At 38.0% G+C, this 72,089-nt stretch overlaps 3 protein-coding genes and 1 non-coding gene across 4 annotated transcripts; 2 read left to right on the top strand and 2 right to left on the bottom strand.

The window, feature by feature from the left end:
• The first annotated feature begins 14,514 nt into the window (after positions 1 to 14,514).
• LOC141641347 (uncharacterized) lies at positions 14,515 to 16,275 on the top strand. The gene has a single exon (XM_074450013.1). It carries the CDS (start codon positions 14,515 to 14,517, stop codon positions 16,273 to 16,275), a length of 1,761 nt encoding a protein of 586 aa, XP_074306114.1.
• A 12,492-nt stretch (positions 16,276 to 28,767) lies between these two features.
• Positions 28,768 to 29,715, bottom strand: LOC141630345 (uncharacterized). The gene is made up of 4 exons (XM_074443179.1): positions 29,565 to 29,715; positions 29,328 to 29,480; positions 29,150 to 29,242; positions 28,768 to 29,065 (listed from the first exon to the last, which is right to left on the bottom strand). Exons 1-4 carry the CDS (start codon positions 29,691 to 29,693, stop codon positions 28,928 to 28,930), a joined length of 513 nt encoding a protein of 170 aa, XP_074299280.1. The 5' UTR covers positions 29,694 to 29,715; the 3' UTR covers positions 28,768 to 28,927.
• Positions 29,716 to 44,602: 14,887 nt separating this feature from the next.
• LOC141641346 (uncharacterized) lies at positions 44,603 to 45,759 on the top strand. The gene is made up of 2 exons (XM_074450012.1): positions 44,603 to 45,484; positions 45,576 to 45,759. The coding sequence occupies exons 1-2, from the start codon at positions 44,691 to 44,693 to the stop codon at positions 45,757 to 45,759; spliced, it is 978 nt and encodes a 325-aa protein (XP_074306113.1). The 5' UTR covers positions 44,603 to 44,690.
• A 17,772-nt stretch (positions 45,760 to 63,531) lies between these two features.
• Positions 63,532 to 63,638, bottom strand: LOC141644985 (small nucleolar RNA R71). Its single transcript, XR_012544583.1, has one exon. It is a non-coding gene; the product is annotated as a small nucleolar RNA R71 (small nucleolar RNA).
• Positions 63,639 to 72,089: the final 8,451 nt, after the last annotated feature.

The raw sequence follows: 72,089 nt of genomic DNA, 5'->3' as shown, positions 1-72,089 counted from the left end.
CCAATCGTCCCCTTAAGACTCCATTCTCGCGCCTAAAAACAGTCCTAGCCGAGCCAACTAAGTCGGCATTTAAAACGGTTTTAGAGCGGAAATCCACAAGTATAAAGCAACTCAAAAACAGACCCTAAAGACTACAAAAATCGCCCCAACACAGAGTCCAAATCAGTCCAAAACAAACCCTACATGTCAGTATACACCGTCTCAACTATAAAACACACCAATTATCACCCAAAACAATCCATACATGTCAGCATACACCGTCTTAAATATACCACTTACTAGCTAGCATCCCAAATGATCCCTAGAGGTCATTGTACACCGTCTCAATCATCTCCACATATCAGTATACACCGTCTCAACTATACAACTGACTAATTAACATCCATAAGGATCCCTATATATAATTATACACCGTCTTAATTATAAACAGACTAACCAAAGATTCGAAATAAACATATTTTACAAGTAATATCGAGTAATCCATAATTGTTACCTTTTTCCGATTGAACTAATCATTTATGACTAACAAATCTTCTACAAGACCGTCTATTTTAGTACATACAACCGTCTTATCATAAATAAAGCTGAAAATATAAATGGGTTTGTAAAAATACATGACGAAAATGAATTTTACTTACAACGGATTGACGAGAACGACGAAAGGAGCGCTATGGAACAAAAATAGTTGAAAACGGATGACAAACGGAGCATCAGTATCAATTTTGAAGATCAAAATTAAAACGAAGGAAAAGAAGAACAAAGAAGGGAAGAAGAAGACGTGAAGGGATGAAGAAATGAGGCAAAGACACCTGCCACTGCTATTTATTATACGACGTTTCTTCGTCGTTAAGAAACTTCGATCGTTATTAAAACCGTTTTGAGTTAAATTTAACCGGTTTAAGTAAAAGTTTCAATAATAAAACGGAATCAATAATAAATAAATTTAATGAGTGAAAATAAAATAAACTCAGCTAGTTAACGTAAATAATACAATATCAGCTTGAATCGGAATTATTAGCGATTTTTACAAAACTAACGGATATTAATAAAAATTGCTAATTTAGTGAAATAAGCTCAAAATAGCTAATTGGACGGTTTTGTTCCCAAAATCCATCTCGGGTTCACTTAAAACAACTTTCATAAGGACTCGTAAAGAAACGGAAATTATTAAATAAATAAACTCGAACTAATTTCAATAAACTCGAACTAACTTTAAATAAACTTATTAATGATTATTAAAATTAACGTATCGAATTATGATGAAATTAATTAATTAGCTAAGCATAAATATATAAATCGTTAAATGATGTAATTAAATTCAAAATAGCAATTAAAAGAATTTTATCCAACTTAATAAAATACGGGGTGTTACAATCACCCCATCTTTTAAAAAGTTTCGTCCTCGAAACTTGAAAGTATAAATGAAAGGTTATAAAAATAAAATTGAAATTGGAATCGGTAACCAAAACATTTAAAAGGTTACTTATCGTAAGAATCAAAATTCTTTCAAAAGTTTCAAATAAAATTTTCCGACAGAACCAGATTCTCATCAGAGGAACGGAAGTGCTCTCGTTGCGCATTCAAGAACATCACATTCCAAATCCAAGATAAGGTCAAAGGCAAATCATTTGTATAAATCAAAAATCAAAAATCAAAATACTTTCGAAAACATTAATGAAGAGTTTTCAAAAGTATAAGTCTCATTCATGGAACGAAATTGCCCTTGTCGTGCACACAAGAGCGCTAACTTTCCATGTCAAAGACAGATTTAAAATAAAAATCATTCGCCGATAAGCGCAGGGCAAGTTATTAGACGCCTTTAATAACGAGTCCTAACATCCCATCAACGTTAAAATCAAAATAAGAGAAAGGTAATCTACTCAAATTTTCTTTTGCAAAAAGCCAAAATAGAAATAAAGGTTTCACCTTTAAACTAAAAGGGGAGTTAAATTCCTGAAATATAATATTAAACTTTAACAAATGCATCATGATTAGATCAAAGTGAATAGAAATTGGATAAAATTTACAAAAATCTCAGGTTTAGCAACTCAAAACCATGATAAAGAAGTCTATACTCAAAGAACAATTAGAGAATTAAATCGAATTTTCATTTTCAAATCTTTAAAATAGGTTAGGTTTGCAGAAGTGACATAAACTTTTAAAAATGAATCGAAACTGGTAGCTTGAAAGTTTAGAAGTTGTACAAAAAGGAAAGTAACTTAGATAGCATAAAAACAAAGTATGTTAAGAGAGCTCAAACTTAAGCCTCAAGAGAGCTATAATGAATTTCATAGGGTAGAAATTGAAGTCAAAATTACAAGGATGTCAAAGATAGAGTTTTGTTGGAATATGTGTCCTCCGACAATAATGCGATCACGACTGTTGATCATGATGATCACATGTTTAAGTCTCATTAAAATGAATACAATTGGGAAGTAATATTGTTACTGTCAACTGGTCAACATATATCGGTAATGATTGGCTTACTAGAGTTTGACATTCTTGTCGTGTGTGACGGTGGTGATCAGTTGACCCCTAGGTCATACCTAAAGGGCAACCCTCTTAATTGATTATTTAATTAATCGTATAATGTTACGAGTTAATTAAATTACTTGAAAATTGACGGACGATTTTGGAAGTGAAATTTACGTATCATATTGAAATGTGATTAAATAAGATACGGTCTGAGTAATTGAATTGTGTCATTACTCGGATGAAATAATTGTTTAATGTAACAATTAAAATTGAATGAATTATTATAAATACAATCAGTTGTGATTTATAAGTGGTTAAATATTTTGGTACAAGTAATTATGAAATTACTAAGTCAATTTTTTGTATGTGACGTATTTTTATTAATACGTTGATTTTTAATATGTTAAAAATACATGACAAATTATGTTGCATATGACATGTGACATAAGACAAGTTGACATTTTGACAAAGATAATGTGGAGTCCATATTATCTAAATGGACCGAAATTATGGGAGTAATTAGTCTAATATTGTGTTGATTATATTAATAGAAAACACAATGATTACCTACTCTTGTAGCCATGCAAACCTAATGCTCATTGTGAAGAGCAACTAGAGCATGCATTGGCTCCCTCCCATGCCACCCTTCCACCCGGTTTTTGAGATGAAAAACCATTATGGTTTTTCATCTTATTTACCTAATAATACACTAATATGAGTTAGTCTATTATTCATTCTAATAATCATCCAAAATACAAGTTTTCTAGAGAAATAAAATCCTCTCTTTATCTCTCATCAAAACCGAAAATATTCAAAGTGTTAACAATATTTTTGGTTCAATTTTCTCATAGATTAATATTATAACTAGTATTTGTAATATTAATTTAATTAAGAGGAGCCTTGGGTATTATATTTAGGGAGAGATCTTACTCTTAGATCTTTGTTCTTCCATTGGAATAAGCTCAAGAACAAAAGAGAAAGGTGATCTCTTTTGTGCCCAAATATCCGAAATTTAATATGTAAGGACATAATTTCTCCTCTATTTATTTTAATGTTTGCATGCATAAGATCCGTTTTAATTTTATGACAAATTAATTAGACATATATAAATATGTTATAATGTATATGAATCTACATTTCCTTCAATCGGTATCAAGAGCCACGGTTGTTTGCATGCAAATTGGTTAAAAGTTTTTCCGAGTTATATGAATAACAAAATAAAACTTGTAAAATTTGTGTTATTATGAGATATCACGAAATAATTACATGCATGTTAATATTTCTGGTCCTAAAGTGTTTTAGGATTTTTTGGTTAATTTTTCGGATTTTATTGTTCATAATTTACAATAATGACATTTAAATGTGATTTTATGAGTAAAAATGTCATTTTTGGTCGAAAATTAGCTATACTTCGAATTTTAAGTTGGTTTTTGGATATGTTGTTACATATATTATTTTGAGATAACCTGTAAATTTTCATAATTTTTGCACTTGTTATGCTCGAAAAATGATTTTTTCATTATTAAATTCGGATTTAAGAGAAAAATAGGTTAATATGAGTTAAATTTCGAATCTGGTCATAGAAAATTTATATGTTGTCACATGCAATTTTACAAGATGTGTGTAAAATAATTGGCTATAAAGAAGTCTTTTAGCATGATTTATGAATTTTTGAAGAAAAATGGCATAAATAGTGACATTATTAATGAAAATTAATAAAATATAATCTATGACTTAGGAAAAACGTCTAATGTTGCATTTTATTATATTTTTCAGATCTAAAATTGAAAAGTTAATGAAAATAATTTTTCCATGTTTTTATGATTATTTTATTAAATATCGATAAACCGCAACATTGTTTTTCCGGAAAATTTTCGAAATTTTTTAACCTAAGATTTTGAATATTATGAGTGTCATGGAATTTTTCCAGAATGTTCATGAATTTAAATTTCAAATTTTGAATTTATTTGGAATTTTTGGATTTATTTGAAGTTTAATAGCTTAATTTTGTATTTTTTGACCCATTTATGAACAATTTTGTAAATAAAAGTTAATTATGGTCAAATTATTAGTGAAGACTATATTTTGAGTCCTAAGAGGTTAGGGTAATTGACTTATGCATAAATATGAGTTTATGTATTTTTGGTGATTATAAAACGTTGAAATCACGCAAATCCGTAAAAACCGAGTAATATATGATATTGGCTATTTAAAGGCGATTTAGCATAAAAATTGAGCATGTTCATACATATTATAATGCTGCATTTTCTTTATGATTGTCATAATTTTAATTTATGTAATTTTTGAATTATGTAATTTTACTTAGTATGGCCTTAGATTTTAATTGGTATTTCCCGAAATGTATGGGAATATCGATTCGGTTGTAATTTTTATTGTGATCTCGTATCACCGTTTTGTAATATTTAATAGATTTATTTTTTTTTTAGTTACAAATGTATAATAGGAAATTATGTAATTTATTATGTAATTTTATCATTAGGAGTTCCAAAAGACGGATTTCTTCAAGAATGGCGATACATAAAGACGGTGTTACCTCGAGATGCGTGTCACAACCGAAGTTCAAGGGACCAATGGAGTTGGTTTCCGAATATGTAATAGATTAATAGTTTTTCTATTTTAGGAAAGGCCATACTAGGATTTATTTATCTTTATGCTTGCATTTTATTTTATGTTACATGCATCGCTAAATCGCCATAACTAAACATGCATTGTCTTTTATCGAGTTTATCGACCGTGTCAATTAGAATTATCGTAGTTCACCGCTTTAGTTCACTTAAAACGTGATAGATAATAAATTGACATGACCTCTCGCTAAAACTATCAATTGAGACATAGCCTTACCAAATAGTAGAAACCATGAAAACCTATTTCGCGAGGGAGTGCACTCGGCCCTACCGGGGTACAAACCTTGTTACGTAGGGGAAGTGGGTGATGAGTGTTAATCCACCGAGTTCATGTTAATAAGGGTTTCATCGGCCATACCGTGCCCAAGTTGATGTGGATTTGGATAATGGACACATTTATTCGAAATTTGGATTGAGCTCAACGGAAGTATTCGCGACCGTAGTTGCATGTGTTCCGGGCTATAGATAATTATTAGAGTAATTTTATCGACCAAGAGTTCTAAAAGTAGAATCGATTAAAATGTTAATCCACCGAGTTATATTGATAAAGGTTTCATCGGCCATACCGTGCCTAAGTCGATATGAATTTGGGTCTTGGAATCATTTATCTAGTTGGGTAGAGGTCACTAGAAAAATGCATATAACTTGTTTAAATCATACATTTTTACGAGTATAATTAAAACGACATTTGTTTTACTCCTTATTTTTGTTTTGTAGACCACTTCTTATTCATAACAAATGGCAACACCAACTCCTAATGCTACACCACTCGCTACTTCATCATGGCTCCGATCCTTTATGGATCGATGTAAACTTGAAAAGAATGGGTCAAATTTCTCCGAGTGGGATGCCCAACTCAAATTAGCCGCCGAAGGTGACGACAAGCTTCGTTACCTTACCGAGGCCTCTCCACCCGAGCCCTCCACTAGGTCCACCGCGGCCACTAGGGAAGCCTATGAGGCTTACCAAAAGGAGTCCGCCGCAATGAAAAATGTCTTAATATTTGCGATGGAGGCGGAACTCCAAAGGAGAGCCTTCAAAATGGGCAATGCTAATGAGATTTACTCCAAACTTGTGACCATGTTTTCACAAACTCCGCGGATCGTCCAATATGAGGCGGCCGCGGCATTCTTTGATCTCGACTTCAAAGAGGGCCAAAAGGTTAGCCCTCATGTGCTCAAACTCATGGAGCTTGTCGAGACCTTGAAGATTCAAAAGGTTGAAATCCCCAAAGAACTCATCGTAGATAGGATTCTACACTCCTTGTCTAAGGTTAAGGCATATGTGCAATTCCGGGTGAATTTCAATATGCAAGACAAGGATGTGTCTCTTGAGGAGTTGCACAAGTTACTTGTGCAAGCCGAGAGGGACATGGGGTTAAATGTGAACCCTCCCAAGGATGTGCTTAACATAAGCACAAAGAGTAAGGGGAAGTTCAAGAAGAATGGGAGAAAGGGTAAAAAGCAAGCTCCCACATTCACCAAAGCTAAGTCTTGTGAAGCTAGCACCTCCAAAGTCAAGAAGGGTCCTCTTGACAAATGCCATTATTGTAATGGCATGGGACATTGGAAGAGGAATTGTTCCAAATACCTTGGTGATATCAAAGTTGGAAAGATCACTCCAGTAGGTAAATGACTAACCTTCTTTTATGTTTCTAAATTCAACTATGGTATTATGATGCAAAGTTGTGATAATGTATCTTCCCTTTTATTGTAAATAGGGCCTCCACCAAGCAAAGACAAAGGAAAAGAAAAGCAAGCATAAGAAACCATGAAGAAGCTAAGGATAGCTTTTATGGAGCTTTGTTTTTTATTGTCTTATTTTAAGTCATGTTTTGAATTTTTAGAACTTTAAGTTTCCGTGTTCGACATGGAAAGGTATTTTGGATAATGGTTTGTATTTTGGATGATAGTGACTTGGTTTGCAACCCAAGTCACCCGTTTTATCATTTATCCTTTATGTTCTAAAATTTCATCTTTAAATGCTTGCGTTTTGAAACATAAGATAATTCACTAAAAGTGATCTAATAGACAATTAATAATGACGGGTTTCATTATATGTCCACATGCTTAAGGCTTGTGTATGATCATTTATAAAGTGACTTTGAGTCTATGAACTCTCTTAAAGGTATGTCAACCACCAAGTACACATATGAAATCAATAACAATTAGTCAACCTATGAGATAGTTCTCCTTATACTTCAACATCATTAATTTGTGTCTCATATGCTATCTTTGAATGCTTAGTGTATTCATTCTAAAGATAGAGTGGGAGAAAAATGAGGACACAATACACAAGGCAAGATAATTGTGTACTTGTGTAAATGAAGATCTACGCAAGAGAGAATGTTTTGAATGAAGGTATATCTATTTACATAGTATACCAAATAGATGAGATCTATAGTCTCAAGTTAGTTCTAAATGACTTAAGAGACCAAGTGAAGTAATCATAAGAGTTTATTCTCAAGATAACTACACGAGGAGACCAAAAGAAGTTTTGGAAGAAAAATGACTAATGTAAAGTCTTAACAAGCTTTTGACTAAGGTTATGAATAATTTGACAAATAGTTTCAATCATGAGTTTTACTTAAGAGCCTAAATGAATCATAGTAACATACTAGTTATGATCAAGTTGCAAAGATTGATATTCCGATATCTTAAATAGCCAACGTTTAACCACGCAAATGTCATTGTTTAACCTCGCTATGAAATGGTTAAACCTCCTTCCGAAAGGGTATTCCGAAGGACCTATTCTAAATATTATTCGTATTTGAATAATGACATTGCTACACATCATTATGATATGAGTGTGTTAGAGATTTAAAATCTCTTTCCGTAAGGTTAAGATGAGACCACTTCAAAATAGGCATTTTGAAAGGATATGATGGGAACATATATGGTTTTATCCTAGTAACTTGGCACGGCAATTTATATTTATATTCTTGACAATTTTTGATTGAGAAGTCAATTTCAAAACATGTTGAATTGAGTGGGAGTTAGGATATTCTCATGTGAAGACATGGAATTTAGTGGGAGCTATCATCCTTGAATGTATAAAACACATTACTCATTAAAGAATGACGAGCTAATACCTTCTTTCATAAAGAAGCTTTCGAGTTTTCAATTCTGGATGAAAATGGACAAAGATGAATCCAATTACCTCATGGGATGTTGGATTAGTATTAAAGAGATACACATCGTATCAACATATACATAGGTTATTCATATGAATGAAAATGGAATTACCATTAGCAGTCATGGTAGTTCATTGAACCTGAGAACGGTTGATCTCATGATTATTAGTAACTAATGTTTCCGCCATTAGAATAATCATGTACATGTCAATTATGAATCATATGCATAAGAGCATGATGATTGGTTGGTGAGCCATAATAGAAACGTCATGAATTCTCGAGAAGAATCCGATGAGCGATTTCAGTAGTTGACGGAATGTTCTATTATGTTTCAAGAAGTTGCACATATTATAGAAAATCCGAGCACATATGAGGATTTATGAGAATCCCAATTCTTTCAAGCCTAGAAAGAGAAATGAGAAGTTTTTGGAAAGATGCTTGGTTGAATAAGAGGTTATTCATAAACAATCTTTCCTAGTAAAAGCTAGGACTTATTAGAAGTGCTAAGCTAAATAATCTTGTCAATTGTTACAAGATTCTACAAAACATATACCTAGTGCATTATGTGTGGATGAAATACTTGATCGGTGCAAGTTGTATTATTCATCGCAAATTCGTTCGTTATGACATGATCGATAAGAAAGTTCTTTCAAGTTAAAGAACCAAAACCAAGGTCGAGAACCTTTGATGTGTACTTGGTAAGATTCATGCTATGAGAACATGAATGTGAAGGAAATTGCAAGTGCAAGAAGTTTGAACACATGGACACATGGGATGTTAAACTTCTATTGCAATCAATGAGTGTTTACACTTATGATATACATCACAAGGTTGTAATATGATATTGACTACCCGAGTGTGATGTCGACATTCGTCGTTTGAGTTATAATTAACTCACTTGGTACATTGTTATATCCAAACGGGTTGTAGAGACAATTGAACCCCGTTAAAGTGAACATGGATTAACATTGTTTTTGCCCATAGTTACTTATATGAGGTGACGTCTCGAAGTGACTAGAGTGTGATGCAATTGATGGCAAGTTCAAGTGCCATAGAGTCATGTGAGATGACTAGTTGATCACGTAGGTGACTGTTAGGAACTTTTTGTCGGGCCTAATGACCGCTTATAGAGTTCGGGCAAATTTATATAGCCTGGTCGTGGCGAGAGCTACTATAGTATTCAAATGAGTCGATTCTTTTGACTAAAGACTATTCGCCTAAGATGGCACGATTTCAGATTAACTTTGATTTGTGTTACTACGACCTTCGTAAATGGGGTCAAATGGGCATATTTTGGGTTATGATGGTGTGGCTAGTCGAAGGGAATGAGTGCGATAGGAATTGTCCACCCCTAGTCAGGGTTATAACAATATCTCGGGGCCACTCGAGGAGTAATGAATTGGAAATGCGTGGCCACGCTCGGAAGATATCCGAGTGGATAAATCCGGTCAATCGGTTATTCTCGGATCGAGGAAACCGCTCTCGATATGATCACTTGCAAGTACGACCTGAAAGACACCTTGCATTGAGTGGGAGATAGTAATAGGACAAGAGAATTGGTGACGCACACTTGTCGAGGACAAGTGGGAGATTGTTGGAATATGTGTCCTCCGACAATAATGCGATCACGACGTTGATCATGATGATCACATGTTTAAGTCTCATTAAAATGAATACAATTGGGAAGTAATATTGTTATTGTCAACTGGTCAACATATATCGGTAATGATTGGCTGACTAGAGTTTGACATTTCTGTCGTGTGACGGTGGTGATCAGTTGACCCCCTAGGTCATACCTAAAGGGCAACCCTCTTAATTGATTATTTAATTAATCGTATAATGTTACGAGTTAATTAAATTACTTGAAAATTGACGGACGATTTTGGAAGTGAAATTTACGTATCATATTGAAATGTGATTAAATAAGATACGGTCTGAGTAATTGAATTGTGTCATTACTCGGATGAAATAATTGTTTAATGTAACAATTAAAATTGAATGAATTATTATAAATACAATCAGTTGTGATTTATAAGTGGTTAAATATTTTGGTACAAGTAATTATGAAATTACTAAGTCAATTTTTTGTATGTGACGTATTTTTATTAATACGTTGATTTTTAATATGTTAAAAATACATGACAAATTATGTTGCATATGACATGTGACATAAGACAAGTTGACATTTTGACAAAGATAATGTGGAGTCCATATTATCTAAATGGACCGAAATTATGGGAGTAATTAGTCTAATATTGTGTTGATTATATTAATAGAAAACACAATGATTACCTACTCTTGTAGCCATGCAAACCTAATGCTCATTGTGAAGAGCAACTAGAGCATGCATTGGCTCCCTCCCATGCCACCCTTCCACCCGGTTTTTGAGATGAAAAACCATTATGGTTTTTCATCTTATTTACCTAATAATACACTAATATGAGTTAGTCTATTATTCATTCTAATAATCATCCAAAATACAAGTTTTCTAGAGAAATAAAATCCTCTCTTTATCTCTCATCAAAACCGAAAATATTCAAAGTGTTAACAATATTTTTGGTTCAATTTTCTCATAGATTAATATTATAACTAGTATTTGTAATATTAATTTAATTAAGAGGAGCCTTGGGTATTATATTTAGGGAGAGATCTTACTCTTAGATCTTTGTTCTTCCATTGGAATAAGCTCAAGAACAAAAGAGAAAGGTGATCTCTTTTGTGCCCAAATATCCGAAATTTAATATGTAAGGACATAATTTCTCCTCTATTTATTTTAATGTTTGCATGCATAAGATCCGTTTTAATTTTATGACAAATTAATTAGACATATATAAATATGTTATAATGTATATGAATCTACATTTCCTTCAAGTTTCACAAGATACAAGTGTCAAACTTAAAGGAGGAGCAAGATGAAGCGAGGAAATGAGGTATGAACGGTAACGCTTATGATCAAGTAGAAAGGAAAATTAGACAACAAGGAAACTTAAGCAACATGTCAGGGTGTGAGACTAAAAGAGTCTAATCATAAAGATAACTAGTTAACAACCAGTAAGAGATATTAGAATTAGGGAGGTATTCAAGACAAGGAAATAACGAGTAAACTTTTATACTTAAGAATCAAATCCAACCAAGGTATGAACGAAAGAGAGGAAAGCGATTAATGGTACGAAAGAGGATTTTAAGGCTTAATCCATACGCTTCCTAAAACTTAAGGTTCTCTCTAACAAGGTCACGTCTATTAGGGTATTGTACCTTCATGACAAAACGACCAAATCCCAAACAAGGGTCAAGGTAAAATAAACGCTCGCTTAAGGGGTGATAAATCGGTTAGATACTTCTTCCACCTATCTTATCACATACTAGGATTTCCCTAAAGCAAATCTACCACTCAAGTATAAAAGCATCTCTGTATCTCAAGCACTCGACACAACCTCAATGTTTTAAAAACCAAAGAATAAATTGACAAAGACTTCTCAACAAAGTTCTCAAGAAACAACTAACACCAAATCACATTCCCAATCTATACGGGATTGTTAACATCTAAAAATGGGTTTTCTTCCAAATTCAAATTCTAAACTTATCTCATGTTTACTCCTAAGGCGACGACGCTCAACCTACTAAGCTTTCAAATCCCAAACATAAACAACAAAGCTAAGTTCTATAACTTTAGTAACATAGGCAACTCATTCCTAACACAAAGAATCCACCAATCGATTATACTCACTTTGTCAAGGAACTAGGTATAAGAATCACTAAGTATGTCTCATCACATTACCTAAGTCTTTCTAACATCACGACTTCTCAAAGCCAGGGTTAAGGGTCAGACACAAACAATCTCCTCAAAAGTCGAATTTTCCAACCCAGGTCAACATTCCTCACAAGAAAGAGTACTATCTAATGGCGTTAAGGAAGGATAAGCAAAGAACAAAGGACAAGTTAGGAGTATAAGCGTAGCTTTTAAAGTAAAACAGAAGGGAGTTTAGTAGGAGGATAAGCACCAAGAGATTAAGAATAAGGCGAGATACAAAAAGAACGAGAAACATCTTCAAGTAAGTAGAAGCATTCTTCAAAGGTTGAACAAATCTTCAATCCTCAGCAATAGGCACTAAATCTTGATCTTCTTAAAATATAAGTGTCCTTTCAATGGAACGGAAATACTCTTGGCGATCACTCAAGAACATCAATATTCCAATTCAAAGACATAAAAATACATTTTTACACCAACAAATGATAAAACTAATTATCAGACGTCTCCAATAACAAGCTTTAACACTAATTGACGTTAAAACCAGTGAAAACATTAAAATATTTTCAAAACCTTTAGTTCAAATTTTTTTTTTTTATAATAAGGGTAATAACTCCATTAGCTATAGATAAGCTCACGGTCATTGTTCCAAGAACCCAACAATTATTAAATGACAATCAACAAACAGGTTAGTACCTAACAAAGAGCAAACACAAAGAGACTACAACATAAGGTCCTAAGTCTACCCATCTTACCCATCTCTCAAGTTTATTATTTTAAGGTCAAGTTATTTATTTTGGGGTGCACAAACGTGCGTCGGGAGCAAATATGCTCTGATACCAACTGTGACACCCTCATTTATCGCGGAAAAGTAAACACGTAATTCTAGAATAAAACTGCATGGATATGTTTGTAATAGGTTCATTTGGGTAAAAACCTGTAATTTTTAAAACCTGAACCTGTTATAAAGATATCCAAATTGGAAGGTGTCAAACATACAAGGTCTAACTAGAAGTTTCATAACATAACCATCGCTAAAGTCGCGAATAGCAAATTATACAACCAAATGTAAAGAGGGAGACATATGTCTCTAAAATGTATGTGACATAAAAATATTTAAGGGTCACAATATAATAAAGTTAATCTAGGTTCCAAGGTTACTTTGCTCGCTAGCTCGTCCATGTACCCCATATATGCATCACCTACCTGTCATTCGCATTTTATACAAATACGAAAGCCACAGTCAGTGGGGAGTAACTCCGAGTTCTCCCAGCCACGAAATGTCATAATTAATATAACATGTAAACATAAGAATATGAATACGAATCACACAATGCCTTAGCATATAGATGCTAGACAATCGTGCTTATCATGTGAACAACAATATAACAACACATAGTCCTAGCATGTGAATACTAGACCGACTCATACTACACTATCATGTGAATCACATAACATCCAGGAATCCAAACTCTATCAACCATAGCCGGCTTGCATCTCACCTTCTATGATTCATAGAATCATCAAACAAGAAAGGGCAATATATCAAAGACAGGCATAAGTTCTTAGTCCCGTCGATAGTCACTCTGTAACTCGAGTCTATACCACGAGGTAGGGAAGGTAATCGAACCGGTATCTTGGCTCAGAGGTTCTATCAAAACATGGCCAAGACACAACACAACCCTAGCCTAAAATCTGCGCAGACCTAGACATGCGGATACACACCACCGCACCCAAGACCCACAATTTTTTTTCTAAAACAAAGTGAGTACCCTAAGGAGTCCACCAAAGGGTTGGCTAGTACTTAAGCTGACCACTTACTATCAAAATAAGTAACGAGGTCATGCCCCAACTTGGATATAAACCCACCAAGTCAGGAACACAGAGGCTATCAAGCAGTGAACATACACTCGTCAAAGACTATAATGACCTATCTATGATGAAGGCCGAAATACTCACCTAGGACCTAGTCCCAGCTAGTCCCAGCTTGAATACTTTAGCCCACACCACACAAGACAAGTAGGATACCCAATTCAGCTGACAATCCAACAATATCTCCATTATCAATAATATTGATAATGTAAGACTAAGTTAGTTAGTAGTTAAGACTAAGTTAGTTAGAAAGTTGTTATGCTGAGCTGTCAAGGTTGTTACAAGGAGTTAGGTTAGTTAGGTCGGTTAAAGTCTCATATATATACTCCCTCATTGTATTACAGAAATCACAACTTTCAGAATATAATTTCATACAATATTTTCTGCAATCATGTTATTGCATATGAGCTATATTTGATATGGTATCAATCACCTAAATTCGATTCCTGGTTACATTTACAAAGCTTCCGCATAAAATCCTTCATATCTTCAAACCTTCATACTCAAATCCTTCATATCTTCAAACCTTCATACTCAAATCCTTCACACCTTCATATCTTCATACCTACTTCATAAAGCCTTTACAATAATCATCCTTACTTTTCTTTAATTACTTCTAAAATTCCAAAACAAGAATCACGATGCCTGAAATAACTTCATCTGATTCCACTGGTAATGATTTTTATGACGATCCACTCTTTCTCTCAACTGCTGATCAGCCTACTTCTCACCTCACCACATTTCTATTTGATGGTTCAGATTTTCTTGGTTGGAAGCAGGAAGTTCTGATGGCTTTGGCTTCAAAGAATAAAGAGTCTTTTCTTGATGGTTCTACTACAAAGCCTGCACCAACTAATAAAAAGTACAGACAGTGGATAAGATGCGATTTAATGGTGATGCGTTGGGTCTTGAATTCTTTGGATAAAACAATCAGGGACAATTTGAAGTATGTCACATCTGCAAGTCAACTTTGGTCTGAGTTGTCTGAACGTTATGGACAGGCCAATTCCATTGAGATTTACCAGCTTACAAAGTCCATGGGTGATATCAGTCAGGGAAATTCTTCCTTGATGGAGTATTACAACAAGCTTAAGTCAAGTTGGGAGAATTTGGACAGTTTGGACCCTCTACCAAACTGTTCTTGTGGGAAGTGCAATTCTTGCACATGTTCTTTGTTCAAAAGGATGCAGGAGAGGGAGAATAACAGCAAGCTAATTCAATTTCTCATGGGTCTCAATGGTGGATATGATCATATCAGGACTCAGATTCTGTCTTTAGATCCACTACCATCAATCAACAAAGCACTAGGAATGCTTCAGAAGATTGAAAAACAGAAGCAAGTTGCTGAGTCAGTTGAAATCCTTACTGATACTACTGCTTATGCTTCATACAAGCATGGTGAAGGGTCAAAGAAAGCTTCTACTAGTGACACTAAGAAGTACTGCAGTCATTGTGATATGACTAATCACAATTTGGAAGACTGTTTCAGGGTACAAGAGTGTGCTTATTGTGGGAAATCTGGGCATAAAATTGAGAAGTGTTACAGGTTGGTTGGGTTTCCTGCAGACAAGAATAACAAAGGGAAAGGAAAGATGCCTAACAACAAGCAATTCAAGAAACCTAATACTTTCAAGAAGTCTGCAAACAATGTTGAGACTTGTGATGAGGATTCACCATTAGATGAATTTGTTGAAGAACAACTTAAAGAAGCTTTCACGTCTAAAGGGAATTCTGCACCAATTGATGCTGGAATGTTGGAGGGCTTGGTTACAACTGTCATTGATCAAGTCATGAAGAGAATGTCAGAGAATCAAGCAGGACCATCCTCTGCTAATTTTGCAGGTATAATGTCTGCTTCCCAAGTTAATTCTCTGAATAGCATCACTTATATGCATGATTGGATCATAGATACAGGAGCATCTGATCACATCACATATAATATTAAGTTGTTGCATAATGTCAGGAGATTAAAAGTTCCTATTTCTGTAGGTTTGCCTGATGGGACTGTCAAGTTTGTTTCTTTGATGGGTGATGTTAAGCTAACCACTGATATTGTGCTCAATAATGTTATGTTAATACCTGATTTTAGACAGAATTTACTTTCTGTTAGTAAACTCATTGATAACAACTGTTTGTCTGCTGTGTTTTCTTCAACCAAATGTGTTTTTCAGGACCATTCCAGTAAGAAAACAGTTTCTGTGGGAAGAAGGATAGGAGACTTATACAGATATCAGAATGTTCATAGTATAATAAAATCAGTCATCAAAACTGTACTGCTGAATGTAATAAATAAAGCAAAGAATGCTAAGGATTTTGATTCTAATACTAGCTTAGCTAATTCAATTTCTACAAATAATGTAAATAGTCAGATTGTTCATGACAGGCTTGGTCACATTGTGTAGACACCTCGTTTCCGCACCTCCCGCAAGCCACCCGGTGATGATTGGGCCGCATGTTTGATCCGCGGAACGATTTGTGACAGTTCGTAAGATTATCGTCAAGTGTTTGCTCAAATATTAATGTCGACCTCTTAGTTGTCATCTACGTCCTGAAACGGTCGTTTTGGCGATAATTAGAGTACATTTGAGTCCGGGTCAAAAACCGTCTCCATTTTCTCGATTTGTTAAATCCCGAGTCGAATGTTCGGAATGTTCCGGATATTTCTATTCCATATTTCATAAATTTTATCTTTTGGCAAATAATATCCCGTAATATTCAAAAGATAATCGAATTATTTCCGTCCTACCATAACTCAAACACGGAAATCTTTCTTGACAGGAGGAAACCTCCGGGAGCAGCACGCAGCAGGCGCCGCGCCTCTTCCAAGGGACGCGATGGGCTGCTGCGCCTCTTCCCAGCCCTTCTTTGCATGATTTACGTATCTTTTTTATATCTTTTCGAGATTCACTTCCAAAGAGTCTCCGAAACCCTATTCCTTCACGTGATTAGTATAAATAGGAGCTTTCGTTCCTCATATTTCTCACGCGAGTGTCCGCCCTTCTCTTCTCCCTTTGCATTCTAGACTTCGTTCTTACTAATTGGCGCCTACGTGCTTGGACTTCCGACCACGTAAGCTCGGATCTTTCCGGGTACCAGCCTCTCCGTTGCATGACCGACCAATTTGACCAACTACACCAATAATCAACTTAAATTAATCAATCGTTTTCCTCTTACGAGGGCACTTTCCTTGCATTCACGTCGAGCATTCACTAGTCGATTTTCTTAGTTCATCTCGTTCCGTCAACATGTAAGTCTGAGGGTGTATATTCCTCTTTTATTTATTGTATTTAATTTTCGTATCACCATTGTAAGGTTTATGTCGAAAACACCGTTGAAATCGATTTCTAAAACCGTGCTTTAAAAGTCTGTTTTTTTTGCGGATTTCCGAGAGATGACGGACGTCGAGAAAAAAGACGCAAAGAATCGCTGCGCCTCTTCGAAGGAGCGCAGTTCCTGCTGCGCCTCTCCGTGAGGCTGCCGCAGTTCCTGCTTCTTTTCTTCTTCTTCGTCTTCTGTAATTCGTGTGTTTTCTTATTTGTTTTAATATATTTGTTCTTTAATTCGTTCACATGATAGTTTAATAATCATATATAATTTATTCATTCATTATTAACATGTAATCATCATAAGTCCGACTTAAATCCCTTATAATCAATATTTGCGGGTTTTCGTTATTAACATTCAAACCCGGATTTTAGAGATTCAATTTGTTCATATTGGGTTTCTGAGATTCGTCATTGATATAGTTTTCACATGTTCATTGCTTATTCATTGTATATTCATCATATCTAAGATTAATTAGTTGATTTTTATAGAAGACTCATTCATTAACATCGTTCCTTCATGTAATTAATTCGTTTAATTCCGTCTTTTCCATGTTTTACTGTTTTTATGACTCATTCATATGTAATTAACCTGTTAAATCACTTTCATCCGAGTCAATTGTCGTAATCAATCCTTAAAATTACCAATTAACATTAACGATTTGCAGTTCCGGCTTCACAGCCAGAACTCACCCTTGGAACAGACGCAGCAACTGCTGCGCCTCTTCCAGAGGGCGCAGTCTCTGCTGCGCCTGTTCCAGGATGAATTCTGTCTCTGAACCCCATTTCTGTCTTGACCTATTTTGTTTAGCTTACGTATTAATCAACTATTATCCGTAATATCACTAATTTCTGTTCGTCTTTTATTAATTTTATTTCCTTTCATTCTTTTATTCCTTTTTTCTCAAATCATCCATTTTAAAGGTATTTTCGACATAAATCGCCTATTCCATTGTAATTATTGTAATTTTCATTATTGTAATTTATAATTATTGTATTTCTTTTATTCATTTGTATGTTTTTCACATGTAATTGAATTTAAATCCTACTTCGACATTAATTGTATGCTTAACTAATTGTTTCACCGACTTAGTCTAATCTTCACATGTTAGGATTAAAACTTGGATGTTGCATTGCATGCATATAGCCGACGATATATCAAGTACGAATAACTTCCCTAATCATTAGTAGAGGCCGCTATCGAGGCGGGCGGGATTAGGTGTTCGATCAAAAGAGCTTCCTAATACGTACCCTCACCCCTTACTCCAGATCTCCGTGAGCACCCGTGTTCATTGGCATCCACGAGAGTCATTCTAGACATAGAATGCTAAGGGTAACGATTGCTTAGTGTTCATGTCACTACTTTGTGTCTTGACATGACACGAGGTATTCGAACGGTTCCAATTTCCCATAAAAATTGGTGGCGACTCCATACAAAATGCAAACGCTTGTCCCTCGTTTCTCACCAAGCGCCCCCGTGGGCGGCCCGCTGTCCACGTTTGTCGACTCATTTGGGATATACACTTACGTGTAGCAAGGGTGAAACTTGAACAAGGTTAGGGAATAAGTTTGTACAAGACAATTGTCGGTTTTCATAACTCGGTCTTCTTAGACCGTTTAATTCGGCTTTCCTAGGCCCAACCCAACCCATTCGACCAATCGTCCCGTCTAAACGGTCCTAATTCTTATTTGGGCCTAAGGATGGATAGCGATTGACGTCATCCATACCATGATGCTTACTCTTGTTTGTATCAAGGGCCTTCACTACTTGAGGAAATGGACTAGGAATCGGCCTTACTCTTGTTTGGCACGAGCCTCTCCACAGACTTTGGGTTTGATGGTTCGGTATGGCAACCCACCCTTTAAACCAAAACCCTTTTAAATGCACTCAGCATCCCGTTATAATGCTTGTATAAATATGTAAACCTTACGTGATCACCATTTCTAAACAAAACCATGACGAATTTTCAAAAATTCAAAATCCTTATTTTCAAACAAAATTTCGAAAAAAATAGGCCTTTAATTAGCGCAAAATCCGGTCAAAACTCTGTCCGTTTGTCAAGTCAAAATTCGGGCCACAAGCCCATTTCAAAACCTCACTTCGAGTCCACTCCTACAACTACACTACAGTTGACTAGGACACACATTTTCAAAGACCTTGTCTTTCTTCAAAACTCACTCAACACAAGTGGCACACACCCACTTCACGAGTCAAAGCTTTTCCTCTTTTAGTAAGTGTGATAGAATGGTCGATCGTGTTTTGATTCGTCGCCGATCTCTTATCCAGTTTCCAAGATGCCTGGGTCAAGTGGTGAAACGAACCTCCAGCAAATTCAAGAAAGTAATGATCGAATCCTGGCCGCGATAACCCAAATGCAAATCACTCAAGAACAAACCTATGACCGCCTTGAACTTATCGAAGGCCGTATCTTTGATGTGGAGGGAAAGCTGCCTCCCCCCAAAAGTGGAGTACTACAATTTTCCGATGACGAGTCTAAAGATGAGAATCCTGTCCTAGGAACAACCGCGGCTGAGAAAAGACTCCAATACCTAGAGGAGCAATTGATGTACCTTAAGGGGGATGACATTTACAGGGAGAACAATCGCAAGTATGAAGCCGTCAATTCCAAATTGCCCACTAACTTTAGCATGACGGATATCCCTAAGTTTAAAGGACATGAGAACCCTTTGAACCACATCCGCGCCTTCAAGGACTTAACTGTACTAGGGACACGAATTGAAGATGACATCCGCAAAGGACTCTTGTCCAAAACGGTAGGTCGAGGATATCAAGGGTCCACGAGTCGTTCATACGGCTCTACTAGCAAGACCGGCGAAGTTAACCTTCTCGAGCCATCCAAGAAAACTAGCCCACCAAGGAAGTTCACAAACCTTGGGGATACGTACTCCAACGCTCTAAAAAGGCTAATGAAGCAAGGTAAACTCCAACCCATTGGACCTACTCCCGAACCTGAAAAGAAGTCCAAATTCTGGGATGAAAACTCCTACTGTGAATACCATAAGGGCAAAGGGCACGACACAGAAAAATGCTACAAGTTGAAACACGTGCTTCAAGATATGATCGAAGATGGTCGACTCCCAATTCCACCAGGAGGTAAGCCCAACAACACTCAGAATCCTCTTGGAGTTCTAGTGATTACAAGTGACGAATCTACCCTAGATTGCTCACACCTTATTTCTCCCACCGAAAATGAAATTCATGCAATTGAGAAAGAAAGGCTCTACTCTACCATCTCCCCTACCATTTCCGACTTCATCGCATGGGCAAGGAGTGTAGATAGACAAGTGTGGGAACTAGAAAACATGGTAACGGCCTTACGCGATCCCAATGCAACGCCTAAAGAACGTGTACCATTGGTCTTCTCTCAAAATGCTACTATGCAAGAAGTAGTCGCCGTGGTTGATAAACTAGTTGATCAAATCATACAACTAGAAAGTGATATCATGAGAATGAAGGAACTAGCTGCAATCAATGGGGTTTGGGCCGATGACGATGAAGACGAATACCTCATTGAAAACTCCTTAGTCAAAGAGATAGTCCAAAATGGTGAAGACCAAGACGTGGATCACCTAACTCGTTCGGGTCGCCCATATCAAAGCACTACTCAAAACGGTCCAACCAATGTCATCACACCAAATGACAACGAAGACGACCCCACTGATCATTTGCTCAAGCAATTACAGAAAACCAAGGCTGATCTTTCAGTCTGGCAACTAGTGGCAAGCTCATTTCCGCATCGCCAAGCTTTACTGCAAGCTTTGGCCAAATTGAATGTAGCGCATAACTCTACTCCCGAAGATGTAGTCAACTTGGTCTTCCAAGAATCACCGAGGTTAAGTAATCCTATTACTTTCTCAGATGAAGACTTGCCACCTTTTGGCGCTAGTCACAACCTTGCTCTATACATCACTGTCATTTGTCTAAAGAAGAATGTGCCAATGACTTTGGTAGATGATGGCTCCGCGGTCAACGTCATACCCCTCAAAACGGCATACAAACTAGGCATGAAGGAGTCGGATTGGACTCCCACCAATCAAGGTGTACGCGCATATGATGGTACACGACGAAAAGTAGTCGGACTTGCTAGCCTAACCATAGCCACGGGGCCAATCGAGCGAAAAGTCAACTTCCAAATAGTGGACATCGAAGCTTCATTCAACATACTTCTGGGAAGGCCTTGGATTCACGCTTCCAAAGCGGTAACATCCACCCTTCACCAAAAGATCAAGATCCCACTAAATGGCAAAGTTGTGACGATCACCTCATCACCCATCAAGGCAATAATTGAGAAACAATCAAACAATCAAGTCCTTGCGGATCCCATATACGAACTTGGGGGCTTCCAAAGCGTGAACGTCATAGAAAGTGAGTTGGCACCCTTATACTATAATCCCTACTCCAACTTGGTGGTCAACCACATGCTCAAGTCTCAGGGATACTTCCCTGGAATGCCTTTGAACCCAATCCGGAAGAACACCTTCGCACCATACAAGAAAGGCAACTCGACAAGGATACCACTTGGACTAGGATACAAACCCACAACTGAAGAAGTTCTCGAAATGCTCGCTCAAGTCCAAAATCGCAAGTACGTGGGAGTCCAAATGAGGCCATATCTCCCCACTTTAAATGGATACTTCGTTCAAGAAGGAAGTTCAGAACTCTTCCATGGATTTCCCGAACCTTGTCATTATCTTGAGAGGAAGTTAGCCGGAATCGAGATCTTTCACGATTGCTACTTCATTCCTCCAGAAACGGTTCCTACCGTCAAAACCCGTCAAGCACCTTGCTTCGACGAACAAGCTGTTAGCCTATTATTTGGAGAAGACCGATTCATTAGGGCCGCGCAGGATGAGATCATTACTATGATACTTCAGGACGATCGCTTCAACCCCACCGCGTTGATCACAGAAATCGACACAAAGCAGCAGAAAGGATTGAGAAAATCTATCAAATGGACCAACAACCAAGGAAGACTCTTCAAGCTCACTACTGGAGAAGGAGAGATGTTCAAAGTAGAGCCAGAAGACGACGAGTTCGAGTCGGAGTTGGAGTCGGAGTCAGAGTCGGAGTCTAGAGAAGTCATTAGAGAGTCTACTCCTGTTGTCATCCCCACTCCCTTCGTTTCTCCTTGCCTAGCATCGAGTAGTCACGGTAGTTCGGGGAATGCCCCAATTACTGTTCCTTTGCCGCCACTGACCATGGATCAGTTGGCTTCTTTGTTTCAACTTTACTCAAATCTTAATATGAATAAATCAGGTTCTGCTTACTCTCTGTGTTCTTTCGAGTGCAATTCTGTTTACGATGATACTGAGGATGACCAAGACCCAGACTTGACCGAAATACCTCCCTACGTAGCCAATTAAATATTACAGGAAGGGGAAGGGGGACCAGTAATAGAGGACACCGAACCCATCAACGTAGGAACCGAATTAGAACCCAAAGAACTTAGGATAGGGACTACCTTGAGCTCTACCGAAAGGGCCGATTTCATAGACCTCCTAAATGAATTCAAAGACGTTTTCGCTTGGTCCTACAAAGACATGCCAGGGATCGACAGGGATATCGCCGAGCATAAGATTCCGATTAAGCCGGGTTTCAAACCTGTGAAACAGAAACTTCGACGAATGAGAACAGAATGGGCTCTAAAGATTAAGGAAGAAGTTGATAAGCAATTCAAAGCCGGGTTCATCAAAGTTTCCGAGTACTCTGACTGGGTAGCCAACATAGTACCCGTACCCAAAAAGGATGGGAGAATCCGTGTTTGTGTTGACTTCAGGGACTTGAACAAAGCAAGTCCGAAAGATGATTTCCCTCTACCTCACATTGACATATTGGTGGACAATACTGCAGACCACGCATTACTATCCTTCATGGATGGGTATGCGGGTTATAACCAAATCAAGATGGCCATGGAAGATATGCACAAGACCGCTTTCGTCACCCAATGGGGAACATATTGCTATACAGTAATGCCATTCGGATTGATCAACGCCGGAGCTACATACCAACGCACCGCAACTACACTCCTACATGACATGATGCACAAAGAAGTCGAGGTATATATAGATGACATGATCGTCAAATCCAAAGAAAGAGAGGGACACATTGCAAACCTTCGCAAGTTCTTCGCAAGGCTACGAAAGTACAACATGAGACTCAATCCTCAGAAATGCACATTCGGGGTAACATCCGGAAAACTCCTAGGATATGTCGTTAGCCAACGCGGTATAGAAATAGATCCCTCAAAAATCAAAGCTCTGATCGAAATGCCACAACCTCAAACAGAAAAAGAGGTCAGGGGATTCCTGGGAAAGGTACAATACATAAGCCGATTCATATCGAAACTTACCATGATTTGCGAGCCTATCTTCAAGAAACTCAAGAAAACAGACCACACCATGTGGGATGATGATTGTCAAAAGGCGTTTGACTGAATCAAGGAGATATTGGCTAAACCACCAGTGCTCATGCCACCACAACGAGATCAACCTCTTGGTTTATATCTCACAAGAATCGAAACCGCCATGGGTGCTATCTTTGGCTCAAACTGTAGGAAGTGAAGAAAGAGCTATTTACTATCTAAGTAAGAAGTTCTTGGAATATGAGTGCAAATACTCGCAACTCGAAAAGACATGCCTCGCTCTTGTGTGGGCAACGAAGAAGCTACGTCACTACATGCTTAGCTACTCCGTCAAGATATATTCCAAAATGGATCCAGTCAAATACCTCTTCGAGAAACCCGTCCTCAACGGACGTCTTGCAAGGTGGACTCTGATGCTCTCAGAATTTGACCTCAAATATGTGCCACTAAAAGTCATAAAAGGTCGCGCCGTCGCCGAATTCTTCGCAGAAAATCCTATCAACGACGCGCAAACCATAGACACTTGGTCATTTCCCGACGAGGATATACTTCAAACAGACGTAGACTCGTGGGACTTATACTTTGATGGGGCATCAAATTTAAGAGGATTCGGAATAGGAGTGTTGCTCATTTCTCCTGAAGGTGAGCATACACCAATCGCTGTCAAACTCGACTTCGAGGTGACAAACAACGCTGTAGAGTATGAAGCTTGTCTCATTGGACTACAAGCGGCAGTAAGCTTAGGCATCAAAAACCTCCGAGTACATGGGGATTCATCACTGATCATCAATCAAGTTACAGGGTCCTGGAAAATCCGAAGCGAAAGCCTCGCACCCTATCAGGCCAGGATAGACCAAGTGGCTCAATTCTTTGATCACGTAACCTACTTGCACCTACCTCGAGAGGAAAATCAATTTGCAGACGCTCTTGCGAAACTCGCATCTTTGATAAGTATATCAGATCACATGGTGGAAATGCCTTTGTGTATCGAACGACGGTCAGAGCCGGCCTATGTCCATCAAATCACCGATGAAGAAGAAATCGCACAGGAACCCTGGTTCCAAGCGATCCTGAATTTCAAGCTTAATGGTACCTATCCACCGGATATGGACAAAAGGGGACAACGTGCTATACGCCTACTAGCTTCTCAATACGTCCTGATGCAAGGAGAGTTGTACAAAAGAACACCTCTTGGTGTAGTCCTACGTTGCCTTGATCATTCACAGGCACGAAAGGTGATGGAAGAAGTCCACGACGGAGAATGCGGTCCTCACATGAGCGGGCCCATGATGGCAAAGAAAATCACACGCTTAGGATATTATTGGACCACAATGGAATCCGATTGCATCAAATACGTGAGACATTGCCACAACTGCCAAATCTTCGGGAATGTACAACACGTACCTCCTTCGTTGCTATACACGATGACATCTCCTTGGCCATTCTCTGCATGGGGAATTGACATAATCGGGAAGGTAACCCCAGCCGGAACAGGAGGTCACTGTTTCATTCTAGTAGCAATTGACTATTTCACCAAGTGGGTAGAAGCAGCTTCTTACACCGCTCTTACGGCTAAAAATGTGGCAAAATTCATACAGAACAACATCATCTGTCGATATGGTTGCCCGCATGAGATCATCAGTGATAATGGGTCACACTTCCAAGCTGAAACCGAGCAATTGCTAGCCAAATACAAGATTAAGCATCACCACTCTTCGCCCTATAGACCACAGAATAACGGCGCGGTAGAGGCGGCAAACAAGAACGTTGTCACAATTCTCAAGAAAATGACTGACAACTATAGAGATTGGCCAAGCAAGATACCCTTTGCTTTATGGGGATATCGTACATCAGTTAGGACGCCCACTGGGGCTACTCCTTTCTATTTGACCTATGGCATGGAGGCCGTACAACCAGTCGAGCTAGAAATACCATCCTTGCGTATTCTACTCGAAAGTCAAATCCCTGAAGCCGATTGGAAGAGGGATAGATATGAAGAACTCATCCTCCTGGATGAACGTAGGCTACGCGCCTTACATAATGTCCAAACATATCAAGCACGTATCAAACGAGCTTTCAACAAAAGAGTTAGGCCAAGAAATATCAAAGAAGGAGACTTAGTACTCAAATCGGTTAGAGCTCTTTTACCGGTCGACCCAAGGGGAAAATTCAAACCTAATTGGGCCGGACCATACCTAGTCAAATCCATACTCCCAGGAGGTGCGGTTAGGATCACAGACCTAGATGGGAATGAGTTTTCGAACCCCACAAACCTTGACCAACTAAAACGATACTATGCCTAGAATAGGACAAAAAACGCGCCTCGCGTAAACCCATGTGTCGCTCTTGTGGCACTAAATGAACGGCCCCTGGCCAAGCTGAAACAAGCTAAGTGTCACTATGCTCTTGCATCTTGACAAGATTGTCATCCTCATATCATCAAATAAACTAAATTCGCACCTTGAGAGCAAAAGCTCATGCTTATTTTCTATGTTCATTACAAGCTCTTGCTTCGAACAATTATTCTTTTACATTTACTCGAACTACGCGCAAGGGTTTGATTTCGCTTTTTTAAGTGAATACGTAGGCAGTCCTTCACCGGATTCAACCCGCTATACCTAAAATGTAAATAGAAGGACATTTGCATTGCATTTGAAATTCGACAAGAATAATAAAAGAAAATCACAGCGGTTTCTTAACCATTCAACCTTTTTTATTCCTTTCATTTTCTAATAATAATAGTACGCTACATAATAAAATAGAATAGGCTAGGATTCTAAAAATCCCTCCCTTTTATTACAACAATAATAATAATACTCAAATAATAAATAAGGACTCGGGCTATTCCTCCATCTTTCCCTTGCCCTTGTCATTCTTGTCATACTTCTTGTCACGACCTCGAGCCGGGCGCTCTTGCACCACTTCAGACCTAATCACCAACGGTCTTTCTCGAGGCCTGACTCTCCCATTCTTGCCAACCACCATTTCCGCAACAGGAGTAGTCTTTGATTTCTTGAAGGATGGATGACCGAAATCCGCTTCTTCTTCTTCTCCTTCGTCGGATGCTTCTCCTTCTCTTTCTCTCCCTCGCGCACCTTGTAGTCGATGGGCTCGCGTTTCCTCGATCTCTCGCGTTCTTCCGAAGTTGCGGCCTTTCTCCACCTCGGATAGGAATCGACACCCACAAAGCATTGGCGGAGAAGCTCAAGAACCACATGTTCCTTTGGGCCCATTTGATAGCCCACTCCCTTCGGCTCTCGGTGGTAAGCGCTACACGATCAGCCTCGGAACGGTATCAAGCCTCGGGATAGTCTGCTTCAGCCCAACCTGCCTCATCAATCTCTCCGGAAAGATGCATACCATGAACTCCAATCCCGGAATGCGCACGGACCTAGTGGGATCCAAAGAAGACACTCCAGTGACAGACTTGAGATGCCACCACGGTACAACCCACCTAATCAACGGGCCATCATCATTCTTCAGCTTGTTCTTCAAATAGTCACAGACCCGGGTGAAGTCCACCATGTACAACCGCGTCCTCATCGCAATCATACGGGAATGATAGGAAAGTGCATGGACTGGGGGCTCGAGAAGTCGGAGCCGTTCCATAAGCCAAACCTACCAAAAGCAGGTATTAGACACCCAAAACCAAAAAAAAAAAAAAAAAAAAAAAAAAAAAAAAAAAAAAAAAAAAAAAAAAAAAAAAAAAAATACGAAAAAAAAAAAAAAAAAAAAAAAAAAAAAAAAAAAAAGAGAGGTGTCTTTTACCTGTAAGATGACGGGACTCCCCAAAAGCGGCAGATCGCGGTTGGATTTCCTATTATCCAAACCCAAGATAATCTCACCTAAACACAAGCAAGCTGGGCTCCTGCGCAGCTCCATTTGCTCGATAAGACCCAAAAGACGGGGATCACCTCGCAAATCCTCATCAACGTGTCCATGAAAGACATACACATGCAGCAAACAGAAGCCAAAGGCTCTCCTCCTGGCAACATAAGAGGCGTGGGGTCGGCTCGTTGATGAATCGGTCTACAAAGTCCAGCATTCTCACGCCTTTCGGGGTAACTAAGCGATCCACCTCGAGCCTAGTCAATCCAAGCAAGTCTCTGAATTTGGTCTTATACCCTTGTGAAGTGGAAGGAATAGCGGGTAAATGCTCAGGATCCCACCCACCAATAGCAGCAATTTCCTCCGGAAAAGGACAAATATCACCACCTGGGAACGCGAAAACATGACAATTTGGGTCCCAGTAGTCAAGGTAAGCATCCAAGAACGGTTTCACCACCTTAATGAGTTTCAAACTCAATAGAGACCCAAGGTTATGAGCACCCATATCGTGCTTCTCAACATTCGAAAATTCATTAGTCCATTCCTTCAAGCGGACCTCCAAAGTGTTCATGATGACAAATTTTCTCTTGAAAATTTATTTTGGGAGTTTTTATGAGATTAACGGAGAAAAGACGGAAGAATTATATGATTTAAAGCTTCGTCGACGCTTCTATTTATACTAATTCTTTGTATCCAAAATCCGGAGAGACAAACTTGGGAACAGGCGCAGCTCCTGCTGCGCCTATTCAAAGCGACGCAGCTCATGCTGCGCCTCTTCCCCAGGCTCACTCTCTGTGATTTCCGCGTTTGGATCTTTCCTAATTCAATAACGAATAATTTCCTATTCCTACGGGATTTTATTTTGGTAAATACGAGCAGTTTACCGTGTTTCAAACTTCCTAAATTCGCGGGCACGCATTTCGAGGCGACATCGACACCTTCGCCATTTTCATCGCACTTAATTCTTCTTTTTTATTTTAATTCATTTATTTATTCTTAGGAAATAAAATTTCATTTTAATTAAATTTCATGAGTTTCATTTTAATTTCATTTTTTTAGGAAATAATTCTCTTTTGTTTTCATTTCAACATTTTCATTTCTACACTTACAGATTTCTATTTTTTCTTTTTTTTAGGGGGTAACCCTCCCTACCGTCCGGTCATTTCCGACAAAAGTTTTGCTTTTTTTTTGCACTTTTTTGCATCCTTTCGAGTCTCTTTTTGCGCTAATTGAGACCATATGTGTATAAAATGTATGTTTTGCGTGATTTCCATGTAAATTTCGGCAGCATGACGGCGTAAACCGTTGTCTACCCAACCTGTTCAAGAACTAACCTGCAGGTACAAGCAACACAACCCAGCAGCAAAGGCACTCAGGCCATCACATATACAAATGTACAAGCAAACTGGGGGCTTGCGCCCCGAACCAAATCCAAAGTCCAAGCAAACTGGGGGCTTGCGCCCCAAACAAGTCCAAAAATGTTCAAAATCAGATGTACAAGTCTACAAAACTATGCCAAACTACTGATGGACACCCTCCAACTCAGCAACCCTCGCCGTAAGAGCAGCAATCTCGGCGTCCCGAAACTCGAGCTCCCTCGACAAGCGAGCCGTCTCCTCCCGAGACTGGGCCAACTCTCGCTCCAGCTCGCGGTCACCCTGTAAACAACAAATTGGCTCATGTCAATCAACTCAAACAAAACTGAAAATCAAAAATCAAGAAAAATCAAACGAGGTTCGTACCTGACGACCTCGACCACCGACGAGTGCCTCGATGGCGGTAGCTCGTAGCCGGTTGGCCACCCTCCATAGTGCCACAAACCGAGATGGCGCGACCTGCATTTCAAAGGAATTCTCAGTAAAGTGAACAAGTTCAATCAAATGTGTTCTTATACGAAAAGTATATAAGCTGGAGGCTCACCCTCCGAATCAGATGCTGCCAGTCGTCTAGGCCAGCATCCGTCACAGCTACGTCAAAGTCACGCAACTCGGAGATCGTCGTCCTCCCAGTCGCGTCAGTGTACTCAAGAGTCTCGGGGTACACTGGGGGCTCGACGCCCGCCGCCTCAACCTCCTGCAAAGACAAATAGCTCCCATTAATCGACGATCTTTCGTCGTAATTCTCGAAATCAAATCAAGAAAAGTAAAGGATACTCACCACTACTGGCCAGTACGCCAACCTCCTGTAAAGGAACGCTGAGTAGTCCTCGCCAGGCAGAAGAAGGTCGTCGCCACTGGCACCAGCCAGGTCCGCCTCCCTCTCAGCCTCAGTAGGCTCCCTGAACATCGTCCTCGGAGGGTCAATGGGAACCGTCAACGTGCCCCGAGAGCACTGACGAGCCAAACGCTCGCCCAGATACCACACAGGACCCATCGACGTCCACAACAGCAGCCGACTCGGACTCCTAGGTCGAAGGACCTCAGCGACGAAAGGAGGCGCTCCAGCGTACTCCGCCCAAGGTCTGGGCACCCACTGCGACAAGTTAAGGCAAAGATCATTCCTATGGTCAAGTGAAAGCAAAGTACAAGAGATGTAAATACGAGTGGGATACTCACGCTACTCAGCTGAAGGGCGTTCACATCCCGCCGGTAGACATTGTGAGAAGAGCGCTTGCTCTTCGTCCGGCACATCACCCAATCCCTCACCACGGGATAGGCCTTCTCCAGCGGCTCTGTCCTCTTCGGCGCGAGACTCGGGAAGTAGGAGTACACCCATGCCTGTAAAACGAGATAATCAATAACGATCTTTCGTGATTCGATAAAGAAAGGAATTTACTTTGGTCTAAGGGAAGGTTCATACCTCCAACAGTAGTCCAGGTCCGACAGCGCCAGGAGAAGTCCCCTTCTCCATCAAATCCGGACGAACCATGGCCCTCATAAAGCGGATGAGGACCGCAAAACCAGCAGTGACCCAGTCCCAGCGCCCAAGGGAACTCAGGTCAGCAAGAAAGGGAAGAAGCTTCGTCGATAGCCTCTCGCCCTTGTCTCCGAGGTAAATCGAAGACAAGAACCACCAAAGCCACAGACGAGCCCTCTGCTCAGCTGTACAAGGAGGAGGAGCAGTCTCCCTCCCACCAATCGTCACCAGCTCCGGGGTCTTCCCCGCAAAGTAATCTCGGACATAGGTGCGGGTACCAAGCCCTAAGATCGCATCGCAACAGACCTTCGGCGACGGGTTCCCGGCCGATCAATCTCCTCGCCTCGGCCGAATCCGCTCTCACGGCAGAGTCTCGGCCACACCATCTCCTCGGTCCCACACGGCGGACTGAGAAATCATGCCGTAGTCCTCCGAGTGACTCCCACCTCACCAAAAGGCGGGTGAAACGTGGAAGTCGTATCCCAAAATCGATCCAAGAAAGCGCGGACCAGGCTAAGGTTAGCCCGCAACTTCCTCTTCACGATATCCCTCCGGACGAACCGGAGGACCAAACGCTCCACGCTCGATCATGGCCCTCTCCTCCGCCGACAGCCGCTCGTAGTGCTCCATCGCTGTCGTGTAACCCGAGAACGACCTGATGTTCCCGGCCTCCTATAGTGATTTGAAACAAGGCTATCTTTAGTTTTGACTGAAATTTGCAAGAAGTTTGGACAAAAAGAATGAAAGAGAATAGGTGATGAGTAGTGAATTCTTATTTACCAAGCTCTTCACCGTCCTGTAGGACAGGTGACCCTCTGCAGCCCACACGAGATGCCTACTCTCCCAAGTCTCAGCCCACGCAGGAGCTCCCCTCAGCTGACGACCTCCTCGCCTGACGTTGGCCCGTCTCGGGGCCTCCTCCTCCTCCGCCTCCTCGTGTGCCTCGTCTCCAGTGGCCATCACCGCGTCGGTGAAAGCCTGCTCCAAAGCCTCCTCAACCGCACCGGCGTCTACCTCCATGGGAGTCCTCCCAGAAGTAGAAGCCTCATCACCTGCAACATTAAAGTAAATTTAGGCCGCGTCACGTGACGACAAGCCTTTGATTAAGAAGTTTTCGAGCCTCCAGAGCCCTGAAAACTGTCTTTTCTGGCCATCTTTGGTCATATTCCCGCCAACCCGATCACTCATGTGATAAATTGGGTCAAGTCAAGTCCAAGTCAAGGCCTAGTTCCGGGTTCGAGTCGAAAATTCGGCAGCGTTTCGTTATAACGGCGATTATGCCCTAGAAAGGTGCCCTGAAAAAGTTGTCACAAACCAAAATTTCGAGATGACAGGAAGTTTACCCATCATCCAAGGATCCCAAATATCAAATTTCGTCGCCAATGGACCATCCTAAGCTATTTTCGAAGCAATTTACGGTTCAGCTGTGAAACCGTCTCAAAATTCGCTCAAGGGCTCGAAACTCGAGGAAAATTCAAAGTAAATACATGGTTATGTTCCTAACATTGCCTACTATCCATTTCTAGCATCAATTTGGTAAAGCAAATCCATTTGGGGGAAAAGCCCCAAATTTTCGATCCAAAGGGTCGAAAACCCTAATTCTTGCGGCTCGAAATTCGACAAATACGGATGATTAATGCAAGATTAAGACACATACCTCGATTATTCATATTTAAAGCAAGCTTTTGAATCCAACCTCGACGGAAATGGTGAAGATTTGAGAGAGAAATTGAAGGAAATGTATTTCGAAATAATGAAAATAAACCTTCTGATTTCGCGTTTTTACGCGGAAATTGCCAATTTGGGGAAAAGACGCAGCAGGCGCTGCGCCTCTTCCAAGGGACGCAGCTCTTGCTGCGCCTCTTCCTTGCGTTCCCTCCATACGAATTTTCAAAAATTCGTTATGAGTTCGTTATTAGTGGGCCCATCTTTGGTGCGCCTCTTCTTCAACGCTGTTATGTTCTTTTGGTCCGTTTCAACGATTTTCTTTCGTTCCGGCCCGCGTTTTATCCTACGCGACAGTATTTTGCAGTATTGTCCAAATTCATTTTATCCCGCGCAGCAGTATTTTGCAGTATTGCTCAATTTATTTTGTCCGGCGCAGTAGTATTTTGCAGTACTGCTCACTTAAGATTTCTCCCACGACGATCAAGATGTTCCTAGTCGTCAATATATTCCCCAACAAGAGTTCGCTTGAGACCGACGCAAGCAGATTCAACCTCAGGTTTTTTTTGCCAGAGTTCGTTTGAGACCGACGCAAGCGGATTTTCCCCAGCAGTTTCTACCGACGTCCTGCTGCTTTCAATATTTCTTGTTTCCCTGCGGAGTTCGACATGGTGTCGTTCTCCAGAAGTTCCTATACCCAAACCCTTAGGTTGACCTTATTATTTGGCCTCCTTCCCGTCAATGCTTTCCTTTAGGGTCCCACACCCTAGCACCAATCCTTATATAACTTTTAGGTCTTACCCTTAGCTCCTAAGTTCAACCCTTAGCTCCTATGCACCTCCGAAAGCATCTCGAGAAGAAGTCTCAGGTATAGTCTCTTCTTATGGCTGGCGAGCTTCCTTACGTAGTCTAATGGACTTTAAACGACCCTCCCCGATAGTCGACAGACTCTAAAATGTTCCCGACGATAGGTCCTTAGCTCAGACCCCTTGAGTCGCCTCGCGTCGCCATAGTCGTTAGGTTGTAATCTTCGATTGACCTGATGGCTATACTTTGACTTTCGCCTTGTCCAAGCCTCAGTCAAAGTGGGGGCTCTGTAGACACCTCGTTTCCGCACCTCCCGCAAGTCACCCGGTGATGATTGGGCCACATGTTTGATCCGCGGAACGATTTGTGACAGTTCGTAAGATTATCGTCAAGTGTTTGCTCAAATATTAATGTCGACCTCTTAGTTGTCATCTACGTCCTGAAACGGTCGTTTTGGCAGTAATTAGAGTACATTCGGAGTCCGGGTCAAAAACCGTCTCCATTTTTCGATATTTGTTAAATCCCGAGTCGAATGTTGGAATGTTCCGGATATTTCTATTCCATATTTCATAAATTTTATCTTTTGGCAAATAATATCCCGTAATATTCAAAAGATAATCGAATTATTTCCGTCCTACCATAACTCAAACACGGAAATCTTTCTTCAGCAGGAGGAAACCTCCTCGGGAACAGACGCAAGACAGCGCCGCGCCTCTTCCAAGGGACGCGATGGGTGCTGCGCGCCTCTTCCCAGCCCTTCTTTGCATGATTTACGTATCTTTTTTATATCTTTCCGAGATTCACTTCCAAAGAGTCTCCGAAACCCTATTCCTTCACGTGATTAGTATAAATAGGAGCTTTCGTTCCTCATATTTCTCACGCGAGTGTCCGCCCTTCTCTTCTCCCTTTGCATTCTAGACTTCGTTCTTACTAATTGGCGCCTACGTGCTTGGACTTCCACCCACGTAAGCTCGGATCTTTCCGGGTACCAGCCTCTCCGTTGCATGACCGACCAATTTGACCAACTACACCAATAATCAACTTAAATTAATCAATCGTTTTCCTCTTACGAGGGCACTTTCCTTGCATTCGCGTCGAGCATTCACTAGTCGATTTTCTTAGTTCATCTCGTTCCGTCAACATGTAAGTCTGAGGGTGTATATTCCTCTTTTATTTATTGTATTTAATTTTCGTATCACCATTGTAAGGTTTATGTCGAAAACACCGTTGAAATCGATTTCTAAAACCGTGCTTTAAAAGTCTGTTTTTGTGGATTTCCAGTAGACAGACGTCGAGAAAAGACGAGAAGAATCGCTGCGCCTCTTGAAGGAGCGCAGTTCCTCGCCGCCTCTTCGTGAGGCCGCGCAGATTCTGCTTCTTTTTCTTCTTCTTCGTCTTCTGTAATTCGTGTGTTTTCTTATTTGTTTTAATATATTTGTTCTTTAATTCGTTCACATGATAGTTTAATAATCATATATAATTTATTCATTCATTATTAACATGTAATCATCATAAGTCCGACTTAAATCCCTTATAATCAATATTTGCGGGTTTTCGTTATTAACATTCAAACCCGGATTTTAGAGATTCAATTTGTTCATATTGGGTTTCTGAGATTCGTCATTGATATAGTTTTCACATGTTCATTGCTTATTCATTGTATATTCATCATATCTAAGATTAATTAGTTGATTTTTATAGAAGACTCATTCATTAACATCGTTCCTTCATGTAATTAATTCGTTTAATTCCGTCTTTTCCATGTTTTACTGTTTTTATGACTCATTCATATGTAATTAACCTGTTAAATCACTTTCATCCGAGTCAATTGTCGTAATCAATCCTTAAAATTACCAATTAACATTAACGATTTGTAGTTCCGGCTTCACAGCCAGAACTCACCCTTGGAACAGACGCAGCAACTGCTGCGCCTCTTCCAGAGGGCGCAGTCTCTGCTGCGCCTGTTCCAGGATGAATTCTGTCTCTGAACCCCGTTTCTGTCTTGACCTAGTTTGTTTAGCTTACGTATTAATCAACTATTATCCGTAATATCACTAATTTCTGTTCGTCTTTTATTAATTTTATTTCCTTTCATTCTTTTATTCCTTTTTTCTCAAATCATCCATTTTAAAGGTATTTTCGACATAAATCGCCTATTCCATTGTAATTATTGTAATTTTCATTATTGTAATTTATAATTATTGTATTTCTTTTATTCATTTGTATGTTTTTCACATGTAATTGAATTTAAATCCTACTTCGACATTAATTGTATGCTTAACTAATTGTTTCACCGACTTAGTCTAATCTTCACATGTTAGGATTAAAACTTGGATGTTGCATTGCATGCATATAGCCGACGATATATCAAGTACGAATAACTTCCCTAATCATTAGTAGAGGCCGCTATCGAGGCGGGAGGGATTAGGTGTTCGATCAAAAGAGCTTCCTAATACGTACCCTCACCCCTTACTCCAGATCTCCGTGAGCACCCGTGTTCATTGGCATCCACGAGAGTCATTCTAGACATAGAATGCTAAGGGTAACGATTGCTTAGTGTTCATGTCACTACTTTGTGTCTTGACATGACACGAGGTATTCGAACGGTTCCAATTTCCCATAAAAATTGGTGGCGACTCCATACAAAATGCAAACGCTTGTCCCTCGTTTCTCACCAAGCGCCCCCGTGGGCGGCCCGCTGTCCACACATTGGTTATTCAAAACTCAGGAATGTTGTAAACAAAGACAAGTCTAATAAAATGCAAACTTTTTGTGATACATGTATTTTAGCCAAGCATCATAGATTGCCATTTCCTGTGAGTTATTCTAGGGCTTCTTGTTGTTTTGCTTTAATTCACATGGATGTTTGGGGTCCATATAAGACTCCCTCATTGTCAGGAGCACGATCATTTCTTACCATTCTTGATGATTATACTCGTAATACCTGGACAATTCTTTTTCAGACTAAAGATCAAGTGCCAACATTGATTAAGAATTTCTTTGCTTACATTGAAACACAATTTAATGCTAAATTAAAAGTAATTAGAAGTGATAATGGTACTGAATTTCTAGATCAAGTATGTGGTTCACTGTTTAAAGCTAAGGGTTTGTTGCATCAGACTAGTGTTGTAGGCACACCCCAACAGAATGGGCGTGTAGAAAGAAAACACAGGCACTTGCTTGATACTGCCAGAGCTATAAAAATACATTCTGGTCTGCCTATAAAGTTTTGGGGGGATTGTATTCTAACTGCAACACATTTGATCAATTTAATGCCTTCTTCTATCTTATCTTGGAAGACACCATATGAGTTACTTTTTAAAGTCAAACCCAAATATGATAATCTAAGAGTGTTTGGTTGTAGTTGTTATGCAACAATGCCTCCCACATATAAGGATAAATTTGGTACTCGTGCAAGACATTGTGTTTTTATTGGTTATCCACACAATCAAAAGGGTTTTAAGCTTTATGATCTTTTCACTCATAAGACATTTGTTAGCAGAGATGTAGTTTTTCAGGAGGATAGATTTCCTTTTAAAACTGTCCCTGCAGACAGTCAAAATGATGTTGATCTGGTTAATCCAGCAACGTCCAGTGTATTGGTCCCTCTTGTTTCTTCTAACAATGACAGGAATTCTGAAGCAACCCAGTCAGTTAGTAATGAGGAGCCTGAGGTGACTGTCCAAAATGAAATTCCTAACACTATTCCCATTCCAAGGAATAGTAGACCAAGACAAAACCAACCAGCAGGGGAGATTAGAAAGTCTACAAGGCCTCGGGTTATTCCACCCAGATTTCAAGAGTATCAATGTAATCTTAAAAAGACAACTACAGCACAATCTAGTGCATTCAGTACTACAATGCTTACTCAGCTACAAGATTTTGCACCAGAGTATGTTCACTCTTTGAGCAATGTCATTCAAGAGCCTGAACCTTACAACTTTGCACAAGCCAAACAAGACCAAAGATGGGTTGAAGCAATGGGTAAAGAGATTCAAGCTTTGGAGGACAATAAAACTTGGGATATTGTTCCCTTACCTGAAGGACATAAGGCAATTGGGTCCAAATGGATTTTCAAGATTAAATATAAGCAAGATGGTAGTATAGAAAGGTTTAAAGCAAGATTGGTGGCCAAAGGATACAGTCAAGTCAAAGACAAAGACTACACTGATACATTCTCACCAGTTGCAAAGTTCACCACAGTCAGAACTTTGTTAGCTGTTGCAGCTGCCAAGGGTTGGAATTTACATCAATTAGACATAAACAATGCATTTTTGCATGGTTTTCTGGATGAAGAGGTGTATATGAAGCCACCTGAGGGATATAAGGTTAATCCAGGGCATGTTTGCAGGTTGAGAAGGTCTCTTTATGGTCTAAAACAGGCTTCAAGACAATGGAACAAAGAGTTATCCAAATATTTACTAAGTATAGGGTTCGTGCAATCTAGACAAGACTATTCTCTCTTTACTAGATTTAACCCTGCAACAAAGTCTTTTATCCTCGTCCTGGTATATGTTGATGATCTAATCATTACTGGCAATAGAGATTCTGAGATACTCCTGATCAAGGAAGGACTGGACACTGCCTTTTCTATTAAAGATCTGGGGTTTATGAGGTACTTTTTGGGCCTTGAGATCTCAAGAAATCAGACAGGCATAATGATCAACCAACGAAAGTATATCTTGGACATATTATCTGATCTGAACATGGAGAATTGTGCAACAACTGCATTTCCTATGCCTAGAGGACTGAAGTTATCCATTGATCAAGGCACATTACTGGAAGAACCAGAACAGTACAGACGACTGGTTGGGAGATTACTATATCTGAACATGTCTCGACCTGATTTGTCCTATTCTGTACAGCATTTAAGCCAATTTTTAAGCCAACCCAGAGAACCTCATATGCAGGCTGCACTACATATTCTTAAGTACCTCAAAGGCACAATCAACACTGGACTGTTATATAAGGCACAGTCTGATCTCAGTGTCTGCGCATATACGGATGCAGACTGGGGTCAATGTGCTTACAGTTGCAGATCACTGAGTGGCTACTGTGTATTTTTGGGCCAATCCTTAGTATCATGGAAGTCTAAAAAGCAAAAAACAGTTAGCAAGAGCACGGCAGAATCAGAATACAGGAGTATGTCATATACTTCCTCAGAGTTAGTTTGGTTGGATGTTCTCCTTACTGACATGAGAATCTCAGTTCCTAAGCCTATTCCTCTACATTGTGATAACAAGGCTGCAGAACATATAGCTCAGAACCCAGTATTTCACGAGAGAACAAAGCATCTAAGTATAGATTGCCATTTTGTAAGGGACAAACAACAAGAAGGTTTCTTAATCACTCAACATATTCGTTCAGGACTTCAAATAGCAGACATAATGACAAAACCTTTGGGAGCAGAACAGCATAAATTTTTATCTCTCAAGCTAGGTCTTGTGTTTACCCCAAGCTCAGCTTGAGGGGGGAGTATTGATAATGTAAGACTAAGTTAGTTAGTAGTTAAGACTAAGTTAGTTAGAAAGTTGTTATGCTGAGCTGTCAAGGTTGTTACAAGGAGTTAGGTTAGTTAGGTCGGTTAAAGTCTCATATATATACTCCCTCATTGTATTACAGAAATCACAACTTTCAGAATATAATTTCATACAATATTTTCTGCAATCATGTTATTGCATATGAGCTATATTTGATAAATAATAATCCAAATTCCAGCTAACCGTTAATTTCATAATTCATGAGAACAAGCTAAAATGGCAAAGAGGCAATAAGACTGAAGTATAAGGCAGCTAATTCATCCAACAACCAACATGTGAAATGATAATTACAAATATCAAGACATAACATAAAATTTCCAATAATAACTAATCTCACCTCAAAGACAAACCCTCGACCCGAGTCCCGCGACGGGTCATCGGTCAAATCGAGGCTGACCGGTTTAAACCTAGTTTGACCAAACTCGTTTGGTCAATCTGGCCCAGCTCAGAGTCTTTGCCTACTTTGGCCCAAATCATAAAATTTATCACAATATAATTCTCATGCTATTTCCAATTTCTATCATGTGAAAAACGAAAGTAAAACATTATCAATCACCTAAACACTTATCAAACAACAACACAACATCAACTACTAATGTGACATTAATTCGTCGAGTAACTCGGAATAGTTACCTTACGCTAGCAAAGAGACAAGTAATAACTTGAGAAAGCTTCTAAAACCCAAAATTACTCTTCATCTTCAACCACATATGAGCCACCTAAAATAATTATGTGAAAGGACGATATTAACGAATTATCTTTATATAAAATATGAGACAAAAATTAATTTAATTATATTTTAAATAAACCAAACTAGTGTCAAAACAAATTATAGACACGGCTCAAAAGTTATTATGACAACCTCAAACTCGGCCTAACCACCAACTACACATGGCCTCAAACTCGTGACTTAGCTAGGCCACGGCCAGGCCACAGCTAGGCCACTGGGAGTCCGACACGACCACCACCCGACTACCCATAGCCACCCTTCACCCTACTTCATAACCTGACCCAAAAATCAGTCCAAAACAGAACCCAAAAGATGCCTAAGTTCGACCCCAACTCCAGTCCTCAAATGCAAAGTGAAAACCCACGATGACGGCTCTCGTCCCGCCCAAAAAGCAGTACCAATCGTCCCCTTAAGACTCCATTCTCGCGCCTAAAAACAGTCCTAGCTGAGCCAACTAAGTCGGCATTTAAAACGGTTTTAGAGCGGAAATCCACAAGTATAAAGCAACTCAAAAACAGACCCTAAAGACTACAAAAATCGCCCCAACACAGAGTCCAAATCAGTCCAAAACAAACCCTACATGTCAGTATACACCGTCTCAACTATAAAACACACCAATTATCACCCAAAACAATCCATACATGTCAGCATACACCGTCTTAAATATACCACTTACTAGCTAGCATCCCAAATGATCCCTAGAGGTCATTGTACACCGTCTCAATCATCTCCACATATCAGTATACACCGTCTCAACTATACAACTGACTAATTAACATCCATAAGGATCCCTATATATAATTATACACCGTCTTAATTATAAAACAGACTAACCAGCATTCGAAATAAACATATTTTACAAGTAATATCGAGTAATCCATAATTGTTACCTTTTTCCGATTGAACTAATCATTTATGACTAACAAATCTTCTACAAGACCGTCTATTTTAGTACATACAACCGTCTTATCATAAATAAAGCTGAAAATATAAATGGGTTTGTAAAAATACATGACGAAAATGAATTTTACTTACAACGGATTGACGAGAACGACGAAAGGAGCGCTATGGAACAAAAATAGTTGAAAACGGATGACAAACGGAAACATCGTATCAATTTTGAAGATCAAAATTAAAACGAAGGAAAAGAAGAACAAAGAAGGGAAGAAGAAGACGTGAAGGGATGAAGAAATGCGGCGTGACTGCCATGACTGCTATTTATTATACGTACGTTTCTTCGTCGTTAAGAAACTTCGATCGTTATTAAAACCGTTTCGAGTTAAATTTAACCGATTTAAGTAAAAGTTTCGGTAATAAAACGGAATCAATAATAAATAAATTTAATGAGTGAAAATAAAATAAACTCAGCTAGTTAACGTAAATAATACAATATCAGCTTGAATCGGAATTATTAGCGATTTTTACAAAACTAACGGATATTAATAAAAATTGCTAATTTAGTGAAATAAGCTCAAAATAGCTAATTGGACGGTTTTGTTCCCAAAATCCATCTCGGGTTCACTTAAAACAACTTTCATAAGGACTCGTAAAGAAACGGAAATTATTAAATAAATAAACTCGAACTAATTTCAATAAACTCGAACTAACTTTAAATAAACTTATTAATGATTATTAAAATTAACGTATCGAATTATGATGAAATTAATTAATTAGCTAAGCATAAATATATAAATCGTTAAATGATGTAATTAAATTCAAAATAGCAATTAAAAGAATTTTATCCAACTTAATAAAATACGGGGTGTTACAATAGTTTATACGAAATTACTAACAATCAATTAATAATCCCCTTTCTAATCAACCTAGATCCCCTTCATCCTAGATGAATGATTTAGCTACTCCTAGTAATTTGATTAACAACAATAAAGATGGATAGCAACATAATTGAAGACATGAAATAACAATAATTAATTAAAAGCATAAAACTTGAACAATAAATTATGAAGAAGGATTGGTACCTTAATTAATGAGGAAAGATTAAAAGATCCAAAGTATGAAAGTTAAAAGTATTTTCAGCCGTCGAAAAGTAATAAAAGCGTAAAACATAAACCCTACGAGTTTAGAATATATATTACAAACAAGACGTGTTTTAGGAAAATACGGAAATAAGACTATCAGAAAGGATCCTCGATCGAGCCTCGCCATACTCGATCGAGGGGGGTTATTCGATCGAGCCCTAATGTACTCGATCAAGGAACTAAGGTGTTCAACTTGATTTTTTCTTTTACTTCTCTTCTTATCTTCAAGTCTCCTCGTTTCTCGTGCCATGCCCCGTGTATTCCACTATGCCATAACCGCAATGCTCATCTTTACTTGATTCACCTCGTAATGCGTCATTTCTGCATTAAAACATAAAATAGCGGCAGTATCGATATTTCACTAATAAAGGCATATAAATGATATAATAGGCACAGAAACGGTATCAAAACAACATGAAAGAAGTTATAAAAGTGTATATAAAAGTGATACATCAAACTCCTCCAAACCAAACATTTGCTTGTCCCTAAGCAAAGCAATCACACCATACAAAAGACAAACATATAAATGGTGAACGAATAACTCAGAGCAAATGTCAAGGCACATACAAATCCCAGCTATCCATATCTATAACAAAGTAATGACCAAAAATTGTGCTAATAAAACATATTCAAAGACACGGGTGATGGAATAACGCAGCTCAACTCAAGATGTGACATGATACCGAGACTCAGCGAAATACTTTTCAATCTTGCAAGACAAATTAGTTGGATTCTCACGGTTTCACTCATGCACTCATAAGGGGTGAGATATATGTAAGATAGAAAGAATAAAGACACTCACTCAACTTATGAAACATGCATACAATCTAATGTGATAGAAATTTCTCCAACCAGTACGCATTCACAATAAAGACTAAGTACATGTATCAAGGACAATAGGGTGGCAAATGGGGGAAGGGTATAGAAGTGGTTTGTGTCGAAACATGTATGAATATGTAAGGCTAAGACGGTAGTCACAGCACTAAACCAATAACCAATTCTAATGATAATAAACATAAACCATCTCAACTAGAGAAATCATCTCAACTTTGACAACATATGAGAGAATATAAGAAAGACTCTCCAAAAATGCATTAGACTCTAGTGAACACCACTTATGATCTCTTAACACAACTGAATGAAGCAATTATTTTCCTTTTTTTTTCTCTTCTCTTTTTTTCGAAATTTTCATATATATTTTTTTTCTTTTTTTTCTTTTCTTTCTTTCCTTCATAATTCTCTTCTTTTTTTCAACATAGGAGATCAACACAATTGCTAACAAAATTAAAGTTACTACCCACATGACATAAAAGTCCCAATCCCAACCAAAGTAGCTAAAATAACATGAGACTCAAGCAACTGCGACTGTCCCGAAAAGGTAGGCAAATTCTAGATTGCAGCTATGAAATAGGATATGAAATGGCTACAAGGTTCAAACGGGCTAACAAAACAAGGTAATGTATGGCTTATTTGAACGGTAAGAACCGTCTTTCCTCATGTACTTTAATCATATGAACGCGTAAAAGTTAAGAAATTAATGTCACACTTATGCAGTTGGCCAGGAAGCTCTAAAGACCTCGGAAATTTAAGTGGTTTACCAACATAATATAGTCAAATTTACTTGGCATAAGGCATATTGTGACGGTCGAGACTTGAATTATGAGCTTTGTTTTTCATAGCTAACATGTCAAAACAATGTACATGGATAACTTAAGTGGGATTCAAATGCAAAGACAAAGCAAATTATCATCATTGCTAAACAATTCACCAAGACTCGACCTAAAATAAATAAAAACATGTTTTTCTATTTTATACATTTTTCAATTTTTATGAATTTTTTGAATTTTAAACACACAACATAAATAAAAACACACAACTAAAAGTAAATCGCACAACAGAAATAAATACTCTCCCCCAAACCTAATGTCACAGTGTCCTCATTGTGACGCCTACAGCAAAGCAATCATACAAAAATCCAGCAACCTAAAGGACACTACTAACAAAGGGAAGAGGGAAATAAGAAATACAAGGAAAGATAGTACCAGCTGTGTAGCAAAAACTCCTCCAAACCAGCTGAAAAGTGAGGGATGTAGTGACCAGTTGTCACTACTGCGCTCCACCAATTATCACCCAAAACAATGGACCGAGAGGACTTCTTAGTCACTTTTTCGACTAATGTGATTACACCATTTGATTATCAATCATATGGAACATGCGAATATTGCCTTCTTGGCAAAATGACTCGTAATCCTTTTAGCGGTAAAGGAACTCGAGCAAGTAAACTATTGGGACTCATACATACCGATGTATGTGGACCAATGAGTATCACCGCTCGAGAAAATTATGACTACTTCATAACCTTCACCGATGACTTGAGTAGATATGGGTATATCTATTTAATGAAACATAAAAGTGAAGCTTTTGAGAAATTCAAGGAGTTTCAAAACGAAGTAGAGAACCAGTTGAACAAAAGGATAAAGGCACTACGATCCGATCGTGGTGGAGAATATCTTAGCCTTGAATCCGATTCACACTTGAAAGGTTGTGGTATTATATCACAACTTACTCCACCCGGAACACCACAACTCAATGGTGTTGCCGAAAGGAGAAATCGAACCCTACTTGATATGGTTCGATCCATGATGAGTCAAACCGAGTTACCGAACTCGTTTTGGGGATTTGCGATTCAAACCGCATTAAAATCTTTGAACGTGAGTCCAACCAAAGCAACTGAAAAGACTCCATATGAGATATAGAGAGGAAAGGTTCCAGTTCTATCCCATATGAAAATTTGGGGTTGTGATGCTTAAGTCAAAATTAAAAATGACAATAAGTTGGCACTACGATCCGAAAAATGCGTTTTTGTAGGTTATCCCATGGCCTCACGAGGCTATTACTTCTATAAGCCTCAAGAAAACAAAGTGTTTGTGTCTCGAGATGCTGTCTTCCTAGAAAGTGACTTTATTTCTAGGGGACAGAGTGGGAGAAATTTTGAACTTATAGCCTGTAAAGTCAGTTAGTAATCAAGAATCTGGTGATTGGCTGGTAATGAACATTTGGTACAAAGTTTTTGAACCTCTAGTACAAAGCTTCTGAACATTTGGTACAAGGGTTCTGAACTTGAGGTTCTCACGGTTCTCATGTGAAGGAGGTTCTCATAGGATCCTATATATATATATATATATATATATATATATATATATATATATATATATATATATATATATATATATAGAGAGATTGAATCATGTGAGGCACCCTTCTTAGGGTGAGGCGGCTGGACTCATTTTAAACCATCAGATCTAAGAATTATAGAGTCACCAGATTATGACACGTGTCCCTCTATATAGTCCCCAACTAACTCATCATCGTCATTACTCGTTCATTTTTTTTTTGCATGTTCCTCTCTCTCTCTTCAATCTGGATTTCAGAGAACTCTTTTTTCCGCCATTAATACCGAGCTTTCATCGAGCTTCCAACCGCCATTACTACTGCGTTTCATCTAGCTTCGGTATTACTTGTATCCAACAAACTTATTTCTAGTTGAACAGCCAAACAACGAAGCAAAGGCCACCCACATATAATCCTTATGTTACGATTATAGCTTCTCCCGCCAAAACTCACCTACAATAATCAACCCGAAATCATGCTTAGAACTTCATTAACGCCATTAATCTCATCTTTTCACTTAACATTCAAATCCCCCAAATTCAAATTCATACGTAGAAATTCTCATTCCAATACACAATGCACACCAACTGTTTGTCAAAATGCCTCAACGAACTCAACACCAATGTATCAACTCCCTCCAACCTCAGTTTACGTCCACCTCCCGTTCTGCAGGAAACGCTGTCATTACTGCGACTTCCCTATCGTCGCTCTAGGTTCATCGATGAACCAATCCCATGATGATGATCCTCGCATTGTCGATTATGTAGAGTTGATATGTAGGGAGATTAAGGGTACAAGATTAGATTTTGATGAATACCCACCTCTTGAAACTGTGTTTTTTGGTGGGGGTACTCCTTCTTTAGTCCCACCGAGGCTTGTCTCAAAGGTGCTTGAGACGTTGAGAGCGAAATTCGGGGTGGTGTCGGATGCTGAGATTAGTATAGAGATGGATCCTGGTACTTTTGATGCTGAAAAGCTGAGGGGATTGACCGGGTTGGGTGTGAATCGAGTGTCGTTGGGTGTGCAGGCTTTTCAGGAGGAATTGCTGAAGGCCTGTGGGAGAGCTCATGGGATTGCAGAGGTTTATGAGGCAATCGATATTGTCAAGTCATGCGGTGTTGTGAACTGGAGTATGGACTTGATTTCTTCCTTGCCTCATCAGACAACGAAAATGTGGGACGAAACTTTGCAGCTCACAGTTGGTGCAGAACCCAAGCATGTATCTGTATATGATTTGCAAGTCGAGAAAGATACGAAATTTGACGTACTGTAAGTGGGTTTCTCTTTATGCATTCATTTGGGATATATATAAACCAGGTTACGATACAAGGGATTTGATGATGTTCTTGGTTATGGGCAGGTATACGCCGGGTGACTTTCCGTTGCCATCTGAATTCCAATCTGCAGAGTTCTACAAAATGGCTTCAGAGACGCTTACTAAAGCGGGCTATGAGCACTACGAAATCAGTAGCTATTCAAAAAACGGGTATCAGTGCCAACACAATGTCACTTACTGGAACAAATCAGTCTTGCTCCTGTTTTAGATGATGAAGGTGATACGTCTCAGTATTTATTTACAGGAGTCAAGGGTACACCTGTAAGTGGACTAAGCTGTTGGAAAGGTGTTCTGATATATTTTTTTACTCCTAAAATAAGAGGGTTTCTTATTATGCACTCCATGGTATGAGAATTACTTGATCTCATCCGGTGAATAACTCGCGCAAAGAGAGTGTAAAATGAGCGTAGAATATGGTTTTGAGGAAAATAAAGAAAACCCATCTGAGCTAGTGAGTTTTTACTAACAATGAGAGTTCGTCAAAAGCTAGTTGTCTACAATGGTTTTTAAGGCATTTACATATGTAATTTAACATTGGACTAACCCGAATGCAGTAGAGGTTTTCTACTATACCTGAAAAGGGCTACACATGCACTGACTCACTGAGCCTTGTTAGTGCTAGTTTGGGTTGAAAAATTCTTATCTACGAGTATAAGTTGTTATTTGTCTACTTTCATATCGGATTTGGCCATTGTCGTCTATTAGCTCAAAAGGTAGAGCAATGTGTTATTGCACATGGTGTGGGTTCGAGCCCCACATAGACGAACATATATAAAGCACTAGTTACACTTTGTAGTAACATTAGTTGTTCTATGTGGTAACAATAATTATCGAACAAAGTGATGCTAGCTAAGAATAACACTAGTTATTTGATAATGTAACATTGTTTCGTATATATAATAACACTGTTTATTTGATAAAGTAACACTTATGTTACATATATTGATAATAGAAGCTCATGTAGGAATTGAACCTACATCCTTTGTGCAATTGCACAAACGCTCTACCAATTGAGCTAATGAGCTAGTTTAGTAGAAACTGAATATTCCACCAACACACTACAGTTGATGTAATGGCCACAATATAAGTTTATAAGTCACCACTTCACTTGAGTATTCGAGTCATATGTTTCTCATGTTATTCCAAAGAGCATGTAGTGTTATTCCAAAGAACTTGTCATGTTATCACAGAGTAACCGTGTTATTCTATTAACTTGTTACGTTATTCCATAGAGCCAAATAATATTCTGTGACACAAAAGCCAGGTATTATAACACAATATCCTATTATGATAACATAGTTATAGTTACGGATTATAAAGCGCGAAAAACCAATTCTATTGATCTGAAGACAAACTAGTTCCGTCGATGACCGTATAAGGCACATTATATGCATGTAAAATCTGAATAAGGTATGAGATTCACAAAATAAGGTCTGAGATTCACCAAATAAGGAAAAGAGCAAAAAAGGTGATTTTAAGACCAAGTTTCACAAAACAACCTCTAAGATTCATCGAACAAGGTCCGAGATTCACAAAGCAAAGTCCGAGATTCACCTAATAAAGAAAAGAGCAAAATAGGTTATTTTAACCAATTATGATGATCAAGTTTCACAAAACAAGCCTTAAGATTCACTGAATAAGATATGAGATTCACAAAATAAGGTCTGAGATTCACCAAATAAGGAAAAGAGCAAAAAAGGTGATTTTAAGACCAAGTTTCACAAAACAAGCTCTAAGATTCACTGAACAAGATCTGAGATTCACAAAACAAAGTCTGAGATTCACCGAATAAAGAAAAGAGCAAAAAAGGTGATTTTAACCACTTATGATGACCAAGTTTCACAAAACAAGCCCTAAGATTCACTAAATAAAGTATGAGATTCATAAAATAAGGTCTGAGATTCACCAAATAAGGAAAAGAGCAAAAAACGTGATTTTAACCACTTATGATGACCAAGTTTCACAAAACAACCTCTAAGATTCACTGAACAAGGTCTGAGATTCACAAAACAAAGTCTGAGATTCACCTAATAAAGAAAAGAGCAAAATAGGTTATTTTAACAACTTATGATGATCAAGTTTCACAAAAACAAGCCTTAAGATTCACTGAATAAGGTATGAGATTCACATAATAAGGTATGAGATTCACCAAATAAGGAAAAGAGCAAAAAACGTGATTTTAACCACTTATGATGACCAAGTTTCACAAAACAACCTCTAAGATTCACTGAACAAGGTCTGAGATTCACAAAACAAAGTCTGAGATTCACCTAATAAAGAAAAGAGCAAAATAGGTGATTTTAACCACTTATGATGATCAAGTTTCACAAAACAAGCCTTAAGATTCACTGAATAAGGTATGATATTCACAAAATAAGGACTGAGATTCACAAAATAAGGCAAAGAACAAAATAGGTGATTCCTAACACCTATAATGACCAAGTTTTAGAAAATTATCTTACATGTTCACAAAACAAGCTATAGGATTCACAACATAAGGACCGAGATTCAGAGTACATGCATGACAGCAAGGTAGACAGTCTAGACAGCATTAGACTGAATGCCTTATCAAGATGTGCATTATATATTTATCATCGTAAGATCCTACAGAAGTAAAATAAATACGAAACCCCGTTGGTACAGTCAATCCTTACTTCTGCATGGAAAGTTACTCTTACTATCACTCTGGTTATTGAAATCATATTACATTCACTCCAGCAGTCAATAATTCAAACTCAATCACAAGATGAAGCAGTCCAGGATAAAAAAAAAAACAGGGAGAAATCCGCTCAACAGCATTATTACTTGCTAATTTCTGGTTAGAACTGTTGAATATTTCAATCTACAATAAAATACCAACAGATAGCAGGGAAGTATGCTTGCTGCAAACCTGCAATATACAACTATGTTTGCTAAAAGCTGCACAACTCACTCGCAGCATTGTTTTCGTTTGATAACCTTATTAATTCCCTAATGTTCTTATCAAGAAGTCCACAACTAATCAGTATGCATGCTAAACAGAAAAGGAAAATTCTGTATTCAAGATCTCAGCAATGATATGCGCAGACATATGAGCGCCACTCAGGAAGCCAAAAACAACCAGTTACAGGCATGCATGACAGCAGAATACTTCACAGAACAAAAATGCAAACACTGGTAGGATAAAATGGCTTCAAGCAGTATCTAGATCCGACATGTACACACTGTATTCTTAACCAAGGTTGCCTAATTCGATATGAATATACCACAACAGGCACGTAATTTGCTCTTTGCTCGTAATAGACTAATAGAGTGCCATATATATAGATAGACACCCTTGAACCGATACATTATTTGCTGAAAATGACTCATTAACACAGGCAATAATGTCCTTCTTACACAAGGAAGTGATAACCAGGAAAGCAGGAATGCACATTCACATCACTGTAACTCCGATATGAATATACCACAATAGGTGATTCCTAACACCTACAATGACACAAAGAAGGGTCCCAAAAGGGGAATTGAGCTTGTGTTGCTGAAGTAGCAAACCCAAATTATTCGTTAATCAGAAGGCATAGACAATCATATGTGGAGACCAACAAAGTAGGAATACCTCAGCTAAGGTACTCCAAACTTCGATCCAATAATGTTCTCCTTCAATGGTCGCAGAACATGCAGTCGTCAAGATCAATCTTGAATTTTGTCATCCCGCATATAGGTTCTCGTCTTATTAGCCTCCCTCGATGGGATTTACACCAGCTTTAGCACTTAAATTTTACAGAGATTTCAATACCATAATGTTCTCCTCTAATACTCGAAATGGTTTTATTACACCTATCGATCTTGAACTCTGCCATACCGTTTATAGTTTCAGCAACACCGCCAATGCCAAATGTATCCTTGTTTAATTACAACAGTGTGTAAAGAAGAACCGATTTGTGATAGCACCGAGAGAAGCACAAGCAGATATCACACTGAGCAATGTCACTGCATCCGGAGACATGGATTCTAATGTCATTTGACGGAAGAGTTTGAGAGCTTCAACAGAACATCTTAATATGATTTCAGAAAAACTACCATTGTATACCAACGCCGCATATGTTAATCACAACAACAACAAACAATCTCCTAACGAAATTACTAAACCAAAAGCAAGATCCTTATTATTATTCTTCATATTATTATTGCTACTTCCAACAAAATCCAATCACAAATGCACAAGTAACACATAAGCAACGAAGTAGCAAAAATTACAACAACAACAAACATTCTAAAGCTTTCTAAGCAAAAATCCAATCACAGATTCAGAAGAACACATAAAAAACAAAATAGAAAAAATTAGGGTTAGGAATTTAAGAAAACATACATCAATCAAACAAGAAAAAGACCCTCGTCATTTTGTCAATCAAACGTCATCATCGGAGAGTCGTCGGATGGCGGTGGGCGTTGGTGATGAGAGAGTCGATGTATCAGTGTTACTGTGTTTTTTTTTTTGGAACGATTTTATTTTTTTTTATTTTTTTTATTTTTATTTTTTTGGAACGAGTGTTACTGTGTTAGTAAGAGTAAGGGGAGCGTCGGGTGGGGTTTGGGTTTTGTTTGATGTAATAAAGGGCGTGTAATCTAGGAATTTGGTGAGGCCGGCCGCCTCGCCATAATGAGGTGCCTCACGGATCCGCCTCTATATATATATATATATATATATATATATATATATATATATATATATATATATATATATATTTATAGAGGCCGGATCCGGTGAGGCCGTTAATTATGGCGAGGCGGCCGGCCTCACCAAATTGTTACATTGGACTGATTTCCAATTATTCATTGGGCTAGAAATTTGGGGTCTTTCATAATCTTTTCATTTAGGCCAAAATACTTCCTCTCTCTAAACTAAAACAAGCCCAAATTCTTTACCTTCTTTAGTTTACACAAATTTGCAGATTCTCTCACTACAAAAACAACAAAACAATTTGGCGCACAGTTCCCCAAATTTTTCGTTTTCGGAGAATCAAAGGAACGATTTTCAGCAAAACAACATCGAATTAAGCAATTTCAGAAGAAGATTTCATCAAATTAAGCAATTTTAGAAGAAGATTTCATCAAATTAAGCAATTTCAGCAAAAGATTTTGAGCAATTTTGAGGTAATTTCATAAGTTTTTATCAAAATTGAGCATATTCATATAATTGGTGAGCTGCTAAGAATCAGGTCGCCATGAACCCTATCAACACTGTTTTCGGTATGTCTCCATATAATCTTTTCTCCTTTTCGCTTGTAATTTTAATGATTTACATCAAATTTTGTGTTAGTTCATACATAGTGTAGTTTTTCGTTGATGTATTGTGTTAATTTTTAATTAGTGAAGTAATAATCTTATGCACTGATGTTAGTTGTTAATAATTGTGTTTTTGTGTTGTTGTTTTCGAAAATTCTGGATATTTTTGGCTTGATTGTTCATCTGTCTTCGCTAATTTGCTATCTTTTTCTCGTATATCCAGAATGTTGTCCGATTTTTGTAGCGATTCTGTTGTAAATTCGATGCAATTTTGAAAATTGTTTACAATACAGTCTCTTTTCTCCTTTTTCGCTTATAATTTTGGTTGCTTGTTGATTTATTTAAATTTTGTGTTCTTACACTGTTAAACAAAGATATTGATAGTAACATAGTAATTTGAGCTAGTATTGTTAGCTGTATGATTGTATTTGTGCGTTTTTTTGGTGGAGATTTGGATACTTAAAAGAGTGTCGGTAATATATGCTGACGGATACTTATAAGAGATGAACCAGAGCAAGTCCATCTGAATTAGGTGATGCATCTTAGCATTCATGAACGAGAAAACATGATGCACCTCATACGGGTTAGTTTGAGTTAAAAGTCTCATAACATGGAGCTACGACAGGTTCAGAAAGTAAACCTTGCGATTATGCTTAAGTTAAAGCCCAATAAGAAAGAGACTACTTGTTTGGTGGTTAATGGATAAGAAAGATCACCTGTGGGTTAAATGGGTGCATTGCACGTATTTAAAAAGCATGGACTGGACAACTTATACACCCCCTCAAGGTAGCAGTTGGGCATGGAAGAGGATTTGTCGAGTTAAGGAGCAACTCCTCCCTGGCTATACTAATACTGATTGGTTAGAAAAGGATGGTGAGTATTCGATAGCCAAAGGGTATCATTGGCTTGGTTCAGAGGACGCAATTGTGGACTGGCATAAGTATATTTGGACTTCGATTGGCATTCCAAAGCATCAGTTCATCGTTGGTTATATATGCGAGCTCGTCACGACTCTAGATAGACTACACAGGATGCTTATTTGTAGTGACACAAGATGCTTCTTATGTGATGATGCAGCTGAAGATCATGAGCATCTTTTCTTCTTATGTCCTTATAGCAAACAATGTCTGAAGCTGGTACATGAGTGGAGTAGAGCTGATATCCCAGAAACTGATGTGTTGAGCTGGTGGCAGGGACAGAACCACAACAGATTGGGATATATCTCTTTGGTTTTAATGGCCTTGATATACCATATTTGGTGGGCTCGGAATCATTGTAGAATGCAACATGTTGTATGGCGGCCTGAAGTCATTTTGAATCGCATAAAGAATGAAGTCCAAGTTCGAATGGGGAGTGTTAACAAAACAAGGAAAATGCTTGTGTGGAATTGATGTATTGTTGTTCTGAGTAAGTTGTAAGAGCTGAGTATTCAACTCTAAATTTGTTGTTTTGGTTGATAAACTAGATTTGTAATAGCTCATTATTATTAATAGAATTCTTACATTCTACCAAAAAAAAAAAAAAAAAAAGAAAGAAAGAGACTACTTCCAGAGCTTGCCGATCTTGTCATGACTAGCCGAGGCCACCAGCCCAGTTGCGCTAGACACGGACAATGCTGCGATCAGACCATCATGTGTTGATAGAGTCATTGTCTTGTTTTCCGTCATGTTCCAAAGCTCCATTGACTGTCAGTTCAACACAAATATCAATTACATTTTCTGGGTCATTGGCTTTGTTGGAAATGGAATTTAAGTAAAATCTATCGCTTTTATCGGTAATGTTTTCATACTTAATGAGGCAGAGATTCACTATGATTTATCTGATTTTGAATTGAATAACTCGAATATTAGAAATGTAGCGACAATTATAAATCTTAGGCATTATTTTGTACTGGTTCATGAAGTACTATATACCAATCTTAATTTGCTCTTTTTCTTATTTTGTAAATCTTAGGCCTTATTTTGTGAATTTTACAGCTTGTTTTGTGAAACTGGAAGCCAATATTGTAAAAATTCTTCACATGTGGTTGAAATTACCTATTTTTTTTTTATTTTTTTGGTGAATCTCAGACCTTGTATTGTGAATCTTAGAGCTTGTTTTGTGAATCTGTAAGTTAATATTCTGAAACTTGGTCATAAATGGTTGAAATCACCTATTTTGTTCTTTTCCTTATTTTGTGAATCTTAGAACTCATTTTAAACCTAGAAGATAACTCTTTTGTCGGCAATTACATGATTCAATCAGAAATTCATGAAGTACTAGATACGAATCTTATTTTGCTCTTTTTCTTATTTTATGAATCTTAGGCCTTATTTTGACAGTGTAGTTTATCGCGTCTGTTTTTGTGATGGTCGTACGAGCATGAATTTATCAACAGTTGTATTGGTTTGGCCTAGAATTTGCCTTATCCATCAAATATGAGTATCAACTTCTTCTGAAAAGCCTTTGATTGATGAGGTCCTGTAATTTCTTTTCAGGTTTTGTAATGTCAAGACATCCAGAACTCCTCCCCCACCAGATCCAGACGAGCCTAAGAATGTGGCAGAGGCTATTGCATCATGGGGCCTTGAATATGTGGTGATTACAAGTGTTGACAGGGATGATTTACCTGACCAGGGTAGTGGTCATTTTCTTTGAAACTGTGCGAAGTTGAAGATCTTGAAGCCAACTATCTTTGATAGAAGCCCTTGGTAATGGAAACTTTTGAAATTTGTTATTTTTGAATCGTGCTATGTAGTTTGACTCGTACTGCTGTTTGTCAACATGCTGTTTTATTATTTCAAAGCATATGCTACTGTGTGTCCCAAATATACGACTCAAGGCTCAATTACCTTTGCTATTTCACTCGCTGATTTCAGTCCTCACTTTCCTCTTTTACTGATATTTTCTCAGCATTTCGGAAGCTCGGCTTGGACTGTGCTAACTGGACACAACCTATCTACTTAGACCTCTTCAGGTATCATTTATCAGACCATAAGTATGCTCTTAATTTGCCATCACACTTAAATTCATCTTATACTTGTGAGTTGTGACTGTGAGGGGATTTTATGAAATCAAAACATTGTAAGTACATGATTTTGACTCTACGAGTTCGGGGAAATCATGCTTTAACTTTTGTTGTTTGGACTATCGCAATACAATTGCTCATGGTTACTTATATAGACTAAAAATTAAATGTGTTCCTATGATTGGTAGGAAGTGCGCTGCCGATGAGGAGAAGATGCTTGCTTTGTATTTTAACCGAGTTTGTTTCAATATCTTGCTTTACTATGGCACATGAAACTTTTTGAGTGATTGTCTATCTGTCTCTCTTTTTTTTTTCCTCCCCTTGATGACGGATCATTCTCTCCTTGTTTCTTGCCTTTCTTCGAACAGATTGGCTGCCCAACATCTTTGCCTACCAGTGAGAAAAACACATTTGTGAAAAGTGTTTTGCAGGAAAAGGTGCACTCTTTTTCTTTGATGGTACACTTCATCATTTGATTTTCGCCTTCTCCAAGATGATATTTCGACCGTTCTATTTTGCATTTTGCTCTTGTTCTTATTTTGTAAATCCTAGACCTTGTTTTGTGAATCCTAGAGCTTGTTTTGTGAATCTCAGACCTTGTTCAGTGAATCTGAGAGCTTGTTTTGTGAAACTTGGTCATCATAAGTGATTAAAATCACCTTTTTTGCTCTTTTCCTTATTTGGTGAATCTCAGACCTTATTTTGTGAATCTCATACCTCATTCAGTGAATCTTAAGGCTTATTTTGTGAAACTTGATCATCATAAGTGGTTAAAATCACCTATTTTGCTCTTTTCTTTATTAGGTGAATCTCAGACTTTGTTTTGTGAATCTCAGACCTTGTTCAGTGAATCTTAGAGATTGTTTTGTGAAACTTGGTCATTATAAGTGGTTAAAATCACGTTTTTTGCTCTTTTCCTTATTTGGTGAATCTCAGACCTTATTTTGTGAATCTCATACCTTATTCAGTGAATCTTAAGGCTTGTTTTGTGAAACTTGATCATCATAAGTGGTTAAAATCACCTATTTTGTTGTTTTCTTTATTAGGTGAATCTCAGACTTTGTTTTGTGAATCTCAGACCTTGTTCAGTGAATCTTAGAGCTTATTTTGTGAAACTTGGTCAATAAGTGGTTAAAATCACGTTTTTTGCTCTTTTCCTTATTTGGTGAATCTCAAACCTTATTTTGTGAATCTCATACCTTATTCAGTGAATCTTAAGGCTTGTTTTGTGAAACTTGATCATCATAAGTGGTTAAAATCACCTATTTTGCTCTTTTCTTTATTAGGTGAATCTCTGACTTTGTTTTGTGAATCTCAAACCTTGTTCAGTGAATCTTAGAGCTTATTTTTTGAAACTTGGTTATCATAAGTGGTTAAAATCACGTTTTTTGCTCTTTTCCTTATTTGGTGAATCTCAAACCTTATTTTGTGAAACTTGGTCATCATAAATGGTTAAAATAAATGGGGATATGATTTTCTTTCACATTCTTTCAAGATGAAAATGAACTAAAGTAGCATATATTCAAAAAAAGCCGCAATTAATTTTGTTCCTCAACATGAACGTGGAAAAAAATCAGAAGCTATATACACAACTTGAAGCCAATATTGTAAAAATTCTTCACAAGTGGTTGAAATTACCTATTTTGCTTTTTTTTTTTGGGTGAATCTCAGACCTTGTTTTGTGAATCTTAAAGCTTGTTTTGTGAACCTGTAAGTTAATATTTTGAAACTTGGTCGTAAATGGTTGAAATCACCTATTTTGCTCTTTTCCTTATTTTGTGAATCTTAGACCTTATTTTGTGAATCTCAGAGCTTATTTTGTGAACCTAGAAGACAATATTGTGAATCATAGGCCTTGTTTGTTGAATTTTACAGCTTATTTTGTGAACCTAGAAGGCAATATTGTAAAAATTATTCATAAATGGTTGAAATTATGTATTTTGCTCTTTTTTTGTTTATCTCAAACCTTGTTTTGTGAATCTTAGAGCTAGTTTTGTGAACCTAGAAGACAATATTCCGAAACTTGGTCATAAGTGGTTGAAATAACCTAATTGCTCTTTTTCTTATTTTGTGAATCTCAGACATTGTTTTGTGAATCCTAGAGCTTGTTTTGTGAAACTAGAAGATAATATTCCGAAACTACGTGAATTTTCACATAGCAATCTCATTCTTTATGTCCCTTTTTAATAGTAATTATGTATATTCGTAGAAATTATAATTTTTCCAAAAAGTATCTAATTTAAGGTTTAACTCTTCACAGGGGATACATCGGAAGAAGAGGAAGAAGTAGAGAATAGAGAATGATGTATGCGTGAGGATGATGACGGTCGAAGACACGCAAGTTTTAAATATGTTTTATTCTTTTCTACGTTTGATTTATTTTGGTTTTTTTTTGGGTGCAAACTTAAGCATTTGGTCAGTTGGTTTTGTTTAGCGAAGGAATTTACGCAATTGTGTGAACCTTGAAGGTCATTTTTAATGAAACTCGGACCTTAATGTGTGTGAAATCTCGTTTACTTACGAAGTTTTTTTGTTTCCTATTTTGTGAATCCTACACCTTAATTTGTGAAACTGAAAGGTGTTTTCGTGAAACTTGGACTTAAATGTGTGCAATTGTTTACTTACGAAGTTTTTAATTTCTTATTTTGTGAAGCGTACACCTTAATTTGTGAAACTTAGACCTTATTTTGTGAATCTTAGACCTTAATTTGTGAAACTGGAAGATGATTTCATGAAACCTAGACTTAAATGTGTGAAATCGTTTACTTTGAACAAGGGTCTGAATTTTTGCCTTAATACAAAGATGTAGGATTCACAAATTGTGAATCCTACACCCGTTTTTTTGTGAATCCTACATATTACTTTGTGAAACTTAGACAAAGACTAAATATTTAATAAGCAATTCATTATGAAAAGTTAATACATCGACACCAATAGGACCGTGGAATACAATATTTGAAGGTCAAACTAATACAAGTTACAAGTTAAGCAACATAACATCTGGTATCCGCCATTAACAAGCTATAAATGTCATAAATGTCACTTCCTTTTCCCGTTATAAAGATGGCACGAGACATAAAAAGTATATCAACAAGCTATAAATGTCATAAATGTCACTTCCTTTTCCCGTTATAAAGATGGCACGAGACATAAAAAGTATATCCATGACTAGCCTGCTGAATCAACGGACCTCCGCTATTGAACACATGTCCATCTCAGAAGGATCATTTGCTTGCAAAACGACTTCAAATCATCCCGCCACACACAGAAAGTTGTATTATTATTAATGAAACACCCATGCCATCAAAAACAAGTAATAATAGACTTAATTTTGTGTATTCTAAACCCGATTTTGTGAATCTAACACCTAAACAAGTGACATTGGACATATATTAACATTGATAAATATATTATAATCGTATATTTATATTTGTTCATCTATGTGGGAGTCGAACCCACAACTTGCGCAATAGCACAATGCTCTACCTTTTGAACTAATAGATGATAAGTACAAATAATGCACCAACAAATAATAAGCACATGAAACATGATACATCAACCTCATATAATTATTTCTTACTAAGATACAGGTAGTCTAGTATGAGACAACTGTGTGCATAAAACCAAGCCATTAGCGATATTACTCATATAAAATGGGGAATAGTGTAATGGCTTGGTTGTATGACAGTCTCAGATTGATTTTTGTAATCCAGATAAGGATCCCAGAAGTTTGATTACCTTTGCAGGTAAAAACAGTGGACGTGAAAGAAGCTCTGCGTTTGCAGAACGAGAATAACTTTGTGATTCTTGATGTACGCCCTGAAGCAGAATTTAAAGAGGTTAGACCGCTTATTGTTTCCAGTTAACCTTAATCTACATAATTGAACTCGGAAACTTCAGAAAGATTTAATGCAAACATGCCTAGAACTAGGGGTATTCTAGATGAAGTTAACAGGGACTCGAAAACTTGACAAAATCTTATAAGTATCCAATGTTTTGGGCAGGGCCATCCACCAGGCGCCATCAACGTGCAAATATACAGGCTTATAAAAGAGTGGACAACCTGGGACATTGCTAGGCGAGCTGCATTTGCATTTTTTGGTATATTTTCGGGGACAGAGGAAAACCCTAACTTTATACAAGGTAAAAAGAGGTGGTAACATAAAAGCTTATCCTTAAATGAATGCATACTGCTAACCTCATTGGCACTACTTCCAACACCGTGATCAACAGAAATCGATGTTGAACCAATCGAGTTTTCATTGAAAAGCTCTTTAATTCCATCTGACACTTCCTTGATATATTCTTGAGCATCACTGCCATAAATCTTGGGGTAATAATACTCAACCAGCTTCATCTTAAATCTGGGGTCGACGATTACTGCTATTGCCAATGATAAACTGCATTTACTCCAATAGATGTCAAACTTGTGTTTCACAGTTAAAGCCATGGATCTGATAAATTCATCAGAGCTATTACACCAATCAATCAACTACACATGAACAGCACATATCTCAGGGAAGTATATATTTGAAGTATATTTGTATGTCATTGCTATCAAATCCAAGAAAAGAAAATGACCACACTGTCTGCTAATTTGTGCAGCAAAGGAAACAATATTGTGTTCATATTAATAAGAACACCGTCCAGCAGGACAAATCATGAATACATCAGTTGCTTAACACGCAAACAACACATAACAATCATCACACAGTTTCTTAAGCTGAGACTAACTGAAGAAACCAAACAACACATTAACCAACAATGAACAATAGGAGAGTACGGAGAGTCAGGTACGGAGAAGTATCCTTGTGACATGTGGTTTTAAGGACAAACCTAAGTTACCTGAAATCGGTCATAACTAACAGTGAAAAATAATAATGAAACTTCAATTGCGAGAGTAATCGCGCAGAAAAGGAACGCATAGAAATCAATGGAAGTCGAGTGAAGGAAGATAGAAAACAAGAGCAGCGATAATTTAACGAATTAAATAAGTTTATAACTAAAAATTTAACTAAATAAGCAACAAAATCAAAATCTAGTAAAGAAACGGAAAGGAACATACGAAGAAACGGAGAATCGACTTAAATAGATTGTAAGTGTTCCTACTGTGCTCGATTATGGTCAGAAAAGAATCAAAACCTGCATAAGAACAGCAAAAATTTAACGAATTAAATAAGTCGATTGAAAATTAGGTAAAAATTACGGAATGATAATAGAGGTCGAAAGCGAATTGAATAAAAAATTAGGTGACCGATATTACCTAAATTGCGGATGATAATGGAGGTCGAAAAGCTTAGTGATAATGGCGGATGAAAGCTCAGCGAAAAATGGTGTTGAAATCTGAGTAAATTGGGAAGACGGAGCGCGGATGAAGACTGGTTGAAGAGAGAGAAAATGAGAGGAGTAAATGATTGTATGAGGGGAAATCTGCTGGTGAGGTATATAAGGAGACACGTGTCAAAATCTGGTGTGTCTCTAATTTTTAGATCCAATGGTTTAGAAAGGGTTCAGCCACCTCACCCTAAGAAGGGTGCCTCACATAATTCAATCTCTCTCTCTCTCTCTCTCTCTCTCTATATATATATATATATATATATATATATATATATATATATATATATATATATATATATATATATATATATATATATATATAACTGGGTTGAAATGTTGTGGATACGCCACGTGATAAAACTGGGTTGAAATGTTGTGGATACGCCACGTGTCATATACAACATTAATGACAAGTATTAATTACAGCTAATCATTTATATGAACATAATAAATGTTGTATAAATCTCAGCAAATATTAATTATAGTTTAATAAATTTTATTATAAAATTATATTAAATAATTACGGCGATTTGATTGTCAATTTATTAAAAAATTATTTCGATAAAACTTTTAAAATGTAAATAATTACGTTCATTACGAAAAATCCTTTCTATTGAGTATACTTTTCATTATATTTATTAAAATATTTTGATATGTAGAGATGATTAAAGTGAGTGGTGTTTCGCAATGTTTAATTTTACATTTTCGTAAAAAAACATTTTAAGAAAATTATAAAACTTAGACCATTAAATCCTTTAAGAAAAATGTATTTGGAAGAGTCATTGTATTTATTAAAAATTGAACTTAAAGAAAATTACGTACTAAAAGATGAATTGGGTTGAGAAATGTGGATTAAGCATTCGCCATCTTCAAATTGGTTTAGTAGAATAAAATAAATTAGTCAAAAGGCAAAATAAAAATAAACTACTCCGTAGGAAATATGTATGTATATTGTATTACATACATTGAAATATTGAATATGTGCATTCCTTTGGTCAAGTTTATTGAACATCATAAATGTATGAAAAAATTAACATAATTCTTGATGAACATCGTAAATGTATCAAAAATTTCAGTGCACAATTTCCAAATCAACACAAACTATAATTAAAGAGTACTCCAACCATTTATTTTAAACTGAGTACATCATGCATGTACATCGCTATATATATACAATGCACTACAAATTATTTCATTTACAGCCACTTTTGATTGTTTGTACTCCGTAGTATTTGCATCAATCTTGCAAAATTAAATATAAAATATTTGATATACAATTTAAGCTGTCTCACGACTCATTTCCTCAATAATTTTGTTTGTCTAATTTCTTCTTTATATGGTAATAGGTGAGTGAATAAGTACTTGGCAGGGCCGTCCCAGGGGCGGTGCAAGCGGTGCGGCCGCACAGGGCCCCCGACTTGAAGGGGCCCCAATCGTAAGAAATATTTGTGTTAGTTAATAATTAATTCAACGCGTATTTTTAACATTATAATTAGCTTGACTCAGTGGTAAGAGTAATGGTATATATTGTCATTGGTCTGAGGTTCGATTCCTGCCTTATGATAATTTTTTTTAAAATCGTTCAATATTCATCAAAATAAAGCTACAAGGAATTGAACTCGGGTGATATTGCCTCTTGATCATTTAACTAACCATTATGCCACTTAGTTGTTGTTAAAGAATGGAAAAGAAATTTGTACTTCATTCCTTCTAGAATGAAGAAAAAAAATAGCCATATAAAAGTACTCAAAATAGTAAAAATATATTTTTCCAATTATTCTATTAATAAAAATGATACTCAAGGCCCGTTTTTAAGATTTTGCACAGGGCCCCCAAATTTACCGGGACGGCCCTGGTACTTGGTAGGATTCAACATATCTTGAAGGTACAAATTTCATTTGAAGGTAAACTCAATCTCCCTATATAAAGAATTATTTCTAGAAATTTTTTCGTTTTTCTAAGAATAATATTTAATCTTATACGATATTACTTATTAGCAGGTGGTTGCGGATGAAGGAACAATTTCATAAGATATCAATGTGAAACAATATTAAAGTCACAAAACAGAAACGATGAAGTTAGCGTAGATAGCTGGAAACAAAAAATAGATTTTGCAATTGTAAGGGTTTTCATTCATTGAAATATATTGAAAATTAGATTTTGTTTTATTTTGTTAATAGAAAATGTAAAAATTATTAGTACGTATGTTTTGTTGTACTCGATTAATATCAATGAATAAAGTGTTTATATGAACATAAAAAGTTGTTTCATTACGTGTATCGATGTAGTGAAGAATTTTAGGAAAAAATTTTTAGCAAAATGATGAATTAAACTATTTTATATATTGTGTTTTGTTTTCAAAATTTCAGTGTTTTTTTTATATAGCTGAAGATAATGTTGTATAGAAAGAAAATCATATATTGTAAATTGGTTCAAGGTAGTTTTTTGGATATAAGCACAATCGCTTGGCATGTCCACTTTGCTTACAATGAGTAGCTAGGTTGCTTGGTACACATGAAAACCATAAAATTAATGGTCGATAATTATACGTTTTAAGGAGAAAATTAATATTGCAATTATATTTTTTAATACTACACATTTATCATTTAATAATAAAATACCTTTATTAAGAAGGATAACAGAACTACTACTTCCTAAACCTAAAAAAATAGATGTTTTATGTAAAAATTAAGGTATCCTGAATTCCTGATGTCCTCAACCAATTTGAGTGTGCAAAAGAAGTTTCATTCACTACAAATGAAAAGTTAAAAACAAAAAACAAGTAAAATAGATCGAAAACATGAACTATATTTTCAAAAACTCAAAAATATTAGACTTTATACAACCTATCAAATACATTCTAAATGTATAAGAACAAAATATTAAAACTGGCCGTGCGAAGCACGGGTTACTACCTAGTGTTCATTATTTGCCCACTTGTATAAACTTATCAAAAAGAGAAATAGATAATAATTGACTAATACACTCAAAAAAGAAATAGATAACAGTTGACCGAGACGAGGGGAATACTGAGTTGTTTTCAAACTACTCCCTCTGTTTTTTTTTCCCATGTCATCTTTATTTTTCGAGACATTTTCTCCATTCATATCTCTCAGTTTATAAGGGTTAATATTATAAAATGTATAATATAAAACTTCTTTTCATAAGGACTTTAATGGTGTAACAATTTATGAATTAATATATTTTCACTACTACAGATACAGGCTATAACAACGATTAATTTAGCCTTTTTAGTCACTTTTCAGGACGAAAGTTAGTATTAGTGATATTAGGGACCTGTAGCGAGATCGAAAGATGCTACCTGTAAGAATGGACCGAGAGGACTTCTTATTTTCCCGTCTCACGTGTTTGTTTTAGACCTGTCTAATATACTGCCGTCGAAACTATAGTGAACCGACCATCTTAGCACCCTTTTAATATTTGATTTCATCCGTTTATTTAGTTTACTGTCTTTTATTGCCTTTAGCTATAGACCAAATCAAATCAAACCCCCACTCACTTGTTACTTTAAAGACTAAAATCAGACAACTATTTATTGCATCGCCTCCCTGTGGTTCGACCCTGACTGCCACTAGCTATAGTAGTAGTTTGGACTATAAATATTATCTTTGGTGCACACAACGACGGGCATCAAATTTTGGCGCCGTTGCCGGGGAGGCAATTGTTTTAAATTTTTAGTTGTTTCTATTTTTAGTCTTTCTCTTAGTTTAAGGGACATTTGTTCCTTAAACTATTCTCATACTCTTCTTGTAGTTTCTTATTATGCGCAGGTCACAGGGTGGAGAACTACTACCATTCAATCCTGAGATTGAGAAGACTTTGCGCGAGTTGAGACGATCATCTAGGGTATTGCCGACAGAGGAAGAGCTGAGTACTCTGTCTAGTTACTACGAGAACGAGCTGTTTGAGGAGGACCCACCTACATCTCCTATTTCCACTTCATCAGCTGAGACCGTCACATCTCTAGACATGGCTGAAGAAGCAAGTATAGCCAGTCACTCGGAGCCGACAGCTGAGAATCTCTATAAGGGATTCGCATTACCAGGGACGGATAGGAAATTCGAGCCGAAACCGTCTTATATCAACTTGGCTGAGAGGAACCAATTCGGGGGAGCTGCAAATGAAGATGCAGCTATGCACATGGAGACATTCATTGATTACTGCCGGTCCATACCCCCACCAACCGGTGTAACCCAGGACCAGGTGAAGGAAACGATGTTTATATTCTCACTCCGTGATGCTGCTAGGGAGTGGTACAGAGACCTGGATCGAGCTGCTAATGGGATGACTGACTGGAATTCTTTGGCTCTAGCGTTTTATAAGAAGTATTTCTCTGCATCGAAGACCAATGCCATTAGAGCTCAGATCACGAGCTTTAAACAGGGTCCTGATGAGAATTTCCATGAGGCGTGGGTCCGTTTCAAGAAGCTAGTGCGAACTATTCCGCATCATGGGTTTGAGAAATGGAGCCTATGCAATCAATTTTATAATGGGCTCTATGACGATCAGAGGGCTATCCTGGATGCGGCAGCTAGTGGCAGATTCCAGGAGAATGTTGGAGAAACTAAGGGGTGGAAAATTATTGATGATTTGGCCACCCATAAAGCTGAGTATGGAAATTCCAGGGGAAATCAAAGGAGAGCTGTTGAATCCCCTTCTGTAGCTGCATTAGAGGCTCTTACGGCGAGATTTGATAAATACGAGTTGGGAGGAGTTTCAACAGGGGGGATCTACCAATTGAATGCTGTGTCAGACGGTCCTTTCGTCTGTAAAAGATGTGGAGCTGAGGGACATGTTTCAGACCATTGTCCTATTCCCTATGAGTCTTGCGCTGCCTTTCAACATTATAGGCAGACAAACACTTATTTTAAGCCGAATGTCCATCCGAACTTGAGGTGGAGTAGCCAAAATGTCCTAAATCCAACTCCACCTCCACAGCAGCAGCAACAACAGAATTATGTGCCCCCTCATAAGCAGCAGCAGACGTACCAAAAGCCTCCGTATGTTCCTCAGCAGCAGCAGCAGTCCCAAGGTTCCGAATTTGCCGAATTGAAGAATTTGTTGCTGAAAGAGTCTCAAGCTAGAGAGGCCGGGATGAAGATGTTAGAGAGACAAATTGCTCAATTGGCTAGCAAGAATACAACTCGAGCTCCGGGATATTTACCGACGCAGACGGATCAAAAGGATACCCTAAATGCTATTACTCTGAGGAGTGGGTCCACCCTTGAGGGGCCCGCTATGGTCGAGGACATTGCTGAAAAAGACGAGACGGAACCAAGTAAGAAGAAGGCAGTGACGAACAATGGCAAGAAAAAGACGTCTACCAGGTATGTCAGTCGATCGACTGACATACCCAGTCGATCGACCACTCCGCGAGATACAGTAGCTTCTGGTCCTGTAGAAGTCAGTTGATCGACTGACATTCATGATCGATCGACTGACAGCGCTGTTGATCATGAACCTTTTCGTCCTCCGATTCCTAATCACTTGAGGGACCATTTGTTTCGGGGTACAACGACTCCGAAAATATTGAGGCAAGACCCGAGTGGTGATGAGTCAGTCCCGGCTCCAAAGTATGACCCGATGACGATTAATGGATCATTTTTGAGACGGTCTGAAGAGGGGTCAAGATACAACAAAGAGAAGGTAGTGGATTTTCAGCCTAAGTCCACCGATGTCGGCATGAGAGACCTAGAGGAGAGGGCTAAGTTACTTCTTTCAGCCCCCTATCCAGAAAGATTGGTGCCGACGAAGGAACAGGTATCGTTTAACAAATTTGAAAATGTTATTCGTAGCTTAAACGTATAAGTTCCTTTTCTTGAGTTAGTTAATCAAGTGCCTGCTTACATGAAATTTATGAAGCAACTTTTGTCTAAGAAGAAGTCACTTGAAACTGTGCATTCTGTCGCACTAACTGAGGAGTCATGTTCTTATTTGACCCACACTGCACCTCATAAGCTAGAAGACCCAGGTACTTTTTCAGTCCCATGTAGTATTGGCACCTTTTCTATTGAGAAGGCCTTGTGTGACCTAGGAGCCAATATTAGTGTAATGCCTTTGAGTCTTGCTAGGAAGTTAAAATTGACTAGGTTTGCAGTTACCAACATGACAGTACAGATGGCTGACCGATCTGCGGTCCAGCCTATAGGAGTCTTAGAGGACATTCCTGTGCAAATAGGAAAGTTCTTTTTCCCTATTGACTTCGTTGTACTAGATATGCCCGAGGATGCCCACATTCCTATCATATTGGGTAGACCATTTCTGCACACTACTGGTGCAGTCATAGATGTTGGTTTAGGGACTTTGACCTTCAAAGTGGGGAAGCACTCCATTGTCTTTGCCCAGAAAGCTAAGAATAAAAACCCCATGTGGCCCGTCACATGTAATACGGTTTCTGAAAAGAAATCCTATTTTATGCTATCTGACATGCCTGTCTCTATACCTGTTTCTGCTATAACACCTCCGCCCCAGATTGGGAGCAAATTGGAGGAAGATTCTTCTGTTTTAGATATTGCAGAAGCTGGTTCGGGGAAGGAAGAGCCGCATGTTGCTCCAGCTGTGGAGGAGCAAATCGTTTCAAGAGGCGGCCTAGGATGTCTTAGCTATGGCACTGATGAGGAGCCTGATGAGGAGCCAGTCAAAGTGAGGGAGTCCGATCTAGATTCTGAAGAGCCGGATGAGGTCATTGATTGGGGAGATGCCGAAGCTGTTGATCCGTCGAGTTCTGCGGATGTTGGAGTAGAGAAGAGTGCGGCTGAGAAGACGAGCACTGTAGAGGCTACTTCTTGTAGCCAGAAGCCGATCAAGTGGGCCATTCCGTGGCCGTTCTTGATCGACTATTAGTTGATTGAGACTTTACAAACATTTTATTTGCTTTCGTTAAACTCTCTTTTTATCGTTTATCGTGTGCGCGAGACTTCGCATTTTAATAAGTTTGCTTAGGATTTTATATACTGTAGACTATTGCTTTGGGTTTTGCGCAATTTTGGGCGCGTTATTGTGTGTATTTGCAGGTTTATAGACCTTGATAGCTCAATTTATTGAGCTAATTCGAAGAAATCAGAACTTACAGCAGGTCTTTCAGTCGATCGACTGGCCTGTGTGGTCGGTCGACTGAGCTGCGATTTCCAGGAGCTTCTGTTCCTGTTCACCCTAGTCGATCGACTGGGTGATGTGGTCGATCGACTATGACTCGCTGCTGTACCTGTTTTCGATCATTCCCCTGCTGTGTTTGGTCGATTTGCGGAGTTGAGGGAGTCTTTTCTCAACTTTATTCTCCGACTCATTTCTATTTTCTTCCGTTTCTTTATTTTACACATAATGTTGCGTTTCAATAATTGTTTTCTCGGTTTTATGCGTGGTACTTTTGCTTCTTTTCAGATACTTTTTGGTAGCACTGCTGGCTACTGAAACCTCCTAGCTCACGCTGGTTTGGGGAGGTTTCCTTTTGCTGCGCTTAAAGTCTTGTGAGTTTCCGAGTTCCTTTTCATGTCTTATTTAGTTAATTTAACGCAAATTCCCGTTTCCCTTTATTTCATTATATGATTTTGCACAATGGGGACATTGTGTGATTTGGTTTGGGGAAGGGTTTTGCGTTGAATTTCATTTGCTTGCATTCACGTTTACATTTTGTCTTGCATTGTTGTTTATTTTCTCCATATATATACAGAAAATTCAAAAAATTGAAAAATTTCAACAAAATTCAAAAAATGCACGTTTATTTTAGCATATAGGTCGAGTCGGAACGATAGTATTTCAATGATGACATTGCATTCGCAGCTGTTTATGCCTAAGCCTTGCTAATTGACATGTTATTAGTAGAATCATATATGCATAGTCTACGAGTTTTCGTTAATTCTTGCTGAACTTGAGACTTGACTTAGAATTTTGGCAAACTACATCATTTTCTGAGATTTAGAGCCTATAACTGGTGAAATTCATGACCAGTTTATCTAGGATTGTGAGTAGTTACTCCTTGTAAGACATGTTACATCAATATGCATAAATATGAACTTAATCTGCTTAATACCTGTATGCATTCGGTTCGTGGTTTGTTGACACATGTATAAGAGGTTTCCTTTATTCATTTTGCCCATAAGCTTCACAAAGCCAAAAATAGCCTTTTTGTCCCGTTAACTACATCCTACATTTAGCCTGCCCTTGTCAAGCTAGTAGTCTATGTTCTTGGGATTGTTACTACATTTTTGGTGACATATACTCATTTTGAGATATTGTCGGGAAGATGAAAAAGGAAGGAAAGAAAGAAAGAAAAAAAAAAAAAAAAAAGAGCGTGCTATACTGTAGAGGACGGTCGATCGACTGGACTCATTGGTTGATCGATTGATGCCCGAGAAGAAAAGAAAATCAAATCGCATAATTCAAAGTCTTTATTAAATGGCGATTTTTGCTCCCATGTTGCATTCATATCTTATGGGGAGTTGATTAATTATGGAAATGGTGAGATTTGTGCTTGCTATTAGCACCGTTTCGATTGAAAGTTTGAGCAAGAAGTTGGATGTTGTTATAATTTGGTTCCCTTAGTAACTAGCTTGGCTTTTAACTTTGTTTTTATCCAAATTTATCTTAGCCTCTTCTTACCCATTACCTCACATATCCATATTTACCTCGGCATGTGTCATGGTCATTTGTTTGGTTGGAATGCATATTTACGGTTGTAGAGATTATTTTCATATTAGATTGCAGGCATGTTCTTATTGGTCATAGTTAGGCGAGAGTCATTACAATATTACTTCTTCCTATCTTTTACATATACTCACCTTTATTTATTGAGTGATATGAGCGACCCGCGAGAGTCCGATTTGATAAGTCTCTATAGTTGATGGTTCGGCAGTTTTTAACGACTACATAACTCGTTTGCATGATTCGTATTACTAATTGATTGTTAGTTGTTGCATTAAATTGGTTTAAGCTATTCAGTTTGCATTTCGCTCTGAGATTGAAATCGTTCCATTAGGTTTTAGGATTGAGTCTAGTTCTTGCTTGAGGACAAGCAAGGGTTTGGTTTGGGGAAGTTTGATGCGTGTCATTTATATGATGTTTTACACCTCATTTTACACGTATTTCAGAGCTCAATTGTGTAGTTTATGCTACTAATTGCCCCATTTCGTCTACTTTCGTATTTTCATGTAATATCGCAGATTATTGCGGAAATGAGTGGATATTGAGCTAAATCCGTCCCCGAGTACTTTGCATTGCATTTGACGTGAAGTATTCGCGTATCGAGGCCTGAAAGATAATTTTATGAAGAATTAGAAGCGGATTATCAGCTACTCCAGTCGATCGACTGGCCTTCATGGTCGATCGACCAACGCACGACTTACAGGAGCTACTGTTCAGCATAGTTCAGTCGATCGACCGGCTTCTATGGTCGATCGACCATACCGTTAATTCTGACGTGAATTAATAGAACGAGATTTCCAAAGCCCATTGTATATTAGGTTTAGGAATAAGTGTTACGCGATATTCTATATAACGTAACTTAGGTTTTCAGAAGAATCATCAAGTCTTTTATCAGAAAACCTAGGGAAATATTAGGGTTTGCATTTAAGTTTAATTATTCAATACAATCGGTATTATTGCTTTACTTTCGTTCGTACTTTCGGTTTCCTCCTATTCCATTCGGTATTCTTCTGCTCTTATTTCAGTTTTATTACTCTATTTGTTCATAGATATAGAATTGCTAGATTAGTTTCCCGAAGCCGAAATTATCGTTTTATGTTATTTGTTTGTTCAATTATTTCAATCATGAATTCAGTAGTTTTATTCCTTAATCTTATTGTTGTTTTCGTCGTAGTCATGAGTAGCTAAATACCCTGTGCTAGGATGTAGGGAATCTATAGCGTAGGCGGCTTTAGAATAGTAGACCTGGAATTGCGCCACGGTCGATCGACCACACACCCTGGTCGATCGACTGGCCACGTGAGTTTTACCTTCATTTTAATTAATTTAATTGCTATGTTTGACGAATCGAGTGCACGCGACTAGTCGAATGCCTAGGAATTGACGGACCCAATAAAGATCGAAAGATAGGGAAGGGAGATAGCCTACCTAATTAAGACGACTAGATTAATGAGATCGAAAGATGAGTTAATTTAGCCTTTTTAGTCACTTTTCAGGACGAAAGTTAATATTAGTGATATTAGGGACCTGTAGCGAGATCGAAAGATGCTACCTATAAGAATGGACCGAGAGGACTTCTTATTTTCCCGTCTCACGTATTTGTTTTAGACCTGCCTAGTATACTGCCGCCGAAACTATAGTGAACCGACCATCTTAGCACCCTTTTAATATTTGATTTCATCCGTTTATTTAGTTTACTGTCTTTTATTGCCTTTAGCTATAGACCAAATCAAATCAAACCCCCACTCACTTGTTACTTTAAAGATTAAAATCAGACAACTATTAATTGCATCGCCTCCCTGTGGTTCGACCCTGACTGCCACTAGCTATAGTAGTAGTTTGGACTATAAATATTATCTTTGGTGCACACAACGACGGGCATCATAGTTCATGCATAAGAAATAACCCTGCAACCCAAGCTCAAAGAACAAATCATACATGGCATCGTCAATTTTGAAAGTGCGCAAAATCTTACGGTCTACACACCGAGTTGGAAGCATTGTTTTTGTAGTCATTAATTTCACAAATTTATCTTTTTGCTCCTTATCCCGAAATTCAACAAAAGGAAACTCGTCTATTGGTAGAAGCTCCTTCTCTTCCTCCTCGGAAGACTCTACTACCACCGGCTGACAAACGAGAGTGCGTCTCTCCCGTGGCCTCTTGCTACCTTGTCCACTAGTCGGCATATCTGTAAAAAAGACAAGTATACAATCACAAACCAATTTAATTGCCAAAACAGTCCACGTTTTTAAGACCACATGAGTCGGAAAATTCGATTTTGAGGTCGAAAATCACACATAAACCATGTAAAAGGCAAGGGAATTGCAATTATATAACAAAAAGTGAAGATTCCAAGCAAATAAACACAATTTATAACCAATTTAATGCCAAAAATCAACCCGGATTTATGAACCCTAATTCCCAAATTTTCGAAATTAGGCCTTTAATTCATCAATTAGAGGGTTAATAAGCAAGGAAATAGCAATTGTATATAAGCAATGGAAGATTCAAGGCAAGAAACACAAGATTTAAGCAATAAACTAGCAATTTTCGGACCAAAATAAGCATAAAAACGGGACTTACTTGAGTAAATAAGAGCAATAAAATACACAAATAAGCACAAAGGAATGATTTAATCCACTAGCAAGTAATTTAGCACAAAATAGGATGAAGATTTGGTGATGATATGAAGATATAGAGATGAGGATATGAGTAGCAATGAGAGAATAAGGGATGGAGATTGACGGAAATAACAAGAAACTAGAACAAGTATGAGAACGAAAGGATGAAATAGCCGGTTGAGAAAACACGGAACCCGGTCCAACTTGCTTCCTCGATCAAGCCAGGCCGTCCTCGATCGAGGCACCAAATTACAAACTACCCAACTTTCGACATTTGAGTTTTTAATTAATTATCTGGTTCCTCGATCGAGCCCTTCTATCATTTGATCGAGCATGCTATATCCCCAATCAAGCCTCTTAATACTCGATCGAGGCACCACTTCAAACCTGTTTTCTCACATTTACGTTAACGTCTCGTCGTCATAGGCTGCAAAAATACTTGAAATACGTAAAAATTCTCTCCCTCACATCACTCAAAACAATGAAATAACTTAATTAAAATACGATTAATGAAATTTAAATTCCTAAATCACATAATATTACAATGCAAATTCCGAGCTGCCTCTCGGTAGCGCTGGTTTAAGCGGTCCCGCACGACCGTAATACCTCATTAGTAAGAGGAATCAATGGCGAAGAGGTCAACTGCCTCTATCACCCCAATATGGGCACCTTCATAGTAGATTTTCAATCGTTGCCCATTTACTTTGAAAGTCTCACCTTTGTCAGTTTGTAGTGTACCTGACCCAAATTTGTTCACCTCAACAACTGTGAACTGTCCAGACCATCTACTCCTTAGCTTACCTGGGAACAAAAGCAAACGAGAATTAAATAGCAATACCTTTTCACCAACATGGAATTCTCTTTGCAAAATATGCTTGTCATGCCACTTCTTTGTTCGTTCCTTGTACACTTGAGCACTATCATAGGCATGCAGTTGAAACTCATCAAGCTCATTCAACTGCATCAATATCTTCTCACCCGCCAGTGAGGGATTCATATTTAGCTCTTTTATGGCCCACATAACCTTGTACTCAAGCTTCACAGGTAAATGGCAAGATTTGCCATAGACTAATCGGTAAGGTGATGCTCTAATCGGCATCTTGTATGCAGTACGGTAAGCCCATAAGGTGTCATCAAGCTTCTGACTCCAATCTTTTATATTCTTGCTCACTACCTTCTCCCAGATTTATTTCAATTCTATGTTGGAAACCTCCACCTATCCACTAGTTTGAGGATGATATGCTAATCCTCTACGGTGTGTAACGCCATATTTCTTCAATAAAGAATTGAGATGATGTTCATTGAAATGCTTTCCTCCATCACTAATCACCGCGCGAGGCACTCCAAACCGTGGAAAGATGATTTTCTGAAACAACTTAACAACAAATTTAGCATCACAAGTGGAGGTGGCAATTGCCTCTACCCATTTAGAAACATAATCTACGGCTACTAAAATATATTGATTCCCATGAGAAGTAGGGAATGGCCCTTGGTAGTCAATACCCCAAACATCAAAAATCTCTACCTCTGAGATTCCAGTTTGAGGCATCTCGTGCCTTTGCGAAATATTACCTGTTCTTTGACATGCATCACAAGAACGAGCAAAAGTAGTAGCATCTTTCAAGATGGTTGGCCAAAAGAAACCCG

The sequence above is a fragment of the Silene latifolia genome, chromosome 2 (assembly GCF_048544455.1).
Source record: "Silene latifolia isolate original U9 population chromosome 2, ASM4854445v1, whole genome shotgun sequence".
Lineage (NCBI taxonomy): Eukaryota > Viridiplantae > Streptophyta > Magnoliopsida > Caryophyllales > Caryophyllaceae > Silene > Silene latifolia.
This window is presented reverse-complemented; position numbering and strand designations above follow the sequence as displayed.

Excerpts from the sequence above, each read along its gene's own strand:
- LOC141641346 (XM_074450012.1), top strand. The coding sequence starts at position 44,691 with ATGCTTAGAACTTCATTAACGCCATTAATCTCATCTTTTCACTTAACA. Across the intron at positions 45,485-45,575 it reads GATACGAAATTTGACGTACT|GTATACGCCGGGTGACTTTC; the intron begins GTAAGTGGGTTT and ends GGTTATGGGCAG.
- LOC141641347 (XM_074450013.1), top strand. The coding sequence starts at position 14,515 with ATGCCTGAAATAACTTCATCTGATTCCACTGGTAATGATTTTTATGAC.
- LOC141630345 (XM_074443179.1), bottom strand. The coding sequence starts at position 29,693 with ATGTTCAGGGAGCCTACTGAGGCTGAGAGGGAGGCGGACCTGGCTGGT. Across the intron at positions 29,243-29,327 it reads GGCAGCATCTGATTCGGAGG|GTCGCGCCATCTCGGTTTGT; the intron begins GTGAGCCTCCAG and ends TTTGAAATGCAG. Across the intron at positions 29,066-29,149 it reads TCGGTGGTCGAGGTCGTCAG|GGTGACCGCGAGCTGGAGCG; the intron begins GTACGAACCTCG and ends TGTTGTTTACAG.